At 47.0% G+C, this 60,948-nt stretch overlaps 2 protein-coding genes across 2 annotated transcripts; both read left to right on the forward strand.

Moving 5' to 3' along the window:
* Positions 1 to 23,428: 23,428 nt before the first annotated feature.
* Positions 23,429 to 24,246, forward strand: LOC147582630 (uncharacterized). Its single transcript, XM_086702800.1, has 2 exons — positions 23,429 to 23,540; positions 23,638 to 24,246. The coding sequence occupies exons 1-2, from the start codon at positions 23,429 to 23,431 to the stop codon at positions 24,240 to 24,242; spliced, it is 717 nt and encodes a 238-aa protein (XP_086558926.1). The 3' UTR covers positions 24,243 to 24,246.
* Positions 24,247 to 24,436: 190 nt separating this feature from the next.
* Positions 24,437 to 60,620, forward strand: JAG1 (jagged canonical Notch ligand 1). Its single transcript, XM_086701679.1, has 26 exons — positions 24,437 to 24,970; positions 25,398 to 25,703; positions 34,312 to 34,363; positions 39,756 to 40,010; positions 41,722 to 41,782; positions 45,632 to 45,762; positions 46,266 to 46,385; positions 46,813 to 46,926; positions 48,139 to 48,252; positions 48,834 to 48,947; positions 49,365 to 49,411; positions 49,752 to 49,925; positions 50,546 to 50,696; positions 51,476 to 51,640; positions 52,043 to 52,156; positions 52,684 to 52,797; positions 52,903 to 53,016; positions 53,153 to 53,269; positions 53,766 to 53,793; positions 54,260 to 54,345; positions 55,738 to 55,851; positions 56,451 to 56,560; positions 56,677 to 56,910; positions 57,089 to 57,220; positions 57,396 to 57,546; positions 58,364 to 60,620. The coding sequence occupies exons 1-26, from the start codon at positions 24,890 to 24,892 to the stop codon at positions 58,819 to 58,821; spliced, it is 3,657 nt and encodes a 1,218-aa protein (XP_086557805.1). The 5' UTR covers positions 24,437 to 24,889; the 3' UTR covers positions 58,822 to 60,620.
* Positions 60,621 to 60,948: the final 328 nt, after the last annotated feature.

Below are 60,948 nucleotides of genomic sequence, written 5' to 3' on the forward strand. Positions count from 1 at the left end.
GGAAAACAGGTGGGGTGGGTGGGGCTACCCTTGATAGGGAGCATAAAATCAAAGGGCAAGAACCACGGAACACAGATCCAGGGACATCTGAGTGCAAACCAGCCTGCTGTATAGGGTAACCCTCCACCGGAGAAGTGTGTTGCCCTGTGCTACACTCCATCCAGACTATAGAAATCCATACAAACTAGTTTAAGTAAAGGGGGGATTATTTTGTATGTTACAAGAGTGCCTCACATAACTCAAGATTACATAACTTAGTGGGGCATCATGAGAAAGCTGGATAATCATTAGGAACAAGCTGTCTCCTCTTTCCCTTTTTATTCTTTTCTTTCTCTACATACTCTTGGATTTCTTCTTCTCTGTGCACATGGACCAAAAACACCTGCCCCAGCCCCAGAGTCCACAAAATGCACTGGCACTAAAAGTAGATCCAGGAGTATTAATTTCTCATTCTCTGGATTACTTAAAATCTCAATCAGGATAGAATTCAGTTATCTCAGTTCTCATGTCAGGTGTCAGAGACCTTGGGACTTGTATAAAGATGTACAGATTAAGGTAAATGGTATGGCAGACTATTTTTTCCAAAAGTGGCCACAGCAATATCTCTGGTGCCCTATACTGTTCAGAGCCTTTCCACTCCTCACCCTGAAAAGTAGGGTCTGTGTTCCCTTCTCTTGAATCTGGGCTGGAACTTCTGAATTTTTATTTTCATTTGTTGGCATGACAAAATAAACAAGAGGCAAATCTGAAACACCCCACCCCTGCTAAAAAAAAAAAAAAATCCTAAATGTAAAGATTCATTCAAATACACTATTGTCTCGTGCCACTTAGTGTAGTTCCTCCTTGAATAACCCCTTATCCAAGACCTGTGTGTTCTTAAAATGCCACCTCTATGTTGGTTCAAAACCTTGGGAGCTTCCCAGGTGAAATCTAAAGCTGGACTCCATACATAGGGGGCAGGAAGAGACCAGAGAAAGAGGCTGACCCTCTGGATTGGTAGATGGCAGGTTTAAAAAGCAAAGAAGTTGGGACACTTGGCTGGCTCAGTCAGTAAAGCATCTAGTTCTTGATCTTGGGATCATAAGTTCAAGCCCCATGTTGGTTGTAGAGATTACTTTAAAAAAAAAAAAACAAAAAAACAAGAGAACATACTTACAGGGCTTGTCCTGATTGTCTGAACAATGAGTAGATCTCCATACCTGTCCGCCCCCTCCACACCCCAGAATCTTAAAAGTTAACATAGAGGCCTTACCTGAGTTTAGTCACTTATATGGCCCCCATGACCTCAACAACACATTGCTTTCTCAAGGCTGCATCCTCAAGAATGGCCACCATCGTGGGCAGAATATATATTCCAGGACAGGGGCAGGATGAAGGGCCTCCAATTCCCCGGATCCAGCTCAAGGGTCAACTGGCAGTCACATCCTCTCAATGACATCCTGCAACACTCTAGCACATCATTCTGGAGTGAAACCTACTACTCCATTACACTGCAGAAAAGATGGCAACTTGCACTTCCCTTCCTACTACATTGGCACGTGGCAGCACCCTGGGCCTCACCCTTTGTTATTATAAAACCATCATGAACTCATTAGCCAATAGGGTTTCTTTGGGGGCTACTTCCTCTTTCCAAGGAGTTTTATAGTCATCTCGGGACAGATATCCCTTTGAGGGCCGCACTTCTATCTTTGACTAATACAGTGGTTCTCAGAAGTGTGATCCCTGAACCACCAGCATCAGCACCATGTAAGAACTTGCTAGAAATGTACACTCTTGAGCCCATCCATACCTCCTGGATCAGGAAAGTCTGTAGATGGGCCAGAAATCTGGGTTCAAACAAGCCATCCAGGGAATTCTGACACAGCTTGGAGTTTGAGAACCACTAGTCTACTCAGGTCTGGTCAAGCATCAGATATCACACTAGTGACTGAAGAGAGAGAATAGAATAGAAAGAATTGTTAGCTAAGTATAAAGTTCCAACCAGGTAAACTAAAAAGGCAAAAAGAGAAACCCAAGTTCTCAAGGGGACTGAAACTGGAGGAAGTAGCTAGTACTCTGAAGGCTGGGGGAACAAAGGAAAGGGAATGAAATTATGGAGATGTAGGAAGACGAGGAGTCATGCCATAAGGGGGGATCCATGGCTCAGACTCTGCTGTTCATCAGACTCAGTCGCTGCAATGCTTTCTGAAGAAGGGCCCTGGCAGCTGGTGCCCAAGTGCCTGAGGGAGGCACGGTAAGTACACTGTAGAGGCAACTAACTGCTGCCACCACAAACAATGCTCAGGTGATACCCATTCGAACAGGAAGCCCCTTCTCCCTCAGCCACAGTTCTCGATTGCAAACAAGAGAAACTGACAGCAACAAAAAATATAAGGTACCCAAGAATCTAATGAAAGATATGTAAGGATTTTATAAATTTTTTATCAAGGGGCATTAATAAATAATAAACAGAGCAATATCCCACATTCAGGGGTAGGATGACAAAATCGTAAAAACATCCATCTGCAAATTAAAATATAATTTGGATGCAATTCCAATGAAAATGTCTACACAGTTTTTCATGAACCTTGACAATCAGATTGTTGGGCAAGGGCCAAAGAACAGCCAAGTCAATTCTGAAAGAGAAGGATGAGGGTGAATGGAGAAATTCATTTACCAAAATCTAGTATGCATCTTCATGTATAGGGATAGTGAGGAAGGCAGTGTGGTATTGGCACAAAGATAAACAGAGGTCAATAGAACAAAATAGAGACCCTGAAATGGTCCCATTCATACAAAATTTGACATGAAACAGAAGAGGCACTATAGATTATTGAGGAAACAATGGAGCATGTATTAATGATACTGGTGAAATAGCTCATTACAGACAAAATTAGATCCCTGCTCTACACTGCACACAAAAATCCATCCCAGGTGGTCAAAAGGCCTAATGGTGACGATTTAGGAGAAACTGCTTCTGATTTTAGGGTAAGGAAGATTTTCCTAACAACATACCAAAAACTCCCCACAAACCACAAAAATAGAGATTAATGAATTCAACTACATTAAAATTTAACATTTCTGCCTATGAAAAGACACCATTTAAAAAATGAAAAAGTCAAGCCACAGACTGGAAAAGGATAGTTTCAGTGCTTGTATGATAACTCCTATCCAGAATGTATATCTCACTCCTACAAATCTTCAAGTAAAAGACAACTCAGAAGGGGTGGAAAAAAAAGGAGGGCAAAGGCTGTGATTCCCTGAAGAGCAAATCCACACATCCCATAATCATCTATAAAGGTAATCGATTTCACAAATAATCAGGAAAGGGCAAATTGAAAGAAAATACCATTCCTCATCCATCAAAAATCAGTAAGAATACTGTTTTAGGTATGATAATAGCATCCAGAATAGGAAACAACAGGAAACAGAATTATTACACAGAGGTGGGAGTGTAAATGGATGCAATCACTGGGAAGAGCAACTTGGCAACCAGCCGATATATTTTAAGATAAATATATGCAGTACTTGAAATTCCACTCTGAGGAACATACCCCAGGTAATGCCCCCAGGTGGTGCCAATGCTGCTTTGAGGGGCAAGTTACTAAATATTACCGAAGAGTGACAGTCAACTCCCCCTTTCCAAACGGAGGTAGCATGGGAGCTGGAAGCTCAACTAAATGTGCACTTAACACCTCAAGGTCTTTAAAGAGGACTCTAACGCGACCAAGTATTCATTCCAATGGTTCTTAAAAAGGAGAAGACACTTAACACTGACAGTAATCTTGGTTTTTAAATAGTAATAGCATCCAATAGTATTCCATGTCTTCAGCGGCCACTTAGCACCTCACTATCAGAACACAGATATGATTTAAATGAGCTTCATTCCCGAGGATAAAATGTCCTAAGAGTGGTTTTGTGCCTTGCTCACTGTGATCCAACTGAGAGCTTAACCCAAATAAACTTTAACACCAGGGGAAAGGACAGCCTCTGAATGAAAACGTCATCATTGTCAACAATTTAAAATCTAAGTCACCTGAGAACACTTTTAAATAGAACCAGGTTTGCAAGAGGGAAAAAGGCTCAGCTTTTGACATGGAATGCATGGAGACCACGGTAATTTGGGTCCCATCTTTACAGCCAGAGCAGATTAATTATTCTGTCCACTTTATGCCAAGAAAGAGAAAGGCAAAGGTGACTGCAAAAGGTAAACTAGGCAAGATTTCCAACAAGAGGCCTATCTTTTGTCCGTTGCTTTTAGTGGCTTCCAATCTGACCTATTAAAGGTATACCCTCGGCTCCAAAAAAGGGGAAAGAAACTATAGCTTTGTATTCCCAACTCATGTATCTTTGCCTGCAATCTTGCATTCAATTTCAGTGTAACATGAAGAGGCCTATTCTTTTACAAAAAGTTCCCTCTTCCCACCAGGCTTGTTTGTTATTTTATGTGTTTCTGCATCATTTGTAGACTCCGCTTTGATCTGCATTCCTCCTGGATGTGGGGTTTCCTTTTCAGCTACCAAAAGGAAAGCTGGTTTGTTTGAAAAATCTGTTTATTTGGATTTTTTTGCTAGCCTAAAGCCCCTATCTTTATCAGGATGCGCAGGGCTCCGTGTCTGCCAGTCTGGGACATCACTCGTTTTCCCTAAGGAAAAAGGCAACTTGGAAATAATACAACTTGCCGTTTGCATTTGGAATATTCTGGGAAAGAGGTTTTAGAGGTTTCAGTTTAAAGCTGAAGAGAAGTGATTCTTTATCAGATATATTTAATCAGCAGTGGATCTTTCATGTTTAGACTGAGGAAAAAAAGAGTTTCCTCTCATTATTTCTCAATTAGGAATTTTCTCAGCAAGCATGAACTTGTTTGTGTGCACAACCAACCACATCTGTATTTCCTGGTGAGAACCTATACCCTCCATAGAACAAGGACATCTAGGATAGTGTGGCATTCATCGCTCTCCCTGTCTATACCAGCATGTGGATGTAGGAAAAGAGAGTCAAAATCACACCCAGGTGACAATGTCGCTGTCGCCATTTCAAGAAAATTTTCCTTTGTAAGGAAAAGTCAGTGTTTGACTCAGGGGTGGATACCAGGTTGCAACTACCATCCAGCTCTGATTAATGAGCACTGGCTTCATGAAGAACATTGGGCACATTAGGGATCCTTGGGAAAAGGGATCCATGGTCATGCGATTAGGGATGCCGGCCATGGAACAGAAGGATATAGCACACACAGGACATCATCAGCTGATGCATCTAAAGGCACCCTGTGTCAGATCATTGTCTCTGATGTGTTTGTCTAGTGGGTGGGGGAAGGGAATACTTGTTGAGGGCAGGGTCGTGGGTTTCTTAAACCAATCCCATAGTTTACTGCTTATTACCTATAAGTGATATTGGCTCCCGACCAAAATTTCTTCTTAGGAACAGCTCTTCGGAAGGCTGAAGCAGTCTATAGACAAAACAGAGAGAGGAAATAAAGTCTCTCTGAATGGGGAGGACAGGAGACATTCTCCCACATCCTCCAAATGCCTCTTTGACGGAGAAACAGGATATGTTCCCCAAGGAGCTTATGAGACCGTCACCTCACGGGATGGCAGTGGCCAGGACCCGCTCTTTGGAGGGTTAGCCAGCAGGATTCAATCTGGGAATCCAAACAAACTTAGGAAAACAATAGGCAGGACCAGGAAGGAATGGGAATTATTTGTCTGTTTTTAATAGAATCCTGCCTTCAAATTGCAGCTTTGCTCTAGGAAGAAAAAAAAAAAAAATCACAGTTTTCTTTAAAGTTACACATGAACAGTTTCTGGGCTTCAAAAGATAGAGGTCAAAATAAACTCCAGTTGTTGCCAAAGAACCATGTCTTTTTGCAGGGACACCAGGCCTCACTCAATTTAGGCTGCCTTGGGACAGGTGGCAAGTGTACAAAATAAAACTAGTTAGGTAAACTGACTCCACACTGAGATCTCTCAGCTATTCAAGCAGTTACAAACCCCAAATAGGAATTAAGATGGACTTGTTTACACCAAACCCTAGGCTGATCTGATTTCTCTGTGGGGCCGTCTGAAGAAAGACCTAGGAGTCTTCAGAATCAGCAGGACCTTCCCTCCCCTTTGTTACCAAGCCTCAGAGGGTCCACATGTCTGAAGAACCCGGACACGTTTGTTAACCCAGAGGGCTTTGTTTTCGCAGAACATTTAGGTTAGACTTTGCTCCTTAAAAAAAAAAAAAAAAAAAAGACATCTATTCACTAAGTGCTAGGTCCAGAAATAAAGTATGGTAGGGTCAGAGTGAATTGAGAATTTCATCCTGGCAGATGAAGGAGGAACAAAGGGGTCCCTTGTGGAAAGTTTTGGTTTTGACATTCAAACTACAAAGTAGGTTCAGCAGAGTGGACAAGATTGTCCAAAAGTTGTCAAATAGTTCATTACAAAGAAGAGAGGGTTGGGGGCGCCTGGGTGGCCCAATCAGTTAAGCATCTGACTTGGGCTCAGGTCATGATCTTAGGGTTCGTGTGTTCAAGCCCCACATCAGGCTCTCTCGGCTGTCAGCACAGAGCCTGCTTCAGATCCTCTGTCTCCCTCTCTTTCTGCCCTTCCCCCTTTCACATAGTCTCTCTCAAAATAAATAAACATTAAAAAAAAAAAAGAGAGTGTCTTCCGTCTCAACAATCCCCTAGGTGCAAAAAATATAGAACATACAGACTAAATCTACCAAATTTTGCAGGCACCTCTGCCCCCATCTTACACCTTTGTATCTCACGCACTTCAATGGGACACAATAAGACACAGTGACTCTCTTTGGAAGAGCTTGAATGTCACACACAAAATCTCCTCTAAAAGGGCTAACATTTGAGTCCTGTTAATAAACTTCCACTGAGAAGACCCATTTGAGGCCAGAATTCTCATAACATCTCCTAGAGAATTTACTGAAGTCTAATCCCTGCCCTAGCTGATAAGCAAAGGCGTACGCTCAAGAATCCTGAGGGCGGCTGGGGTAGAGACTGCTCATAGTGTGGACCTCAGACCAGCAGCTGCAGCTTGTTAAAAGCAGATTCTAGGCCCCACCTCGGACTTGCTGAATCAGAATTGTGGCGGGGAGAGGGGGGCAAATCTGCTTAACAATTTTTCAAAGTGATTCTTATGTATGCCGAATTGTGAGATCGTAGGCAGCGGTCCAGCAGTTGGCTAAGAGGCCCACCCCTGAAGGATTTTTGTAAGTGCAGAAAGGACCCAGCAGGAGGACAGGTAGGAGAAAGTGGGTGCTTAGGACCCTGAAGTGAAAAGGGAGGTTGGTCATTACCACCTGTGCCTTAGTATGAGGCCATAAAAGCAATAGGGATACATTAACTTTGATCTTTGGTGGAAAACTAGACACTTCCTGCCATCCTTCTCATTTTTCTTGTGGCAGTGGCAAGGAAGAGAAGGTCTAAGGGTGGGAAAACTAAACAAACCCTCTCAAATAAGAGCGAACTCTTCACCAGCTTCCTCAGTTTGGGCTCTATCTTGCCTTCACCCTCCAGCTGCCCGTTCTATTCTATTGCTTGTAACCAACTAATAACCTCTCAAACACACACACCAGTGTCTTCTCACTCATTCCCATCCTCTTTCCCTGGTGTACCCTCTCAAGCCCAGGACTCACCACCATGGATCATGGCCTGGCCCCCCACCCACTCTTCTGTGCTGTCATGCAGGTCAAGCGCCATCCAAAAGTCAATGTCACTGCTACCCTAGATGCCTCCTTTTCAACTCAAATCAACCCAACAAGTTTTTCATTGGGCAATAGAACCTTTCTCACTCCCTGGTTACATTATACCTGTTCTCTGCTCTTTCTGAAGATGTCCAACAGAAACAGACTTCTTCAAAGGTGAGTAAAGCCTCTCTCATAATGTATCAATCATGATGTCTTTTTCAAAGAGCTCCTCTGGCCTTAGTTTCTGGAATTTTTTACTTTCTACACTGTTCGTTCAGAAAAAAGACTCCACTCATTTCTCCCTTCCCTATAGCCCTCAATTGAGCTGACCTTAAGTCTTCACTCCACAACCCATGCCACAGTGATGATAAGGGTAATGGCAGTTAAAGCCTGTGGTGAGTTTACCAGGAGCCAGGCATTGAGTTAAGCATTTTACACAATACTATTTAATTCTCCTAGCCACCCTGTGAGGAAAGTACTATAATTTCCATCCTACTGATGGGAAAACTGGGGCTTTGAGGGGTTAAGTAACTTGCCCAACATTACAGAGATAATCAGTAGCAGAGCTGGGATTCTAATTTTTTTTTTTATTTAGTTTTGAGAGAGAGCGCACAAGTGCGTGCATGAGTGGGGGAGGGGCAGAGAGCAAGGGAGACAGAATCCCAAGCAGGCTCTGTGCTGACTGGGCTAGATCTCTCAACAGTAAGATCATGACCTGAGCCAAAATCAAGAGTTGAATGCTCAACTGATTAAGCCACCCAGGTCCTCCCAGAGCTGGGATTCTAACCCTGTCTATCTTGTATGCTTCATGCTTTATTGGCTGTAAGAGAAAATACATGTGACAGTAGTTTTACCTCGTGAGGCACTATCCATCCACAAGAAACACATTCTTCCAAAGGCTCTCCCACTCTTTCTGGTTTTTCCCCAAGTCAATTCTATTCCCCCCTGGACAATGTGGCATTTTCTCAGTTTCTCTTTCACCACAACTGTAGATCCCAGTCCTGTTATGAGTCCTGAAGCTTCCTCTCACCCAACTTTCCTGTCCCACCGCAGCCATGAGACACACATCTGATGGGCTTTCTGTGGAAGACAATGTCATTCATTTGTCATTAATTTTTTCACCTTCTTAATACATGGTTAGTGAAGTCAGAGCCAAGTTTCAACCTTGGCCAAACATTGGGAAGATTTCAAAGGTCTCAGTGTCTAGGCTGCAAAATAGACCAATCAAACCAGTCTCTCTGGGGGTGGGGCCCAGGCAGCAATCCTTTTCGTGGCTCCCCAGGTTATTCCAATGTGCAGTGAAGATTGTGAGCACTGTATCCCTGTTCTAATATTTTTTTCATGTACTTTATGATTACAAAAGCCTCTGGATAGCCCTTACATCTTTGTTTCTCTGGTATGCCTCCTGGACCATCCTACATTTACTGGAAGCTTAATAAATATTGCCTGTCAAGGCACTGAAATTATCACAGGGCAGGGGGAGGATCTTGTAATAATTTTCCTCGTAAGGAAGTCACCCTAAATTAGCCCCCTGAGATCATGTATTCTCCAAATCCTGCTGGGGTCTGAAACAAGCCAGAAGGAATGTATTGTTTGAAGTCTGGGTTAAATTTCCTATATTATTTTGCTTTCTCCATAACTGTAGGAACTTTGGAACTCTTCGGAGGGGCTTTTTCTCACCCTTGAAAGACCTGAGAAGGTCTGGGAGCATGTTACTTGTGAGAAGTATCAATGAGTTCTGGAATAAAAGAAGTAGGTTTGATGTTCATTCTGAATATATCAGTATCTTATGACTCAGTTTCTTAAAATTAGAGAACTTGGCTCTAAGATCTCACACTTCTTGGTGTCAGGGGACCCAAGATTATGTGGCTGTGGGGCCCCTGGCTAGCTCAGTCAGTAGAGCATAGGACTCTTGATAGTGAGTTCAAGTCTCACAATGGGTGTAGAGATTACTTTTTTAAAAAGATACGTGGCTGTGCTTGGCAGTAGAGTAAAATTGTCTCAGAGTTTTCTTTAGCCATGTCTAGGATAGAGTACAAAAAGTTTGGTAGAGATCTTTGAACTTAATCCATAGGTGAAAGTCTACTCAAACCCCTCTCAAACATCTCTACTTCGCCTGTGTTCTTTTGCTTTTTTTTTCTGAAGTGAATGCATGGTTAAAAGAAAATCCAAATGTTACTTTTCCTTGAAGATCTTATTTTAACCACTCTCAAACAGAGGTTGTGAGTAGAACCCTTCTAGATTAGGGAAGAATCAGCTTCCTGAATAGGATGTCAAATCATGTGACACCTTTCATCTCTTTTCCAGCATAAGAATTAAGCCCAGGTTTACCTCCAGCCAATGCACCTCAGAGAGAGAGGGAGAGAGAGAGGGAAGAGGATTTTCAACAGGATTAAATGATATGAATAGCTTTCAGGTTTCCACTAGGGGCAGAGCAGGAGGGCGGGGGGGGGGGGGGGGGGGGTGGCTGCTATAGCAGCTGCTCCAAGGAGAGAATAAAGGATTTGCTGGAGCTTTGTGTGACTCAGTGTATCTGCTGAGGATTGATCTGAGAGCCTTTCTTAGCCTCCTTTTGAGGGGAGGGGAAGGGCCTCCTTTCAAAGTCACATTATCTGGCAACAAAGCCTGACCCAGGAGGGTGGTGTTTTGGGGGTTGTACACTTCCCGGGGAGAGAGGTGGGCTCATAGCCTCCCTCAAGGAGGCATGCAGGCCTCAACAGATGGGGCTGGAAGCTGGGAGGAGCTGGGGGAGGTAAGCCCAGCTTCCCTGACATTCCCCAAACCTCTGACCTCAGCCTTCTCCCAGGTGGCTTATGCTCCTGGCGGCTACCTCCCCAAGATCCTAAAGTGAAGGCTGTCTGTCCTGTGTGTGTCTGGAGGCTAGGGGCAGTGCATGGCATGCTGCTCAGAAAGATCACTCTGCTACTGCAATGGGCAGTTGCAAAATGGTACAGCCACTCTAGAAAACAATCTGGTTCTTATAAACGTACCCTTACCTAATAACCCAGCAAATTCACACACTTAGGTATTACATAAGAGAAATGAAAACTCAGGTTCACACAGAAACCCGCACACAAATGTTTGTAACACTCTCTCTATTCATAATCACCAAGAACTGAAACAGCCCAAAGATCTCTCGCCTGGGAGTGGATAAACACACTGGTACATCCCTTTAATGGAATACCACTCTGCAATAAAAAAGGATCAAACTGTTGATACACAGAAATAGCATGAATGAATCCCAGCTGCTTTATGTTAAGTGCAAGGAGCCAGATTCAAAAGGCTGAACACTGTATGGCTCCATCTCTGTAGCATTCTAGAAAAGGCAAAGCTCTAGGACATACAGGGAAGGGTTGAGTACAAAGGGGTAGCATGAGGAGGTGTGCAGGGTGATGGAATATTTGCATCTTGATGGTGGTACTGATTACATGACTCTGCATTTGTCAAAACCCACAGAAGTGTGCCCCAAAAGGAGTGAATTTTACCGTATGTACATCAAGAAAATAAATCTGTAACAGTTATGTCATGAGAGGTGTGAAGAGAAGTTTTTAAACTCCCAGCCCTTGTAGTGGCTTTCACTATTGGTGATAACCAGGAGGGTAGAGTGGATAGTTCTAGATTTCCATCATATGCTTCTGCAGTTGGTGAGCAGCTGACCCTATGCCCTCGTTGCTTCCCAGAGGAGATCGTGGTAGGGCACAAGTAGTGGGTTTTCTTACTCTGAACCCAATTCCTTCCCCTCAGCTGAATGCATTGTCACGAAGAATGTATGGCGTTGACATTCCTCCTTGGACTCATTCTTTTAATACAGATTCCCCTTTTGATCCCTCTTCAAATTCTTCATTGACAAAATAAAAGGCAAATTGTATTGTGTGTATGGCATGATAAAAGGAGCATTAAGGACCTCCACTTCCTGCCTAGGGACAGCCCGGACTCTGCACTGATGCCAATGGGGTTGAGAGCCTCACTTCTCCAACTGCCTTGGCATCACCTGGGAGCTTAAGAGAAATGCCTCAGACCTGCCCTAGACAGAACAAGGATCTGGCTTTTAACAAGACGGTCAGGTATTCACATGCACAGTAAAGTCCAAGAAGCCCTCTTTAGATTCAAGTGTCCAACCTAATGACATAGTTTAGATCCCCATTAGCTATTGGAGAAAGACCAGGATCTTTGGTCTCAGCCAACCATGACTCTTAGCTCTATTGCTTTCTGGCTGTGTCCCCCATCTAGGTGAGCGGTTATTAAAGCATATAACTTTATTGGGACACCTGGTTGGCTCAGTCAGTTAAGCATCTACTCTTGATTTCAGCTGGAGTCATGATCTCACGGTTTGTGAGTTCAAGCCCCACATCGGGCCCTGCACTGACACTGTGAAGCCTGCTTGGGATTCTCTCTCTCCCTCTCTCTGCCCCTCCCTGCACATGCTCTCTCTTAAAATAAGTAAATTAAAAAAAATTATATAACTTTTTGCACCTCAATTTTCTCATCTGTAAAATGGAGATATTAATGTCAACTTTATAGTGTTGCTGTGGGTTAAATTATGTAATATATGAAGGCAACACTACTGTACCATAGGTTTATATATCTCAGTTGTCCCAAGCCACCTTGGTAATTGCCTACTTTTAGGATATGCTAGGTCAGTGGCCATCAGTTTGGTCCCTGAATAGCATCATCTGGGAGATTGTTAGAAATACAAATTCTAGGGTGCTACACCAGATTTACTAAATGGAAACTCTGTGGTAGACCCTAGAAATCTGTGATTTAACAAGCCCTCCAGGTGATTATGATACTTGCTAATGAGACCTTATCAAGTAACACCAAAACCCTGCAATTTCACTCTTTTTTCGAAGACTTGGTATAAAATAATTGATATTTAAAGAGATTTGCTGGAAAGCTTTAGCTTCTAGGTGACCGCTTTTCAAACTCAGTATTGAAACACATTGGTGTGTGCAGACATGTCTGGTTTAGTCATGATGAATTTTGTCAGCAATTTGCAACTCATTCATTCAACAAATTCATTCAGCAACTAGTTCTAGCGTTCCTGTTATGTGTTAGGCACTGCTCCAAGCTCTACTAATAGAATAAAACCTTAAGTGATGCAATCATGACCAGTAATTGGTTAATCAAAAATGCTGTTTAAAGATGGAATCATAAAACATGACACACACAAATCATATAAATGGTTATTTATTTGCCCATCTTTTGTTCTAAGACAAAGCTCTTTAAGTGGCCGGTGTTGCATCCCATTTCATCCATAGCACCTCATTTATAATTTTCAGTTTTGGTTTCTTTAAATCAGAGTGAAAGGTAAAAGACATCTGGGAAGCAATCTAAATACAGAATACTTCTAAATTTTTGTGATCTTCTCCCTATTTTTCTAAGGTTGTCTTTCTCACATTCATTCAATAAGAATATATATTTTTAGCTACTCGTGTTTATTCTCATAATACTCAACTTAGTTCGCAAAGAAGCAGCATCTTTTTTTAGCACTCATATTCCACCAGTTTATGTAATAGTAATAGTGAATTAAATGATGTATTACAATAACAAGTATAACAGGCGTATACAGGTTTGGGAACCATCCAAACTGACCATCAGAGAATATAACATCCCACCCCTCTTGGGAATAAGAGTTAGTCCATTAGCTGCAAAAGCTCTCCATGCTGTGGGTCAGTATTTATTAAGGAAGGAGGACATCCAGTAAGTACATTTAACTACATTATGGCTTCAAGGGTCTCTGTTATTACTGTCTTAGGAAAGGCTGCAAATAACTTATTTAAGATAATTTGAGCAGAGTCAAGATGATTCCTATAATAACGTTAGTTTCCTTTCTCAAGTGGAGGCTGTTAAGATTGGTCACCCAAGGCTATGCTTAGCTGGTGGCAATTATCACTCATTTCATGCTTGTAAGCAATTTTTGTGGTTCTGTTTTCTTTAATATTTCCCCCGTGGAGGTCATATCAGTTATCTATTGCCACAATAGTGCTGCATAACAAAATAGCTCCAGACTTAGTGACTTAACAGACCAGTTGTTATTTCTCACGAGTCTGTGAATTGGCTGGAGGTTTCCACTGAAATGAGCTGGGCAGGCTAATCTCATCTGAGCTTCTTGGTGTATCTGCTGTCAACTGATGGATGCTGCCTGGTTAAGGAAGATCTCTGTTGGAACTGCTCAGTTCTCCTCCACATAATCTCTAATTCTCCAGCAGGTTAGCCTAGCATGTCCCATGGCGATGGCAGAGTCTTGAAGTTAAAAAGAGTCTAGAAATGCACAAGATCTCTGGAGGCCTAGGTTCTCCACTGGCACGCTGGCACTCGTGCTTCATTCTCTTAGCCAAAGCAAGTCCAGAAGGCCAGCACAGATTCCGGGGGTGGGAAAATAGGCCACACCTCTTGGTGGGCGGAGCTGCAAAAATCACGTCCCAAAGGGGCCTGTGACTATGGGGTTGAGGGGTAAAGAGTTGGAGTGATTTTTGCAATTAATCAATCATAGAGGCATCTGTAATTATGAGAGTAGGAAAGGATAGATGAAGAAAGCTTGAGAAGTAAATTTAAACTCCCGGAAGCTAAGCTTGTAAGCTTATTAGCATTATGTGTGAGGTAGAGGTCTGGAAGAAATCAAGACATTAAAAAAAAAAAACATATAGTCAAGTATTTTTTGATATCAGATTAGCCATATTATCATTATTGTAAAATTTACATTTTTGAGAAAGCTAAATAGCTTATTTCATTCCTTATGTGCTCATAAAAGGCTTTTCATAAGTACTCTACCTCACAAAAAGAAGGGCTTATATCCTAATAGTTTTACTTCTCAGAAAAAGTTTACTGAATTTCATCAAAATCTACACATCTACATAAGAAGGAAATTTATATAATTGGCGGGGTGGGAGGGACCCACTGTATTACCGACCTGAATAATCACAAACATATGAACTTGAAGAGTAGTTAGCTCCGAAAAGCTGTGCTATAAGGGCCCATATTGGATCGATCTTTGGACAGGATGATTTGTGAATGTTTTTTTGAATATGTACAATTAAGTTGTTAGGAATTAATCTGTAATCATTTCTTATACATGAGAATTTATTCAGTGACTCAATAAATAGTTGCTAAGCAGTTAAAAAAAAAAAAAAGAAAGAAAGAAAAAGAAAAACCCAGGGACACTTGGGTGGCTCAGCTGGTTAAGCGTTCAACTCTTCACTTCAGCTCAGGTCATGATCTCATGGTTCATGGGTTCAAGTGCCCCATCCGGCTCTGTGCTGGCAGTGTGGACCTGTTTGGGATTCTCTCTCTGCCCCTTTCCCACTTGGGCTTGCTCTGCTCTTTCTCGAAATAAGTAAATAAAGTTAAAAAAAAAAAAAAGCCAAAGCCACTGTACTAGTTAGGGGCCTTGTTTGGATTAAGCAAAACTTTCAGAAAGACACATTCCTGCTTTACCCCTGTCCCCAGCCCACCCTGCTTTCCCTGAGCAGTGTTTTGGTGTCATGCCCTCAATTTCTGGTGTACATTCGTCTCAGAAAACAGTTGTACTTCTCAGCATTCCATATATGTAAGGCCCCAGTTTTCCAAATATCTATAATCATATACCCACACATATGTGGACATGTTTCATAACAAAATGCCAGGAAAAGCTTTGCTTTACCTGAGGGACTAGCTTGCTGGCTCTGCATAGGTAAAGTTAATCTTGTAGCTGGCTGCGCTTTCTTGGTCACCTTGGCTGTCACCGAGCTCAGCGTCCAATTCTCAATTCACGTAGTTGTGCTCGCCCTGCTTGTCTCCATTTATTATTTTTCCTCCCTGATCTTGGTCTTCTTCTTTTAATTCTATTTTCCTCAGTCCTGATATTTATCTATGTATGTATTTTACCTGAAAGCCTCCTGAATATTTATAATAAATATATACTTGAATAAATAACTGTGAGAAATCCCCATTATGATACTGAGCCCGTGATGAGACAACTGAAACATAGACTTGACTAACCGAGACTTCTATTTGATGGCACAGTATTGCAGCCCTTCCATGGAAAGAACATTCCATAGCTTCTAACTATAGACTGTTTCTGTATTAGATGTAGATTAGACATTATCATGCATACAAGTTGCCTGGGAATCTTGTAACTTTGCAGATTGTGATTTGGAAGGTCTGGGGCAACCTGAGGGTCTGAATTTCTATCAAGCTCCCCTGTCACGCCAATGCTGCTGGTCCTCGGACCTCATTCAGATTAGCAAGGGGGCAGAGTATAATAATGAGACAGGGTTGTGATGATCAACTGGGACATTTAGACTTGACTCATTTGCTGCACCCATTTGGTAAATATGTGTGTGACTGATTCTTGAGAAGTCAGTTCAGAAAGCAAGTGGGTCCATGCTGTTTTCACCCCAGCACATCAGGCTCTGCTAAGCCTCAATCAGTGGCTTCAACCTCACATTTGTCTAAAACTGGCTCCTAGATTCTCTTTGTGGGTATGGACTTGATTCCCATCCTACCTGTTAATCTTGCCATGGGATCATAGACCTGAGGTTCCTAGGAAATCACCTGGTTCAGCCTCTCATCCAGGATGGGGAATCTCCCTGTCTCCTGCCACTGTCCAATTGTCCCAGAAAGCTGTGTTTGATTACCTTCAATGGCAGGGACTCACTATCTCTAAGGCAGCCTGTTGCATCAAGAAAGCACTCTTATAAAAACAAAGCTTGTCTTTCTGCTGAGTCAAAGTCAACTTTCTTGTAACCTCCACCCGCTGAGCCTCGTCTGCCCCTTGCAGCATTTCAAGTCTGCTCTTACTCAAGTCAGCCTTGCCAGTATTGCAGACAGCTGCTATGGCTCCTTTCTCCTTTCCTCTAATTAGACCCTCCCAAGTCCTTCAACTGCTAGGCTGAAAGGTCTGTATTTTTAGACCTTTCCCCACTTTCTTCTAAGCATGACCCAGTTGTCAACATGACTCTTAAAAATGGTGCCCAATAGATACCCAAAATAATTGAAAGTAGGATCTTGAAGAGATATTTGTAGACCCATGTTGATAGGAGCATTATTCACAATAGTAAAAATATGGAAACAACCCAAGCGTCCACCAGTGAATGAATGGATAAGCAAAATGTAGTATATACATACAATGAAATATTATTTAGTCTTACAAGGAAAGGAGATTCTGACACATGCCATGACATGGATCAAAGTTGAGGACGCTATGCTAAATGGAATGACAGCCCCAGAAAGACAAATACTGTATGATTCCACTTATATGAGGTCTCTAGAGTACCAAATTCATAGAAAGTAGAATGGTGGTTGCCAGGGGTTGGGAGAAGGGAGGGATGGGGAATTGTTTAAAAGGTACAGAGCTTCAGTTTCGGAAGATGAAAAAGTTCTGGAGATTGGTTTCACAACAACATGAATGTACTTAATATTGAACTGTACACTTAAAAATGGTTAAGACGGCAATTTTTATGTTGTGTCTATTTACCCCAGTTAAAAAACAATGATGCCCAGACCTGGTCAGAACATGTCAATTGTGTTAAGGCTAGTGTTAAGGGCTATGATTTTTTCCTTGATTGCTAATCTTCATTTCTAGTATTGCAGCCTCAGAATGTGGCCCTAATATTTTTAGTAGCCACACTGTGCCATTAAGGCATATTACATGTGTGGTCTCTTAAAACTCCGGGGCGCCTGGGTGGCGCAGTCGGTTAAGCGTCCGACTTCAGCCAGGTCACGATCTCGCGGTCCGTGAGTTCGAGCCCCGCGTCAGGCTCTGGGCTGATGGCTCAGAGCCTGGAGCCTGTTTCCGATTCTGTGTCTCCCTCTCTCTCTGACCCTCGCCCGTTCATGCTCTGTCTCTCTCTGTCCCAAAAATAAATAAACGTTGAAAAAAAAAAAAAAATTTAAAAAAAAAAAAAAAAAAAAAAAAAAAAAAAAAAAAAAAAAAAAAAAACTCCTAGCTCTTTTTTACATGAATTACTGTCAAACCATCCTAAGATAATGTAATTGACTTCTCTAGTTGTTACTTGCCTTTGAAAAAAACATTACCACTGCTGTGGATGCAATAGCCATCTTCCGGAAACTAAATTTTGCCCTTTAGGGTTATTTTAAGTTTTCTATGCCTTAAATTTATTTCCAAAAGAGAAAAGAATCTTTGATATGTTCTGAAATCATTTTTTTTTAATTTTTTTTAATGTTTATTTATTTTTGAGACAGAGAGAGACAGAGCATGAACGGGGGAGGGTCAGAGAGAGGGAGACACAGAATCGGAAACAGGCTCCAGGCTCTGAGCTATCAGCACAGAGCCTGACGCGGGGCTCGAACTCACGGAGCGCGAGATCGTGACCTGGCTGAAGTCGGACGCTTAACCGACTGCGCCACCCAGGCGCCCCCTGAAATCATTTTTAAATGATGCTTATGAAAATCTGTGTATGTTATGACTAATATCTAAGGATCTAGAAGTTTATGGATAGTACTTTTGCCAATATTTCTGTGCTCAAGTGAATGTTATTCTTGAGCCATCCTTGGGCACTCTTGGCATAAAAACAATAATAAAAACAACTATTTACATTCCAAATAACTAAAATGAAGCATTGAAAACATCCACTTTTCATGTTCTCCGTAACTCCTAATTTAGAGGAAGGCATCAGTAAAGGAACCATTGGCTTGAGAACAGAAGTGTCAAACACAGACCCAGTCTTGTAATTTATTGAGAACCATTAACCCAAACATGAATACTGTGATTGGAAACCCTGTGGCTTTCGTGCCATTGGCAGGTGTAATCACCTTTCTTTGACTCTCACATTTACTTAGGTTTTGACATTTTCTCAGACAACTGAATATATTTAGCTCTCCTTTTCCCAAGTTTCAATAACTACTTTGATTCTTTTTTTTTTTTTTTACTACTTTGATTCTTTAAAAAAACTTTTTTTTTTTTAGATCTGGAGGCAGGTTTGGGTTTGCACACATTTGCAAAAGGTGAATGCAAACAAGATGAAAAGGTGCTCACAGAATGACTTGTATTGTGGTAGTTTCCACGTGCTACCTGCTTCTGAGAGTGTAATTTCCAGAGCCGCTTAGGAGATGAAAAGGTATGTAAGAGCTCAGTCATACTTTGCAATTATAGAAAATTGTTAGTTGCATTCAGATCAGTCAGCTGTACAAATGGACCAATTTGGGTTTTAAAAAAATGCTATCCCAGAATCTCTATAGGTCAAGTTGTTCAGGTGTCATTCACAGAACAGAAAACTCACTACTTCATCACCACAAAAAAGGAGGGTGAATGAATCATTTATAAGTGTTTGAGAATGCCAATTTAACAGCAACTTACACCCATGATTTTTGATTTTCAAAAAGACTCTCAACTGTAAACTATGAAATGATAAAACTATATAAAATAATGAAAGGTCATACAGAATCTTCGGTTTTAATTCAAGGAGTAAAATGGGGAAATTAGTCCCATAGTTCCTGGATTTTGCATCTTGGGTTTTTTTGTGACTTTCAATGATTGGTTTGTCAAAGGGGCCATGGACATGTAACTCTCTCTCTTTGCCCTGATAGATTTCCACATAATGTCTGTGAGGCAGCATTGGGGCAGGACAGGCAAAATTATAAATACCTGAGCTCAAGGCCAAACCAAAACAATGTTTTCAATGAAAGCTCATACAACATTTCTGTTGATAATGCAAAAAATTCATAGTTCTGGTTTCCAAAGAAAATTAATTCAGATCTCTTGTGTATGTAAAATGAAGCTTTGTGTGTAAAAAAAAAAAAAAAAAAAAAAAAAAAAAAAAAAGGCTGGATCTACTCAATTTAAGCTTAAATGTACAAACTTGTGGCCTGGTTATGGTTGCTATGGGAGTTATAACTTTATCCTGAAATTTTTAATGTCTAATTTGTTGCCCATAGGTTTGTTTTTCTCAGAACTTCTTGTGATGTGGAAGAATGAGAATAATCCATGAGGCTGGTTGTATGTTCAGATGCTGTGCTTCCTTGGGGAGCTAGCAGGGCAGAGTTGACAGGTGGTAATGTGGGAGAAGGAAAGAAGAGCTTGTAGGACACATAAGCATCCTTTGGTTCTGCTGGAAAGGAACAGAAAGCTATCACCTTCTGCTTTTCTATGGAAGAGGGCTCATGAACTTGCCTTAACTTCTCTGCAAGTTTTGAACAAGAAAAAGGAAGATATTAGTTTTTTTTTTTTACATGTCCCTTTATATTTGGATCTTCCTCTCTTATTTAGTGGAAAGAGAAAAGGTATTAGGGAGACAAGGAATGAAGGAAAAGAAGTACCTTCCTTTTGTTCACTACTACAATCTACACTATCATCATCCCTTACAGGAATGCCCTCTACTCTGTAATGCTTAAGTCCAATGTTTTGGTGTTGCCTGTTATACTCATGGCATCCTCCACAATACTTGGCATATCTATAACTATTTTACTCAACATTTTATATGAAAATTTTCAAGCAGGGAAATTGGAAAGAATTTTATGTGAACGAACACCAGCATGTCCCCATCTAGATCCTATCGTTAACTCTTCACTATTTTGCTTTAGCATATATCCAGCCAGCCAGCCACCCTCTATCCATCCGTTAATCTCATTTAAAAATTTTTGTTTAAAGTTTATTTATTTGAGAGAGACAGAGACAGAGTGTGTGCATGCAAGTCGGGAAGGGCAGAGAGGGGGAGAGAGAGAATCCTATGCAGGCTCCATGCTGTTAGCACAGAGCCCAACACGGGGCTGGATCTCATGAACCGTGATATCATGACCTGAGCTGAAATCAAGAGTTGGAGGAGGCTTTGGGGCTCCTGGGTGGCTCAATTGATTAAGTGTCTGACTTTGGCTCAGGTCATGATCTCGTGGTTTGTGTGTTGGAGCCCCGCATCGGGCTCTGGGCTGACAGCTCAGAGCCTGGAACCTGCTTCAAATTCTGTGTTTCCCTCTGTCTCTGCCCCTCCCCCACTCATGCTCTGTCACTGTTTCCCTCTTAAGATTAAATAGACATTAAAGAAAAAAAAGAGTCGGATGCTTGACCAACTGAGCCACCCAGGCACACCAATCTCATTTTTAAAATGCATTTCCAAGTTGGAGGTGCCTGAGTGGCTCAGGTGGTTAAGTGTCCCAACCTCGGCTCAGGTCATGATCTCACCGTTCATGAGTTCGAGTCCTGCAACAGGCTCTCTGCTGTCAGTGTGGAGCCTGCTTCAGATCCTCGGTCTCCCTCTCTCTTTGACCCTCCCCTGCTTGCTCTTTCTAAAAAAATAAAGTTAAAAAAATAAATAAATGCATTTCCAAGCTGCAAATATTTTACTTTTCTCTATATACTTCAGCACTCATATAATTAACTCAAGTCGAATATTACAATTTTGTCTCTTTTGAACATATACTGAGATGCACCAATCTTAAATGCAGTAATGCATTTTGACAAATGCATACACCTGTGTAACCCAAACCCTTTTCATGATACACAACATTATCCCTCCCTTGGAAAAAGCCTCAGCCCATCCCAGTTAATCTCCATCTTTCCATTGACATTTTCTTTTACCATAAATTAGTTTTGCCTGTCCTAGAACTTCATATAAACAGCTTCATACAGTTTGTAGTCTTTTGTGTCCGGCTTCTGTCAAAATGATATTTTTGAGATCATCCATGTTGCTTCATGTAATGTAGTTCTCAAGTAATATTGATTTGCTGATTTTTATCACCATGATGAGGGACTTAAGTTGATCAAATGTATTTACATACAATTATAGCTTGAGTATCTTTTTTTAAAGATGGATTTTTTAAAGTTTACTTAAGAAAGAGAAAGAGCGTGTGCGTGGGGTAGAGAGAGGGACAGAGAGAGAATCCTAAACAGGCTCACACCTTCAGCACAGAGCACGGCGTGGGGCTCAAACCCACAAACCATGAGATCATGACCTGAGTTGAAATCAAGAGTCGGATGCTTAAGCAACTGAGCCACCCAGGCACCCCTTGAATGTCTTTTATTAAGCCTTAGTGGGGGGGAGTTGTTCAGGACTGCTGTTTATTGATGGCTTGGTAAAATAGGGCAAGTTTTGTGGAAAAAAGTAAAATGAGGCACCTTTTTAAAATTGAAGATACCTAAGGATGGTTATGATTTGAGCCCATGAGAGCACCCAGGCCAGACAGCCACTGACCACAAACCTCTCCCCTTTTTACAGGTGTAGGTGGAATGGCTAACCATGGCACTTTCCACAGGAACATTTTTCTGGAATGTTCACTTGCTATACCCAAAGGCAGGATGTGACTTGGCCAAGGGGGAATCTGTGTGCTTGCGTTCTTTCCACAGTAGTTCCCCGTTCTTCAGAAAGGGAGGCTGAGAGCTGGCTGCGAGGAAGTGGAGGGCAGAACTTCCACTTGATGTCTGCTGCTGCAAACGTGACTGGCTTTTTGGGGGAGTACCAATTAGTTGGAAGAGTCCCAACAGAAAATTTTCAAAAGAATCCCCGCTAGCCCACAACTGTCTTCTCTAAACATAGGTTCCCAAGCTCAAGAAGGGTGGGGGACACTGTGCTCTTTGGCATGAGAATTTTGTGTTTATTAGTGATTTCACATTTATGTTAGGGTTAATCAGAGAGTTTCAGCCCTTCAGAAATCTATGTGCTCTTTCTCAGTAGACAAGGGGGCTAAACTCAGCTGTGGCCTGAGGTTGATCCCGGCTTACATGCAGTCCGGATTACTACCTGGAGGCACCTGAAATCTGAGGTAGCTCTTTCAGGTTAACCCAGGTGCTGGATCTAAACTCTTCAACTGAAGGCCTCGGCCTCCTTCCCAAGGCCTGTGTGAGGGACAAGCCATGGGGCACAGGATTAAAACAGGTTCAGACATGGAGAACTCCAAGGAGTGTGCAATTTAAGACCTCATCAGCTTTCATGAATTGTTCTTCCCAACACAAGCATTTTGCTTTTAAACCATTACTTAGCACCCCAACAGGACATTGGAGAGTAGAGGGGAGGACAAAGATAGGGGGTAGAGGAGACTGGTTTGTTTGCAAACTGTGGTGAGAAAAGTCTAGATGCAATTATACTGGACAACTGAATGCCTTGTATTTAGGATGATTGCAGGGACTGGTGCACATGAAGACAAAATGCCCAAGTTACTACTGCCTATGCCAGCTGCAAATTTGTTCTGCTCTTGGATATGTCCCTTCCAAAATGTGGATTATCTCACCAATGATCATCAAGATGGGACATACTACCATTAAGAAGGTACCTTTCTTAGGAGTATTTCCTGGGTGGCTAAAATGCCAAGATTGCTAAACCACCCTTGGTGGCTTTCAACCAATGTAAAGAGGTCAGCTGGCTGCTTTATTCCCCAGCGTGATGAGATCTGGCACCAAAATTATTGTCCATTTGAGCCACCCATTAAAAGCAGTAAATAACCACACTTTACCCAACCTTTTAGGCTCTCATAACTCAGTATATTGGAAACTATTTTCTCTTGACCCATTACAAGCCTTCATACCCCACAGCTCCAGAGAGCTCAAACCACGATCCTGCTCCTTAATAGTCACGCTTTTCCGCAGAACATGTAAGAGCCAAAACCTTGTCTACCTTTCAGTAGGAATCAAGTTGTTCCCTAAAGAGGTTCCGTCAAACGTAGCAGCAGGTCCACTGTGAGACGGGTTGGCAGAGGCTTTGTCCAACCCGCAGGTTTCCTTTGACCTTGGTTATGACCAGGAGTATCGCTGTTAATTGCGAGGCTCGCCTCAAGGTGGAAAATAGCATCCCTTTCCACTGCCATCCCCAAAGAAGCCAAGTTCTGCTGCTGGGCGATGGCGGTGAGACGGACCCTTCCAGGCTCTTCTCTCGCCACCCAGAGAGCTGCTCGGAGGCCGCCTACAGGTGCAATCCCAGCACTGCGGCCTGGGCAGCGGGACCAGCCGGGTGTGAGCCCAAGCCCATCAGCATCTCCCTCAGCTCCTCCCCAAACCTGAGCAGACCCCAGTGTGTCCGTCGCCCTCCCCCACTCGGTTTCCCCTAGCCTCCGCCCTGGCACGGTTTGTAAGGGAAGCTGCCAGCCCTCCGGGACTTCGCAGACTTGGATCGGGGAGGGGGTGGGGCGCGACCGAGGCTTCCCCTCGAATCTGCGGCAAGCCTGGCTCCGGGAAAGTTTTTCAAAGTTCCCAGCAGCGCCTGCCCAGGTCGCCTCCGCCGGGCGAGCAGACGGCGGCAAGCACGCCAGCCTCGCCGCCGCCGCCGCCTCTGCCACTACTGCTGCCAGCAGCGCGCTCTGGGCGGCTCGCTTGCTCGCGGGAAGCGGGCCGGGCTCCCGGCGGGCAGGCCCTCCTCCTGGGGCAAAAGCCGCAGCTGACGCAGGCGGCTTGGAAGGCGGAAGCTGTCCCGCTCCGACCGCTCAGGCAGCGCCGCGGCGCCTACACCTGGGGCCTCCACCGGCGGGCACAGGCGCCCGACCCGAGGAGTCCGAGGGGGCTCGTGGCCATCTACATGGCCCTGCGCGTCCCTGAGCAGCGGGCCCTACCAAGTTCCTCGCCGCACCCTGCCCCCCTTCCCGCCTGGTCCAAAGATCCTGAGGACGAGGGTGTGCACTGGGCCCTGCGACGTCTAGGTCTTATCACGCGTCGCTAAGCCCCCCAGCCCCTTCCAAGTTCCTCCCAGTACTCCCCCTCCCCATCAACCGGAGGGAAGGGGCGTGTCTTTTGCACGACACGCCCCCTCATGAATATTAATAAGCGCGCATGCGCCAGCCCCGCGCGCTGGGTAGAGGTGGCCAGCCCGGGCCGCTGCTCTCAGACGGGCTCTCCGAGTCCCTCTCCGAGAGCCGGGCGGGCACGCGTAATTGTGTTACCTGCGGCCGGCCCGCGAGCTGGGCTCGTTTTTTTTTTTTTTTTCTCCCCTCCCTCTCTCCTTTCTAAGCAGCTGATCTGAAAGGGAATAAAAGGCTGCGCATAATCATAATAATAAAAGAAGGGGAGCGCGAGAGAAGGAAAGAAAGCCGGGAGGTGGAAGAGGAGGGGGAGCGCCTCAAAGAAGAGATCAGAATAATAAAAGGAGGCCGGGCCCTTTGCCTTCTGGAACGCGCCGCTCTTGAAAGAGCTTTTGAAAAGTGGTGTTGTTTTCCAGTCGTGCATGCTCCAATCGGCGGAGTATATTAGAGCCGGGACGCGGCGGCCGCAGGGGCAGCGGCGACGGCAGCACCGGCTGCAGCACCGGTCGGAGCACCAGCGCGAGCAGCAGCGGCGGCGTCCCGAGTGCCCGAGGCGCGCGGCGCAGCGATGCGGTCCCCACGGACGCGCGGCCGGCCCGGGCGCCCCCTGAGCCTCCTGCTCGCCCTGCTCTGCGCCCTGCGAGCCAAGGTAGGAGCCCGCCGGGCCTCCCTCCCGGCCCGCCCTCTCCTTTTCCTCGCAGCGCCCTGGACGCCTGCGGTTGGGCGCCTGGAACGGGCTCGGGAGCCCTCGGGCGTTCGGCTTCCCCGCCGGGTCCCTGCGCCTGAGAGGCTGCACCAGGGCTGGGGGAGCCTCCGGCCTCCTAAATGTATCCTCCCGGCGGGGCAGGGGGCTGCGTTCTCACCGCTCTTCTCCCCGGGGGCAGTCGTCGGATTTCTCCTGCACTCGTGCATTTTTTGTACGGGAATCACGTCTAGTCCTTGCACTCAGTTTTGCAAAATTATTTTCACTTGGCGCTTGAGGGCTCGTCGGGGCGGGCGGGGAGGGAGTCGCTACTTCCACCCTCGAAGAAAACAACTTTCCCCTGCGCTGACCTCCCTCCCTCCCTCGCCGGCAGGTGTGCGGGGCCTCCGGCCAGTTCGAATTGGAGATCCTGTCCATGCAGAACGTGAACGGGGAGCTGCAGAACGGGAACTGCTGCGGCGGCGTCCGGAACCCGGGGGACCGCAAGTGCTCCCACGACGAGTGTGACACGTATTTCAAAGTGTGCCTCAAGGAGTACCAGTCCCGCGTCACGGCCGGGGGGCCCTGCAGCTTCGGCTCGGGCTCCACTCCTGTCATCGGGGGCAACACCTTCAATCTCAAGGCCAGTCGTGGCAACGAACGCAACCGCATCGTGCTGCCTTTCAGTTTCGCGTGGCCGGTGAGTGGGCTACGCGGTGAGGGAGGCCCGCCGAGGTCCGTACCCACGCGCCTCTCTCTTGCGAGAGGGATTTAAGGGACCTTGGCTTGAAACTCCGAGCTAACTGGAAAAGTCTGGTGGGGTGGGGTGTTGGGCAGCCGAGACTATATAGTTACTTATCAGCAGGCCCTATCTTCGTGGCTTTTTTGCTAAGCGCCCAAAAGTGGGGAGCCCACAGAGGTTTGTGGGGCAAAGCTCCCAGGAAGTCTGGTTTAAACTTGCAACTAACACGAAGGCCCTAGAGTGACCCCGCCCCGAGCTAGGAGTTCATTATAGATGATCTTTGCTTAACCAATTAAACCTGATGCGCCATGGAAGGCGACGCGGCGCAGTTCTGGCCTTCGAACGCCGTCCAAATCGGCACCCTCCCCTTTCTCGTGAGCGGCTGGGAGGGCGGGCGTGTCCTTCCTGGAGGGTGTGGGGGAGCCCGTTTCCCGCTGCTCCCCGGGAGATTTGGGGCGTGCGGGGACGCGCTCTGGGCTGAATGTAAGGGGTCGGGGGCGGCTGCCGCAGAGACGGGTGGGGGGTTGGGGGGTGTCTCCAAGCTGTGGCTGGAGCTGTGAACCCGAGAGCCTCCGCCCCCTGCCGGCCCCTTCCTGCCCTCGCCCCCGCGCGGTGTAGCCGTTGTGGCCTCACTTCCAGCGGTTCCCGGGCTCTGGAACCAGCTGTGTTTGCAAACTTCCCGGGGAAGGGCGGGGGTACGCCCTCGTCCGGCGGGCGCCCGGCCCCCGCTAGCCTCCGGGGGCGTGTCAAGGCCTGGAAGTGGGGGGGCCTGTTAGAGGCGGCCGCTGAGAGTGCGAGTGCGTGGACCCCCGCCCCGGTGCAGCTAGGCCAGCCAGCCGACTCTGCAACGAGGCCCTTGCAACATCCCAAATTGGGTAGAAGGAAGATGAGTGTGATTGCAGAAGGGGAGGAAAGGGGAAAATGCTCGTGCCCTCTGCTCAGCTCCTGCTGTCCGGGAGGTGTGGCTCATCGCCAGGACTGGGGCTTGGCCTAGTCTGTGAGGGTGGGTGGCGAGGTGGAGTGGGGGAGGGGAGGGGAGCGGTGCTCAATGCCCAGGGGAATACTCTCCACCACGTGCTGTCTTGGGGTGCACTCTGCTGCCTCCTACCCGCAGGCTGGGGCTGTGATTCGCATCCCTGGGAGGGGATGGAAAGGGAGGGTACTTTGGTGAATGCGTGCCGGTGTGTGGGTGTATCTTGGGGTGGCTCTCAGGCCCACATTTCCTGGAGCTGGCGTTATAAAGTGCCCTCTGCCATGGGTGAGATAAGACAGTTATCAGAAACATGACATTAAAAGGGGCTTATAAAAACCTGTGGTATGTGGAGTTCTCTGAGAACCGAGGGCCGCCTCATCTGTTGCCGGATTTCAATTTTACAAAGAGTGTTTATCTTGTTTGTTAATCCCCTACTAGGGAGAACTTTAAAGAGGCTGGCCATTTTCTAATCTGACTGGGCCCAAGTTAACTGTGAATACTGACCGCCCTTGAACTTGTGTTTGGAGTTTAGGGGGAAGGGGCCTGCAGGTGGTTCCACCCTCCTGAGGATCATTCCGGAGCCCCTTGCGTTTCACAAGACCATAAAAGGAATCTTATTAGTGATGTGGAAAAGCTGCAGGCCTGGCTGAGGCTCACTTTGGAGAGTAGGGTCAGAGGACCGCTTGGATGAGAACAAGGAGCCTTGCTCCCCCACGCCTAGCTTTGGAAAGTGACCTAGGTGTGTGTCTGTCCCCATTTGACACTTGGCAGAGCCCTAGATGGGGAATGAGCAGGAAGCCGTGTGTGGGGCAGGGAGACGATTGATTTGCTGGTGCTCTTCTGTGGTTTCAGGGCCCACGGGTCACCAACCATGAAATAGACTCTCGGCTTTTCTAGAATGGGGAGAACGCTGGGGCTACACTGAGTGTGGTTCTTTTGAAGTTGGGCCAAGTGCATGTATCACTCATAAATGAGTCTCCACCCTGCCCCCCTAAAAGGCCTGCTGTGAAACATAAGCTTTACTTCCCAAGAGAAAGTGGAGTTTAGGTGTATTGTTTTAGTTTATTTTCCCGAGTGTGGTTGGAGAAACACCACAGTCTGTAACTTTCAAGAATGATTCCAGGGTGAGTGTTAAGTGAAGTGAAAGCACTTAGGTATTGACGTAGTTAGTGCAGCTTCGTTCAGTTTGGCAATTAAATATTAATAAGCATGTCTATCTAGAACTGACTTTCTTGAATAGGTAAAAACTGAACTTGGTACAAAATTCAATACGGAAAGACAATATGGTCTTTAAAAAAAAAAAAAAACCGCCTTGGACTTCCAGCCACTTGAGCCCCTGACCCTACAATTAGTTACTGTCCACATGGGTCCTCCCAAATGTGTGGACAGTGGGAGAATCCTGGTTCGTGGTGCACAGTAGGTCAGTTTGGAAGGTGGTGTAATTCATGTCTTTTGTTTGGGATTATGACCCCAATCAAATAACTGTTCGTGCTCTAGAGAGGAAGAAGAGGAAATAATTTGGCCACATTTGAAATCTAGTCCACATTCCAGTGTCCATGTGGGAGGCTCTGTAGAGGTGGGCCTGCCCATCGGATAGTATCTGATTATGTTCCATTTGATGTCTGCTGCCCCAGCTCCAGGCCTGTGGTTCTCATCTGTGGCTTCTAATCCCCGTTCCAGTGCTGCTCACAGGGTCTTGACTTGAAGCAACTGGCCTGATTTATGACCCTCCAATCAGGGGGACCTAGTGATAAGAACATACATTATGGAAGGTAGTTGGGCTCAACGGGAAGTGATTTGGGAATAACCATTTATAAATCAATGAAATGGTTAGGTCGTGCCTCCCCCAAATTAGTGCTGAATCCCAGTGGTACCTGCTTAATAAGAATACATTAATGAAGTTACTACTAACCAGCCCCAAAAGGTTTTTAGGAACTCCAGAACCCCAGTTCGCTGTATTGATCCATTGCAGACCCTGCAGTGAACTGAATCTAGAGAAACTTTGGGGGAAGTGGTTGAGATGTCTGTTCCTTTGGCGTCCTATTTAAATGCCATTGACAGTGATAAAAGGCTTGCTGGGAGCAGCTGAATTTTTCAGGAAAATCCAATGAAGTGTGTTTCTTGCATACCAGAGTGATGCCAACTTTGGTCTCCTTTATACTTAAGGCCTGATTGAGCAACTGCCAGGGGTTTGGGTAAATCAGATGTCACAAGGTTAATCACAGAATGTAATTGACAGTGTCCTTGCCTTTATGCCCTCTGTTGTGTTTCCTGGACCCTGAGCCTCTGTAAGTGTGGTGTGGACACACAGAAGGTGGAGGGATGGGGTTCTCATTTGAACTGGCTCCTTTCTACAGCCAGTGTGTGCAACCCATGTGGCCATATCATGCATGCATGCATGCAAACGGCACATGTGAGTATAAGGGCTTGGAGCAAGGGATTTCCTTATGTGGAGAAAACCTCTTCTGCTCCCAGACACCTATGTCAAAGTGATGAAATGACAGGTCTGTATTGCAAAACCAGGCTTGGGGGAAAGAGCTGCACTCACTTTGTGCTAAGTGTCTTCAGAGTGGCTGCTCCCCACATGAAATCCTTCTGCAAGGTACTTGGTTTTTAATTTTTTTTTCTTTTCTAGGTGTAAACTTCTCTGTGTTTTCTTCCTCCTTGTTGTGTTGTTTCTTAGCAACTTATTCAAACCTCCAATACTTATAGGAGTTTGCAGCCCACCAACTCCACACCCATAATTCTACAGGGACTCCAAACATTTGTAGAGAACAGTGAAGCTTTTGGCATCAAGGCTGTTGGGGAGCTGGATGGATAAGGAGGAGTGGCAGCAGCCACTTTCAGGCATGTCCTCTCCCTGGAATCAGTGCTCTGAATACTGCGTAAAATCTTTATAGCGAAGAGTGGTAAGGGACCCTTTGGATAGAAGGCATGTGGAAGGTTTAGCTTGGTGGACAAAATGTTGTTCATGAAAAAATGAAGCCAAGGCAACAAAGATCATGTTCCTGATCTGAAAACAAGAATGTAAACAGAGGCCTTGACTGGGTTCATAGCAGCCACCAGCCCATTGTAAAGGCCAGAACTTGGTTCCAATGTCAGGCTTTTCAAGATTAGTTACAATGTAAGAATGCATAATATCTGGATGTGCATACAATGAGCATGATAATCCATAAAAGCAAATGTTCCTGAGCATTCCCCCCCCCCCACCCTTGGTAAACTTCTATAAGCATGTTCCTTCCCCTACATATTAACCCCCTAGGTTAGGTTCTGAGCTGAGAGAAGTGACGCTTGGTTCCAGCTTTTAAATATACTTAAAAAAAAAAAAAAACAGAACAGAATAAGTTGAACCAATTTTTCAACTTGAGGAAGATGTGTTAGGATGTGATGATTCTCATGTTTTCTAGAATGGTAGCAGAGGTGGGGATAGGGTTTTGCATTCAGAAATGTTCCACCTTTCTCTTGGCTCGTGATGCCGAGTGGCTGTGTTGTGATTTCCTCGCTGGTTTCTGATCATTGCATGGACTGCCCTGCCCCTGTGGCCCTTGTTTTTACGGGGCCGGCGACATTTGTCACTGGTGTGGTGCATGTGCAGGGAAGAAATTGTGCAGCATGGCTTCCAGTGGTTAAAAGTGGTACAATAAATAGTCCAACATTCAGAGTCCTCTACCAGCTCAGCCCAGTTTTTGTGCACTTTTGGTAAATAAGTAGAAAGGCTTCTTGTTCAGGCTTGCTCTGTGTGAACCGGACGGTTGTGCTTGGCTGGTTTCTCGGTATTCTATCTATTAACCTCGCCACCCTTTTGTAACTGGTGCATTTAATTATCAGTGGGATGCTTTTCAAACAGGTAAGGGTAATGATGGGAAAGGGGGTGGGGGCATCTCATTGAGCCTCTCCAATCTGGATATGAGCTTTGGGGCCCACTCGGTGAGTCTTTGAGGTGGGCTTTCATGAGAAAATCGCCCTTTGTAACCAGATCGGACTCTATTGAAATGTCAAGCCCTGCACACTGAATTGCTGTCTATGGCTGAAGTTGTCTTGGCTTGGATGCTGTGGGGAAGTTGTCCTTTCTTCAGGCCCTTCCCTCACCACCGCCCTGTGACACGTGAATTTTTCGTGTGAGTGTGCGTGTGCCCACACATGCGATCTCTGAAGCCTTTATTTGGTATGTTTGTGACTGGAATATTTTATACTGTGGCCACCCAGACGCAGGCAGGACAATAGTGTGGCCGAATTGACTGAAATGAGGATTACAGAGAATAATGCGGCCTCTCCAAAAATACTGCTAATACAGGGCCTGCGACAGGAAGCGACAGTTGAGTCAGCAGAGTACAGGGCCCCAGACAAACCCGGGGGCCGACTGACTCGCACAATGGCCCCCTGGGCACATCGGGCATTCCCAGGGTGTGCACTCCTCGGCCGCCTGTCGCGGTGGCCTGGGGTTTTGGACGCCGCACGCGTGCCGTTTGGATGGCGGTTTGTTTGTGTCCGTCAGCTTGGCAGGAATGGAAGCAGCCTCTTCTCAGGGCTTGGTTTGGCTGCCGCTGTTGCCAGGAAAAGGAAGCTCCCAGCTGCCAACACAATTACCTTTGTTTCTTACATCCCCCTTCTTAATGTGGCAATTAAGTGCTTACCACTCTGCCTGGTGCCAAGGTAACCACCGAGGAGTCAGATGGGCGCAGAACACAGCCCTCCCGCAGCCACGGTGCCCGGGGTGGGAAGAGGCCCTTGGGATCCTGGGATGCCTTGGGATTTCGAAGTTGGGGCCCTCCTTTAGGTAAAAGGCTGTGGAAGTCCTTCTGAAAGCTGGCTGTCCCTCTTTCCTGCTGCACGAGAATAAGAACCAGCCACTGTTGCCAGCATCCCCTGGGCCTGGAGGTGGGAAGGGGCACAGGCCCAGGCTGAAGTTGTGTTAGCTGCCCATCCCTCCTGCTTTGCCCCCAGGCTGTTGTTCTGGGGAGATTGAAGAGAAGAGATGAAAGCAAGGGGATTCTAGTCTTTCTTTTGTAGTTTGAAACCAAGAAAAATCCCGGTATTTGCTATTTGTGATTCTCGTGGGTGGTATTTTCATAGGAGCTTGAGTCGGAACACTTGCCCATCATCTGGCCTGGCACCCCCTCCCCGAGCCATTGGTGGGGGATGCCCAGTGAGTTGGCCTCCGCTGTTGGGGGAGGGGGTCAGATTTGCAGCGACAAATTGGGCGTGACAAGATCATAGCAGATTGCATCTGATTTTTGGCCTGGTACTGGCTTCATAGGATGGTATAAAGTGTGTGCGTGGTCTGGATCTTGGAGTCTGGAAGTATATTCTGGGATGTACAGAGGTCAAGCGTGGGCCTGGGAAAAATTAAAGTTCCTAGCAAGTAATAATCATTACCAAATTATCTTGATTGTTGATCTATAGTGTGGGGATGGAGTGGGAGGTAAGAGGGCCTCCTAATAGGGGCCTTGGAGGGAATCCTTTCTTCTGAAGGCTGGGTGGGAGGAATCCTCCTGCTCCAGGAGGTGAGGCCCAGAACCATAAGTCCTTCTCTGAAACCAGAAAGAGAGATGGCCCAGGGCTTTTTCTTTCTTTTTTGGCAAGGCCTTGTTGCCAGTGCTGCAGCCCCCAGCCCAAACCCCATGTCCACCACCAAGAAGGCAGTTCACGGAAGATCAGGACACTCCCTGTCCAGAACTCTGTGCCACCCAACCCTCAGGGTTGCGTGGTGTTGGTCAGCAACTCCTGAGGTCTCACCAGTTCTGGTGAGGATGAGCCAGGTACACAGCTTGGTCTTCCAGGTTCTTGTGCAAGTTTGAAGGATGCTGCCTTCTTTGAGCATTCATTAAGCAGGGTTAAGACTGTCATGCCAGCTCAGTCCCGGCACGCCTTCTCCTTTCTGTGGGGTTTGTGGATGTTAGGTGTTTAGTGCTCATGCAAGTCTGTCAGAAATGTGGATATCAATGCATTTAATCAGGATTAATTACAACAATACGTGGAAGTGTAGAACGTGGGTCTCAACATGGCCAGCAAACGAAGGGCTTAATTATACAGAATACACATCTGGCCTCATTTGGATTTGGCTCTCACCTCCAATCAGTAGAGAAATGTAATTTCTTGCTGCTCTCAGGGAAGAGTCCTGTAATTTGTAGGAAGTCCCAGGAAACTTAGAGGCTGTAAATAAGATGTAACTTTGACTAATAAAATATTAACGATGACAACAATGAATTTGGACCCGTGGCCACCAAACAGGAGAGGGCTGGGTATGTGCCCCGGCTTGCCTGGTTTTGCTTGCTTTTCAGAGCATTTTCCCACAGTTATCAGTGAACGAAATGGAATCCGGCTCTGCTTTGAGTATGAAACATATTTCGGCTGAATTCCAAAGCAGGGTCTATCACAAGATATTTTTATATTCAGAGACGGCATGCTGTGTCTCTGAGCAGTAAGCTTGTCTAGAGTTATGAATGAAGCTCTTTTTTTTTTTTTTTCCTCTCATGTTCCATTTTTGCCTTCACCTTGTGGGTGCCTTCTCATGGTGGCTGTGTGTCTGGTGGCACGGGATTGTTTGAGAAATGCACACTATTTCCGATGCATTGGTATCTGACAGTGACAGCTCAGGGACACGGAGGAAGGGCTCATGTGCTCCCCCCAACCCCCATCTATTTCTCCAGCTTCAAGATAGCAGGTTTATTTAAACCCTGCTGTTTTGTGAGACTGACCTCATTCTAAATTACAAATGAAGATTTGAGTAAAAGCGGGAATTTGCTAATGGCTTGGATTTGGGGGGGAGGTAGAATTCTGAGATAAACCTGGAAGATAAAAGGTGCCTTCAGTATAATAGCTGGCATCCTGCCAGTGTCCAGGGAATTTGTTTAGTTAGTGGACTCTGATTATTCCTGGAATGTTAGATCTTATTGACAGATAAGTCCGTCAATAGCTATAACCCATGGGTGTGTGATTATTTCTCCCTTTTGTACTCTGGTCCCCAGAGTCTGCCCCCTAAACACCCCAAGTTAGGTCACCGCCTTTGTCTTAGTCTCTTTGCACCTACCCCCTCCTGCTTCCTAGAGTCACCTGATACTTGTGGGAGCCTAGATGGTCTCACACAGACAGGGCTTTCAAAGGGGTTCTGAAAAGGAAAAGGGGGCCTCCCTAGGGACTGCCCCACCAGGGCCCAAAGTGTAACCTTAGCAATAGCCAGCCCTCCTCACTGGATGAGGGGGCCTCCCCTCCCCCGGTACAAATACCTGGTTAGGTTAGCTTAGAATAAATTCTTTGTGTGTTTTTCTCATGCACTGGAGTTAGGGTCTGGAAAGTTTTGGAAAACCGTATAGCATTCACATATAGGGAGGTGGTATTTCCTCATGATGACTTTGGGCTGCTTGCGTACAACGGTCCTGACTGACCACGGTGGGCCCCCACCAGGTGAAAGCATCAACCTGAGGGTGGGTGCCAGGGAGGGGAGTTGGGTGACCTCCATTCCACAGCAAACAGAGTTGTCACTTTGGCTTTGTGGTTCTGTTTGGCAGAGTGTGTGGGGAGGCCAAGCAAGGTAGACATTTGGGCCCTGACCTCTATTTCTGAATACTAAGCTGTTGTTTATCTGTGTTGCAGAGGTCCTACACTTTGCTTGTGGAGGCGTGGGATTCCAGCAATGACACTCTCCGTAAGTATCTATCACGGCAAGGGGCTTTTCTCTGGGTGCGTCTTTGTGGAAGCACAGTGCTTGGAGTACAGCAGTGTCAGAGCTGAATCTGTCTCCTGAATGCTTCAGAGGACTTGTACCACTCCCTGCCGTCTGCCCCCTGTGTCCCTACCCCAGGACCCATACTCCAGGGCAAACTGCTCCACGGAGTCTTTTCCATAACCTTCCCAGAACGTTCGCTTGGAACATTAAGTAGCCAGGACAGATTCCCTGTTAACTCAGTCCCTGACTAAGGGACCTAGATTATCGTTGGGATAGAGATCTTAATGGTTTTACAATGTTAAAACCTTGTAGACTGCTAAAGGATCAAAGTGGTGACTTTTTAAAAGTCCATTTAAACTTTAAGTGAGTGTTTAATCTCTCATCGGAAAGATAAAGCCTGCGGAGGTGGCGCTGGGCTCTAAATCTAAAGGCCGACCTTGAATTTCACTTGGTGGGCAGGTGAGCTTCTAGGCAGTCAGGGTTTCTTTCCCACACTGTGCACCACAGACCTTTCATTGAAGTGGAATCCCAGAGCCTCACAGGTACCACACCTGCCTGGCCCCTTCTGAAAGATGACTGTTTCAGTGCAGGCTGCTTTTTCAGAGCTTCGAAGGGTGGCTTTTGGTGGGGAAGCCACTGAGGCTGTGTCTGGAACTGGCAGCAGCCTGGCTTATAAAGTGTAGTCTTTGCTCCTTACATGTAACTTAAAAGTGTCTTCTCTCACCCGCAGTAACTGTGCATTCCGTTTTTGCTGGGAGGATCGTCCTGGGAAAATGTGATTCACGTTGAAATCCCTTAGTCTGCGTGGGAGGAAGGGTTGATCCAACATTTTGTCTTTGCCCTCCATTCTCTGAATGTCTCATCCCTTTTGCTTCTCTAACTCACCCTTTCTTTGTGGTTTTTTGTTTTGTTTGTCTTATTTGGGTTTTTTTGTTTTTGCTGCTGCTAATATTTCCCCTCATTTTCTCATCATGGTTTTTTTTTTTTTTTTTTTTAATTGAATCTGAGAATGGTGCATGCCCAGAGTGGGCACATTGGAGGCTTGGTACCTGCTAGGCTGCTTCAGGCTGCATATGGCTTGTTGGGCCACTGGGGGCCACATAGCCCTTGCTGAGCCCTGGTGAGCCAGAGGCTCCAGGCCATTTGGATCCCCCTTCTTGCTTTGACATCCAAAACCCAGATCTGTGGCCTTCCTCTCCGAGGGGCACCCCTGTCCCACTGTGGTGTGGTAGGAGGGGAGGGTGGTAACCAGCCTTGGTTGTGGGTCATATGACCAGTCAGGGTCACAGACACCGTTTTGTTCTCTCCTCCCTCCCCACAACACAAACGTTGAGTGTTGTGTCACTGTGACCTGGTCACAATGGTAACTAAGCATGGGAAAGACTCAGAGCTGGGGAGGGAGGGAAATAGACCAGAGAGCCTCTGGTGCACATGTGGTCCTCTTTTCCCTTCCCTTTTGGATGTTAGAACAGTCTGATAAAGTGAACATCCTTGAGATCCTGGCTCATGGTAAGAGCTGGATCAGGACACTGACCCTCTAGCACCTACAGGGCCCTTCCTGGGCCTTCCATCACCCCACAGGTCAGGTAGCTGTGCCCCTGGGAAGCGGATGCCCATCTAGAGCTGCCCATGGTTGTCTACATTTCAGGGTGGCCCTGGTTTTGGATTCTGGGGCATCTCCTCGCTGGGAGAGAGTAACTAAGTCCATGGAACAGCACAAGAAGGGCTTAGGGCAGGGATAAAGAACTTCAGACCTCTACCCTTGAAGAAAGGAATGGCCACAAAGTCATGGAATGCCCAGTACATGCAGGTGACTGGAACTCCCTTTGTGAACCCGAGAGGAGGAAATGCTTTATCCACTTGTTTATTCAAATAGCGTCTCTTTTTACGATGCTTCCAAGGGATCTTGAATTCACGTTCAGAAACAAATTTGGCATCTTCTCTCTTCAGATGAGGTCCTGCCTAGGGCCCTTCATGGATGACTGGCACTGGCATTTCAACACGTAGAACCATGAGCCAGAAATCTGGAAGACACCCTGTGTACCTCCCTTTCTAAGGGAGCATCCATAGCATCCATATCTAATCCACCTCCAAGTTCTGAAAATCTCTCCCAACAGTTCACTGGAATCCTGCCACCTCTCGCCACATCCCCTGCCACTGTCCTGGTCCAAGTCCCCATCTGCTAACACCTGAACTCCTACACTAGTGACCACATTAGTCCATCCATATCTACTCCTGTCCACCTCCCATGCTTCCTCCATTCTTCTGCCATCCTGGTCTTTTGAGAGTGTTTCGTTTTTTTTTTTTACTTGAAATATGATCAACATAGTATCTTCTATTAGGTCCTGGTGTACATCTGGATTTGATTCGATTATCATCTTCACTAGAGCCCTTTGGTGGCTTCCTGATAGTCTTGGGACACATCTCTGTGTGGCCCGAAAGGCCTTGCACAGCCATCTTGTTTCCCTGCTAGCTCCAGCCTGCATGCCACACTGTCCTCTACCTTATCCATATTCTGGTCCTATCCTACCAGTCACCTTTCTGTCCTCAAATGCACCATCACATTCTGTCCTGCCACAGGGCCTTTGCATGTGCTACTCATGTAGGCTGGAAGGTTTTGCTTATTACTCTTCAATCTCTGTCCCTCCCATGGGACTGTACTGCATGAGGGCAGAGGCTAAGGTTGTGTAGCAACCCAGATGGAGTTGGCTACTCTTCGAGGGCCAAACAAGTTGGAGATATCCTGTCTTCAGATTAGAGGCAGAGCCCTGAGGTTTAGGACCGAGAATTCCTTCTCCCATCAGCTCTGCAGAGAGAGCCTGGCCCAGACAAAGCCCAGGTACTGTCTGTGTGTTAGAGAGTGCTGTCTGAGCCTGGCGCTCCTGGCATCAGTCCTCCGAGGTCATTTCCATTAGGTTTCAAAACTGTACTACATAAGGGTACAGATTTTTCCTTTTTCTCCTGTACAGATGGTTTCAGTGTATGGGACTGTTCCGTAGATACGTGAACACAAACCAGCATACTTAGACCAGGTTTTCCTTCTAGCTTCACCATCCTGGCTACGCTCCTGTCTAGTAGGTTTATGGGTTAGTGTGGCCCCAGGGTTATGCTCAGACTCACCTCATTACCTCCATGGCCTGCAAGGCTGGGGGGCAGCGGGGCAGGCTTTGTGCTCCACTTTCACACAGCTAAGGTCTCAGGAGGGTCTGTTAATGTCCTTCTCCAGTCCTGAAGCTGGACTCCCAAGTGAACTACCCCAGATGCACTTCTGTGCCCCAAGCTGAGAGGAAGTAGGATTCAGGTGACAGCAGCTTAGAAGAAGCAGGCAGCAAACTGGCTGTCTTGTAACCCAAATGCCAGAAAGCATGCCTTAGACGCACCTGACTCCCTGCCTGGGGGCTGCCAGGGAAAATCTGCCACACAGGTGTGAGGTTAGTTCTACAGATCTGTTAGCCACATCGGGGATTCTGAGGATTCTGAAATGATCGTTCTCCCATCTCCTAGAAATGGGAGGAAAGTATACTGAACTACTGGAAACAACCTGTCCGCCTGGGCCTTTAGGATCGCCCCGGACTCCTGTCTCAGTTGTTTGTTGTCGTTACCTGCCTGAGAGATGCTGGAGGCCTTTGAGCCATGTGTTTAAGTAATTCCTTTATGCAGAACTCATAATCACGTGGTAATAGCTTGCTACATTTTCAAATTAAACCAGCAGAGCAAACATACAGTTAATGGAAGGACATTTTTGTCATTCTTTGGCCTGTGTTTATTTGCAAAACTTAATGTTAGTAAAGTGTTATCTGCAAGTGGTTCTGTGTGTGCTGGGGTGTAAGTCTGCAGGTGTGTGGGCTTGTTCAAGGCTTGTCCTGCCCACATGGCAGTTAAACCCAGAGGGTTGACCCTGGGGTGAAGCTGGGAGTCATGTGGATGAAGCCCCCCCCCCCCACCACCCCAGGAGCGCCTCCTTTTTTGGTCACCTGTTGGGTTTGTATAACCTTGTAAATGAGCACAGGCCCTGAGCCTAGAAAAACAGGGATGTGGGTGGGTAAAAATCACAGACATTGCTAGTAGGTCCTAATACTGTCTCTCCAAGGTGGCCTTGAATTTGACAAGGTGGTGAAGGGTTGGTGTTGGCAGGTTTAAGAAAACAAACAAGACCAGGCTGGGGTGCTTAGTGCCTTGCTTCCTTTTCACAGCCCTCCCCTGGACTCCTGGCACCCAGTGTTTGGATTTATTTTTGTACCTGTCTCTTTTCTGAGACTAGATTATAAGTGACCTCAGGGCAGGGACCACTTCTTATTTCTCTTGAGAGCTGCTTGAGCTCTGTGTTTATTTTCAATGGGCACCTTTTAAAGAGCATGACTCGGCTCAGAAAAACCCTCAGTCTACCTGTCGCTAAACTAGGGTGCGTTACTTTCCCGTGTGCCTTCTGGGCAAAGGTGAAAGGTGAAACGCATCAAGTTTGAGGTACAAGTGCAAGCTTAAAAGGTGGCAAATTTATCACTTCTTAAGAACGTAACTCTACCCCTCGGCTCCAATGAAGAGTTTGAAGTAGGCAAAGTCTTTCTAAAGCAAGACACGAAACTCTAAAACCAGAAGAGAAAGATGGCTAACCTTTACCTGAGATAAGGTGCTTTCTAGAATACGTAAAGAGCTTTTGCAAATTGGTGTGACCAATAATGCAATAGAAAACTTGGCAGAGGAGAGAAACAGGTTACAGTTCACAGGAACAGATACAAATGGCTTTGTAACCACGTGAAGGGGTGCTCACCATCACTTAATTAAATGCTAATTAAAATAAGAGCTACTTCTCTCCTTATCAGGCAAAGATCAGAAAGTTTGATAGTATATTATGTTGGCATTGCTGTTGGGAAACCCAGTTTCCTGTGCAGGGAGAAGGACAAGTGACGGCATCACTCATGGCTGTTTGGGGTTGTCTGCGGATGGGAGTGATGGGTTGTGCTGTCTTCTGACTCAGCACTCCGTTTCTAGGGTGTCTCTTACTACTAGAACCAGGCACATGGACAGACAGTTTCAAGGATGTTCTTTGTGGCTTTGCTTAATTGTAAAAGGCCAAAATAACCTAAATGCACATATGTGAGGAACTAGGGAAAATGTATTTCATTTTATTCCCAGACTGTGAACTACTACGCACCCATTAAAAAGGGTAAATAAATGTGTAGGCTTCTGGGGAGGGGGACACACTTTTCATTTTTCTGTCCTTTTGTACTGTTTGAATTTTATACCACATGGGTTTTAGTTATTAAAAGTAGGCAAAATGGTCAGGGAAGAAGGCTCTGATGTGAATGTTAATGCAATCAGTGCTTTTTTTTTTATTGTTGGTGTGTGTTTGTTTTTTTCCCCCTGCCTCTAGAGCCTGACAGCATTATTGAAAAGGCTTCTCACTCGGGCATGATAAACCCCAGCAGGCAGTGGCAGACGCTTAAGCAGAACACAGGGATTGCCCACTTCGAGTATCAGATCCGCGTCACCTGTGATGACTATTACTATGGCTTTGGCTGCAATAAGTTCTGCCGACCCAGAGATGACTTCTTTGGACACTATGCCTGTGACCAGAATGGCAACAAAACTTGCATGGAGGGCTGGATGGGCCCCGAATGTAACAAAGGTGTGTGGGCCTGTGCTGGGTGGGTTAATAGGCTGGGAGTGGCTGTTGCTGTTGGTGTCCAGTTCTCTCCACGCTGGGTCAAGTGGCCGTCTCCGGTAGTGTGGGGTAGGGGGGATATTTGGTCTGTTTTCTAGGCCTGAGGCATAAAGATGCCGAGCACAGAAGATGCTGTTGGTGCCCTCATCCCCACCCCCACTGCTGAATGTTGGCTGCTAACAGCTCACAGCTGTTTCTTCTCTGGAGCATTGTCCTTGGCCAAACAGCCACTCCCTGCCCCTTCCCTACTGCTCACAGTCTGTGAATGACTGGATTGGGGGTACAAAGGCCAGCCCTGCTGGCACTGTGTGCTTCCGTTCACACTCCAGAGCTTCCCCTGGGATCAGGTTGAAGCCAGACTCCAGCTGAGACCCCTGCTCAGCTCCTTCCCTTGCCTCCATCTGCTGCCTTCAGTTCCCTTCTCCTGCACCCAAATCCCTTTCTCAGGCTCTGCTTCTAAGGGAACCTGACCTAAAACAGATGCCACATGGGACAGGGCTAGCTCAGTGCCTGAACCTATGATCCTGTAGGAAATGACAGCCCCTGAGCTCAGGGTGGCCTTACAGCAAGCTTTCACTGTGCATCTGTGGGGGCCGTGGCATTGAAGGGTGGGGGTGAGTGGTGAACCTGAGCTTTCCTACTTGTGTAGAGTTGGGCCCATCCACAGTAGTGCAGGCTTTTAGATGTGCTGTCTGCTGTCCCAGCCCTTCTGCCCAGATTCAGTGAGTTAGTACACAGACGCAGATGTTCACAGAATTATCTGTGGTCTTTACCTTTACAAAGCTTCTAATTCACTGCAAATGAGTAAGTCTAGTTGACCAGACTAGGCCCTCACAAACTTCAATGTCCTCTGCTAATTTCACATAATTTGGTAAATTCTTTCAAGATATCCCCAAAAAGGGAGTTTTTGAATTGTGACTAAGGAGTGGGATGAAGAGGAATCTTCAGGTCTCCTGGACTTTTCTTAAATAACTAGAATTTTTAAAGGATGGCATTTCCGGGATCCAGATCAATGAATTGATAAACGTATAGTAGTTGGTGTTTTAAAAATCAGTAACAATTACTTAAAAACCGTGTGTAGTATTTCTTACCATCTGTTCAAATTTTTTTCTTTTAATCAAGGAAGCAGAATTGCTTTGTGAGGCTACTTCACAGAAGTGCCACCAGAGCTGGCCCCCAGATTAGCCTGCCAAATGAAGCCAGCCTGCTTGGCTTTGTTAGTCCCATGGGATTTTTGAGACATCAGGCATTCTAGGGGATGGTGATGTAGGGGTTAAGAAGGCTGGAGCTCATCTGAATGTGCTGGGATGGGACTGAGTGGTTGAGACGAGGAAGGATCACAGCTCCTGTTCTCTCGGAGAGGGTGGGAACTGACAGGGAGCAGGGTAGCTATTGTTTAGACAGACTGGATGAAGATCCCCCTCCCCCATCAACTTGCCTGCATTTTGTTTCTGAGTAGGATCATGTTTTGAAGATCTGCTAGCACGGCCTTGAAGTTTAAAGCTGGATTTGCTATTTGGGCACCTCCCATCTTCCTCTCCTTACAATGGACTTGACATGAGATCTCTTAAAATCGTGGATTTTGTAGGCTTAATGCACTAGGCCATTCTCATGGTGGTGGTGGTGCACGAAACCATGTGCTTGACACATCCTTCTGTGTTGTGTTTTTTTACAGCTATCTGCCGACAGGGCTGTAGCCCCAAGCATGGGTCTTGCAAACTCCCAGGTGACTGCAGGTAAATGACTAGACTTATTATTATTATCTTTTAATTCTTTAATGCAAGAGAGGGACTGAATTTATTGTGAATATGCCTCTTTTTCTTTGGAGGGCAAGAAAGCTTTAAAAAAAAATTCAAATAGGCACATCCGAAGCTTATTAAATTATACCAGCTGTCTGGTGGAATGTGCACACTTCTCTCTTGGAAAAAAAAAAACTCTTATGGGCATAGTCAGTGACTTCATGTATTAACTGTTCTGTAAATTGATAACACGTTTTTATAATCTTCCCCTTAAAGTGCTAATGGATGAGATGGAGGGATGTGGGTTTCTTTGAGTCTGTCTCCTCCCCCAACCTTGTTTGCCATCTCCTAGCCCTCCCCCACTTTTCCCATCAATAGGGGACAGCGGAGCATTCTTTAGAATGGGATTAGTACAATCTCCTGGCCCCTTTGCAGGCGGGAGCCGGCCGGTGCTGAGAGGTTAATGGCTGCGCTGGAATCTTGTCAGTTGAGCCTGATGAATGTAGACTTTTGCTGCTGGCCTTTGAAGTCTGTTCTTTTATGGTCCCGGACAATGCAGAAGCCAGAGACCCACCCCGACTGGTTCACGATTACAGTTTTTGGAGCCTTCTTGAAATGTACATTATGCCCATTTAGGAAAGGCTTGCTTCAGGAAATAGTGTTGGTGTCTGTGGCATATTGACACAATCTCCCACTTTACTCTCCTTCCTCCCAAATCTTCAGGATTAGCAGATTAAGGGTGACACCAAAAGGATCCCTGGGGCCTCTCATTTTTGCCCCAGACGCCACCCTGGTTTGAGCCAAGGGAAGCATATAAAACAATCTAAACCAGTGCATCTCAAACAGATGTTACCTGGGGCTCTTGTTCTAATGCAGAGACTGATTCCATAGGTCTGGGTGGGCCCAAGTCTCTGCATTTCTAACAAGCTCCCCAGTGCTGCTGCTGTTGCTGGTGGGACCGGACTTTGGGAATCACTGCCCCCAACCTCAGTACTCAAGTCAGAATTCCCTTGAAGTGACAGGGAACCGTCAAAATTCAGATTCCTGGGTACTGCCCCCCACCCACTGGACCCCAGTCCAGGGGTTGGCCCAAGAATCTGCATTTTGAAGAGCCTACCAAGTGAGTGTATTTTGAGGACTGCTGCTCTACAGAGAATTCTCTGTGGTCTTTACCTTCATGGCTCCACCACGGCATCTGTTCCCCTCCCATGCAGGGGGGACACTGAGCTCTGAGGCTTGACACTGAAGTGAGAACCAAGGCAGCTGGAAGTCCAGTAAAACCAGGCTGACCTGAAGTTGTCTCTTCTGACACTTGAGAGAAAAGTTTATTTTCTGGAAGGCTGGGTGGGTTCGCATATGAAGCCCCATGGTGGCAGCTGACGGTAGTATTTAACAGCATTGCTGTCAAAGGTTGAGCAGGAATCCACCTACCTGTGCTCTTCATTATTAAGGGTGTCCTGGAGAAAGTCAGATCAGCAGCGCTATTAGCCACTCTGGGCCTGCTCCGCGTGCAGAGCTCAGATGGGTATCAGCGGAGTCCGACCATGATTTCTGCTGCTGTCATCAGAATAGGCATGCTGCTGCGCAGGGGAGGGCCCTCCCAGCCAGAACAACAGGCTTTGTTTCCAGAATTTAGCCCTTTCTCTTTCGAAGTCTCCCCTCCCACTCCCTGCCCAGACACGCACCGGTGCCCTTATTTACTTAAGGTGCGACTTTCCCACACGTCATTTGCATAGTCTCCTCAGCCCATCTTGTTCTGCCTACCTTGAAGGAAAATCAAAACAGAACCTTCTAGCCCAGGAGGTTCAGGTTGTGTCCTGCTCCAGAAATAGCTGAATGGCGAGTTACCCTGTAAGTTGTCTTTTGGATTATGTATTACAGAGGTGGTTTTTTTTGTTTGTTTTTTTGTTTTTTTTATCCTCACATGAGAAACCTTTACTGGTTTTGTTGTTCCCAAGTAGACTGAGATTCCTTCTCCTGGTTGCACATGCTTGCTTTATTGCAAGCCTGCCAATAATATCAAACTTAATGATGAATCATCATATGAAGACAGTCACTTCAAATTCTCATGAGAACCTTAATCATAGATTATTTAACTGGGATAACTTTGTGGATGCCTCTTTAGGGTCAGTATTTTTATTTGTTTTCTTTTGAAGTCATCTGTGGCCTCTTGTGGTTTCTTTTTTATGCTTGGGGATCCAGCGCTCATTAATTAAGAGGTGAGGTTGGGTCCTCAGCTGCCTCTTCTTGCTTTTATTAGGCAAATGGAAGAGGTGTACTGATCCTTAATTTGGAAGGGAGTAAGAAGACAGTAAGAAATACTGCTATTTCCAAATCAGTTCCCTCTTAATATTTCAAGCTAGGAATATTCATCTTTTACTGAATGAACCCTGCCCCCCCCCAACTCCCACGAACTTGAGTGTCCCACTTTCTTAACGAAATTTCTGCCAGATTTTTTTCTTTACTCCTCTGAATGGTCACTTGTCATTTAGACTAATGTTCTGTTTTACATAAAGCCAAATCCTCTGTCTGATTCATTTTAAACCACGCATTCTGGTGGTTCTTTGAACTGGGGTGTGGATGGCTTGTTTGTAGAAGTTAGGAAGTGGTTAGTCAGTGTTCTCAGGGGTTAAGTTGACTCTTGGCCGTGGGTGATTAGCTATTAGCTGGATCCCTATAATTTTCCCATGACCAGGATTTGCTAGCCTGCCTCCAGCTCTCTGGAAACGGAAAGCTTTCCTTTCTTGGGGGTGCTTGTTTTCCACAGTTACAGCTGAGTGGTTGGGGGTGGGGGAGGGTGGTGGTAGTTCTTCCCTCAGCTTTTCCCAGGTCCTGTTATAGAAATACTCTGCCCATCCCTGTACCAAGTTCACCCCACCTTCACCAGGCTTTCCAGGGGCCCCTCCTGTTTGTCACAGCTTGAGTTTTGAGAAGGCAGTTAAAGTTTCCGAGGGCTTGAAACTTGAGGGGCTGGTGGCTGAGACCCTGCCCCTCCTCCACCCCAGGTGAAGGTTTATGTTTGTGTTTTTGTTTGGGGATCAAAGGCACCATTTGGCCTCCGAAGAGTCTGATTAATGAGGCGCTTATAAAGGAAACTCGACTCTGTTCCCCAATACTAGATAAACTGGGTTGACCTTTTTTTCTTTTTGCAAAGTGAGAAATAACTCTAAAATGAATTAGCCTAAGCAGCTCCGGTAGTGGGTCGTAAATTATCCATGGGATTGGTTCCAAGTGCTGTTGCCTCCCTCACCCTCCTGCAAAAGTGGGTTCCGAGATCTCAGCCGCCTCTTTGCCAGAGGAGGGTGCCCCCTTCCCCACCCCCCCTTGTGTGATTTCCTAAAGCCTCATCAGGAGGCAGCTTCCTGCCGCACTGGGGTGTCTTGTTGCATTTTTGCGCGCTGGGGTCGTGACTTGCTGTTTAGACAAAGAGCCTGGCCGCTGTGTAAAAGCTGCCAGCAGTGCCGCGTTTAGGAAGACTTTCACATGGCTATTGTCACCCGAGAGTCCTTCCTTCGCCTCCGTAGCCAGCGGGGTCTTGATTTATTCCATGCCCCCACCCTTGCACAGCCTTGTGAGTCTGAGAAGAGAGTGGCTTTGTGAGGGCAGCCCCCGCCGGCCTCTCCCCAGACAGCCCTGCTTTTGTAGGGAGTCGCCTGGGAGGGGACCTTGGCCCAACTACTGAAAATGTTTATTTAGACGGAGCCCCCGGGTAAACCTTGAGAGTCAACTGTCCTATCCCCCAAAATGAAACAAGATAGGAAAGGCCTGGACTTCTTAGCCTTGCCTTTAAATGACGTTGCGCTCCCCAAATGTTCCAAGGACTAAAGCAGAGTGTGCTGTCTCCAGGTGCCAGTATGGCTGGCAGGGCCTGTACTGTGACAAGTGCATCCCGCACCCGGGGTGCGTCCATGGCACCTGTAACGAGCCCTGGCAGTGCCTCTGTGAGACCAACTGGGGCGGCCAGCTCTGCGACAAAGGTAGGGCCCTTGGGGACTGGATCTCGGGGCAGGACGGGGGCCTTGGGCACAGGAAGACTTAAGGGGTGGGGCAGCCAGAATCGAGTTTTTTACTTTTGTTTATTTTTATTGGCAGGGACTTTTAATTCTGAATTTGAATTTGCTTTTAGTGCTGGGGTTGGCGGTATATTTTTCTGGTTTTATTTTTTTATTTTTATTTTTTAATGTTTATTTTTGAGAGAAAGCACGAGTGGGGGAGGGGCAGAGAGAAAGGGAGACACAGAATCCGAAGCAGGCTATAGGCTCTGAGCTGTCAGCACAGAGCCTGACGTGAACCCACAAACTGAGATCACGACCTGAGCCAAAGTCAGATGCTTAACTGACTGAGCCACCCAGGTGCCCCTTCAGGTTTTATTTTTTGAAACAGAAACGGGGTGGGGGTAGGGGTGCAGCTAGAAACATGGCAGGTTAGCAGCCTGTATGGTCTTCTCTGAGCTGCTCCCATCCTGGGGTCTTTCTGGCAGATCTCAACTACTGTGGGACTCACCAGCCCTGTCTCAACGGGGGAACTTGCAGCAACACAGGTCCTGACAAGTATCAGTGTTCCTGCCCTGAGGGGTATTCAGGACCCAACTGTGAAATCGGTAAGTGGCCCAGGCAGGATGAGACCCCTCCCTACCCTCAGCTTGAGAAAAAAAATAACACGCTTAAGGACACGTAAAAAGATGAAAATACCCTCCAAAGTGAAGACTGGTTGTCTCAGCAGTTCTGTGGGTCTTTGAAAGTTCCTTTGAGCAGCACCAGTGTTTGTGGTGATGCTGGCTAGCGTGGGGGGTGGGGTGTTGGCCATGCGGCTACCCGGCTCACAGATGCCTTGGAATGTGACTGGAGACACTTAGAAAGAGGACTTCCTGTCTCCTGTAGACACAGTGGGCTTATAGCACATGCTTGCTTTCATTTTTTCGAAGCGAGCTTGAGCTGGTGGCCCAGGCGTGGGACTTGGCAGCAGGGAGAGGACGTAGGTAGCGACAAGCGGGAGCCCCTTGCTGACTGCCCTCCTGGTTTTCGCAGCGGAGCATGCCTGCCTGTCTGACCCCTGCCACAACAGGGGCAGCTGCCGGGAGACCTCGCTGGGGTTTGAGTGTGAGTGTTCCCCGGGCTGGACAGGCCCCACGTGTTCCACGAGTAAGTCTGGGTTGTGGCCTGTGTCTTTTCCGGAGGATCAGATACGGGGTTGGGGGCAGGCGCCTGGGCTTGGTTCAAGGTCAGGTCTCAGTGGGAAGGGGTGGATTCTGCCAGCGGTCTGGTGGGGAGTCTGGCTGGGGCTTCTCCGGCCTTTGCGCTGCACCCTCATCCTCCTGCGCTAAGTTAGCACGTGTGTCTGCTACTGAAGAGCCTTCTCCATGGGAGACCTCCATCCTTTGCATGTGCTCCCTGGAGCTCTGCCTCCTTCAAATCAAGTTCTGGTTCTGGTTCCTGCAACCATGGAGAGGCTGCCCGTGGGGGAGGCTGTCACTCCTGGATTTCATCATGGGTGCAGGTGGCCCCCAAAGAGAGACCTGGGCCACAGGGTTGTTGTGGCTGCAAGGCCTGGCTGCACGTCAGGACCACCTGGGTGCCGGACAATGCAGATGGGTCCTTCCCACAGTTTCCCTTTGGAATTGGGGAGTCCACATTTTGTAATAAGCACCTGGGTTTCTGAGGTGCAGCCAGGCCTGAGAACCACTGTGCTCAGCACGCACAGTCGAGAATGTGGGTTCTGGGGTCGGATCACCTGGGCTGGCACTGTGGCACCTGCCTGCCTCTCCTAGGGCCGGTCTTTACCTCCCGGTGCCCTGTTTAAAGGAGACAGTAGCAATTCCCATCTCTTAGGGTTGTGAGGAGCCGATGACCGAATTCCCAGAGAAAGCCTGGTACTTCAGAAGTGGGTAGTAGGTGAATGAAGAGGCCACTGTATATAGTCCAGTGTAGAGGGTGTGGGGTGGGATGTAGACCCCAGGTATGGAATTTTGGGAAAACCCTGTGAGCAAGTAAGAATAATGTTTTCTACCAGTAAAGAAGAGTTCTTTTTCCTTACTACTTCTTAGCTATCCCTGAGCCATGCTGGAACTTTCCTTTAAAAATAAGGAGTAGGCAGAGCTAGATGAGCCATGTTACCCATGGGTTGATGCTCTGGGGATCCAGCTGGCTCTCCCTGCTGCTTAGGTTGGGGATTAAATGAACTGGGGCACTGGAGGATTTAAAGCTAAAATCAGGCCTTATCGTCATAGCGGTCACTTCTAGCAGGTGTCTGGCTCTTAAGTGAAGGCCCCTCGTGTAAGGGTTGGCATTAAATGATCTAATTGTCAAACGGACTGAGATTAAAATGCCAGCTCTTTTTTCCCTTTTGTCCAACAGACATTGATGACTGTTCTCCAAATAACTGTTCCCATGGGGGCACCTGCCAGGACTTGGTTAATGGATTCAAGTGTGTGTGCCCGCCCCAGTGGACTGGCAAAACGTGCCAGTTAGGTAAGGAAATTCCTGCACCGAGGTTAGCTTTGATGATCAGAGCTGTTATAGAAGATGAGCCTGTGGTGGTGTGAGCTTGCACACCATCCTACTAAAAAGTAATTTATTGTCGAGAGTCCGGCGGGCCTGGGAGAGAGAACTCGAATGCAGATGGCCTAGCTCTTTTAGGCCCTGTGGGAAAGTCGTGGGATCCCTTGAACCATGTCAATCGTCTGTCCGAGGAGTGTTCAGCTGGGTTCCAAACGGGGATGGTCTCATGAGGAATGAGCTGTCTGCATTCTTGCTGCCACATTTAAATCCCAGCAACTAGGCTGCGTGGAGTGTTATACAGCAATGCCTGGTGGCTTTCTGCTCTTCCGGCTGGGGGCCAGTTGTTAACCAGCAGCCTGAAAGTTATCAATTAGCATACCTTATTGGATAATGGCTAGGGAGAGGGATCAGCTGCTCAAAATAGCGGGAACCTAGTATCTGGGATTTAGGTTATTAGCATGTCTCCTATTGGAGGCAAACTATTGCTAGGGTGTTTTGGGGGAGGTGGGATAAATCTCCATTTCTCACTACCCCTCCGCGTTTTCTTTCAGATGCAAATGAGTGCGAGGCCAAACCTTGTGTAAATGCCAAATCCTGTAAGAATCTGATTGCCAGCTACTACTGTGATTGCCTCCCAGGCTGGACGGGTCAGAATTGTGACATAAGTGAGTACCTTTTGTTTCGATTTTGATTTTTGTGAAACTTGGGTATTGAAGGCTTTGTCAGCCTGTACGTTGGCTCCAGTGCTAAGACTTGAGTGATAAAAGGAAAACCTGAGTGGGAATGTTTTTGGAGAGGGAGTGATCAGTGCAGAAATGAAAACATACACTTTATCAGGCTCATTAGCCAGTAAAACAGCCATATTCTGATAAGGTGGCTAAAACAATGATGTGAAGTTTCACTCGCTCATTCTGGAGGAATTAGGGAGGGTTCCCACCCAGTGTAATAACCTTCTGTCAGGGGGAAGCACACAGGAAATCTGATTTGAGGCTTTTATCTGTCCTGAGCGGAGAGCACTTTTCAATTAAGCCTAGTTTCAATGTAAATTGCCTCTTTAATATGAGGACTTGTTTATTTTTTAGATATTAATGACTGCCTTGGCCAGTGTCAGAATGACGCCTCCTGTCGGGTATGTAAATCTTTGCTTAAATGAAAACCTTAATGATTGACCCAAGTCTGTGAGATTTATGTGACCCTGGGAGAGCTCTGTCCCTCAGGGATTTAAAAATGCAGGTGAAAAGTGATTCTCTGGAAGTTTCACTTGGGCTTGTGTTACCCCCAGCCTCCTGGGAGCCATCTTGAAGGCATGCATGTAGAAATTCCCCTTCAGCATTTCGGGAGGCTTGGCATTTGGTGATTTCAGTGAATCCGTGGAACGGCAGCAGTCATGCTAGACCACTGAAGCCCCGTGTTTGTGGAATACATAGAAAAAAGCATGTATTTCTCCCCCCTCCTTCTTCCTCTTCCAGGATTTGGTTAATGGTTATCGCTGTATCTGTCCACCTGGCTATGCAGGCGATCACTGTGAGAGAGACATCGATGAATGCGCCAGCAACCCCTGTTTGAATGGGGGTCACTGTCAGAATGAAATCAACAGATTCCAGTGTCTGTGTCCCACTGGTTTCTCTGGAAACCTCTGTCAGGTGAGCTGTGCTAGAACCTCCACAGGCCAAGTTTCTACAGCAGAACTCCCTCTGCCTCCTCTCTCTGCCCTCTCCTCTCCACCCCCCCTTCCCCTCTTCCTCCATCTGTCTTCCCCTTCTTTCCCCTCCCCCTTCTCCTCCTCCTCCTCTTTCCCCCTCCCCACCTCCTCTCCCCTCTTCCTCCCTTGGTTCCCCCCTTCTTCCTCCTCCCCTCCCCCATCCTCTCTCCCCCCCCCAACCCCCCCCCTCCTCCTCCTTGTGTTTGTCCTTTCCCTTCCCTTTCCTCTTCTTTCCTGTTCCCCTCCTGACTCTGTAGTTGCCATCCAGGGACTAGGGACTTTTGCTAGGCAAATGCAGGTGGAAGGACACGGAGGAGTGGTTTCCTTCGTAGTGTCAGCAGCCTGTCGATTTGACTTGGTGCCCCCGACTCCATGCTCTCCCACTCTGCCCTGTTTTTCCCATGCATATCTGGACAGTCTCTAGGACATAACTGTATATTACGTAGAGCATTCTGCTCATGGAAGCAGGTAAAGGGGTCAGATTCCAGGATCCGCTGCCCTTGAGCACTTATAGTCACACCTTTGTTTCTTTTCCCCCTCCTCTGCTCCTGGTCCTTGCAGCTGGACATCGATTATTGTGAACCCAATCCCTGCCAGCACGGTGCCCAGTGCTACAACCGCGCCAGCGACTATTTCTGCAAGTGTCCTGAGGACTACGAAGGCAAGAATTGCTCCCACCTTAAAGACCACTGCCGCACGACTCCCTGTGAAGGTACCTCCCCCACCTGTGGCCCTGGCTCGTCTCCAGGGCTCAGTCCTCTTTCCCCATTTGCCAGTTCCCCTCAATAGTCTCAGAAGCTGTGTAGCTGAGATTGAAAACCCCTAACCTGATGGCTGGGGGAAGCCAGAACATGTGGGAACAATCCATTCAGGCCCGCCAGTGGGACAGCCATGTCCTGTTCTGGGGTGGGCGGATTTGCAACCCTGAGACCTTCCTCAGAGCAGTGCTGCCAGAAGACCTTTCTGCAGCAGTGGACTGTCAGGGAGGGTAGCTTTTAGTGTGACTCCCAGGCCTAGAAACTGATTATTTTCCTGAATTTCAATTCATTTAAATTTAAATAGCCGCCAATGTCCTGTGGCTGTTGTAGGAGGTAGCACAGTCTTCAGGTTCTCTGTTCTTTGCTGGCTTTAGTGTGATTAAATAGGAAGGATAGCTGGCTCTTTCTCCTTTAGTAATCTTCTGTCAAACAGATGTCAAAGGTAGGATGAGAGGGGCCCACAGACAACACGTAGGCTTCTTAGCCACCTACGGAGAAAATGCCTTAAAAAACAAACAAAAAACACTTGACTGCCTGGAGTCTCCGCTTTGCCTGTCAGTGTGACCTGGCATGTTGCCAGAGTCTTGGCCCTCGAGGTGCCTCTTGACTTATAACCCTCATTAGCCAAGGGGTGCCTGTCTCTAGGAAAGCAGGCTTGGCGTGGGTCCTTGCCTTGGGAATGCCGTGTCTTATGGGTCCGCGGCCGTGATCTGATCCCAAGTGTGTCTTCTAGTGATTGACAGCTGCACTGTGGCCATGGCTTCCAATGACACGCCTGAGGGGGTGCGGTATATTTCCTCGAACGTCTGTGGTCCCCACGGGAAGTGCAAGAGTCAGTCGGGAGGCAAATTCACCTGCGACTGTAACAAAGGCTTCACTGGAACGTACTGCCATGAAAGTAAGACCCCTCTTCGGGGAATGGGGCACGGTACCCCCACCCTGCCTCTCTGCTCAGCTCAGGAAGCATTTGAGATTGAATCGTTTCAGTTGAGACCAATGAAAGTTTACTATTAGATGTAGGATCTAAGACAGAGTTGTGTTTATAAGATCACTGACGCCTCTGACCCTTCAGATCGTTTATGTTAGAATATTCTGGAATCTGACTAGTTTGGGTGGTCCCGCTGAGTTTCTTCTCTACTCCCTCCAAGTAGCTTAGCTTATGAGGCATTAAATAAAACAGACAAGGCATCCTCTGGTGCCACCTGGCACCTCGTTTTCTCAGGGGGCAGCCTTTGGACCAGTGCCTAGCTATGGCACTAGTTGGCCTTTATTTACCAGCTTCTTCACCTTCCCTTCACAGACATTAATGACTGCGAGAGCAACCCCTGTAAAAATGGCGGTACTTGCATCGATGGTGTCAACTCCTACAAGTGCATCTGTAGTGACGGCTGGGAGGGGGCCTACTGTGAAACCAGTGAGTCTGTGGTCTTCATGGGCCAGACAGCTCTGGGATGCTGGGGTGAGAGGAGTCTTCACGGGAGGCTTTTCTTTTTAATGGGAGCCTGACCAACCATAAGACCCCCATAGTTCTTGTCATGGCATAGCACTGCCTGTGTCCTGTTGAATGCTGAAGACAGCCAACCGGAAGGAACAGCAGCTGAGGAGCTAGAGAATCGGGCTGTGATTAGGATAAATACCCTGCTTGCAGAGACAGTAATCTTCCTTTTGTTTTGACTGTAACTTGTACCTGTCCTGATTTTAATTTCCACGGGAGTGACCGAAGCCTGCCCCTGTCTTGCCACTTCGTGGTGTTAGAAATAACCCACTTTTAGAAAGCAGTGAAGGTGTTTATGTCCTGGGATGACTCAGCTGGTCTTGGACCTTGGAGTGGAGAGCATTGGGTGGAGGTAGCCATCACCATAGCAAGGGTGCGGCTCTTACATGCTGGGTGGGCATGGTCCTGGAAGCATCTTCAGCTGGGTGTCTCCTCTTTGATTCTAGACATTAATGACTGCAGCCAGAATCCCTGCCACAATGGGGGCTCGTGTCGTGACCTTGTCAATGACTTTTACTGTGACTGTAAAAACGGGTGGAAAGGAAAGACATGCCACTCACGTAAGTGGTAGCTGACTAGGGCCCCATCTCTGCAACCCCTCCCACCCTCCGTCTTCTGTGAGGAGGGGCTGGCCAGGGGCTCAAGCTGAGATCCTCCTCCTCCAGGTGACAGCCAGTGTGATGAGGCCACGTGCAACAACGGTGGCACCTGCTATGACGAAGGGGATGCTTTCAAGTGCATGTGTCCTGGAGGCTGGGAAGGGACGACCTGCAACATAGGTAGTTTTCTGCCTCACATGGGGTTCGCCACGGCCATCTGGGCACTTGTGACTTTCCCTGGCGGGTCTGGTTCTGGCCTCTCCAGACTGTTTTCGGATCCTCAGGGAGGGTGGTCCTGTCTGTTCTTGTCTCGTAGCCCGAAACAGTAGTTGCCTGCCCAACCCTTGCCATAACGGGGGCACCTGTGTGGTCAACGGCGACTCCTTCACGTGTGTCTGCAAAGAAGGCTGGGAGGGGCCCATCTGTACTCAGAGTGAGTGTCCCCTGCCCCACCCGCCTTGAACTCTCCGAGGGCTGCAGGAGCACATCCTGACACCCTCGGGGACTCGAGATGGAAACCAGAAGCAGAGCTGTTTGATGTCTGCTTCTGCATCACCTGGGTCTGTTCTAATGCACTTGATGGGCTGCAGCCCTGACCTGGGCATGAGAAAGTCGCCGTTGAGATAAGTGGAGACAGATGGTGTCTCGCTTCCCAGCGTGGGTCTGACCAGCAGCCTGTCTCCTTCCATTCTCACAGCCCCCTTCCCGCCCTGACCGGGGCCTCTTCCTGTGCAGTGTCCCACGGCACATGGAACAAAGTGTGTTGCAGGCCTGGTTCCAATTGAGCAGAGGTCTTAAGCGCATTTTGTTGGTGTTAACTATAGGTCTATCATATGGGTATTATGGAGATCAGTGGTGTTTCTCCTTAAGCTTAAAACTGCTTTGCCTGGTGAAGGCCTTACTATTAAGTTGTCTTTTTTACTTTGCAGATACCAATGACTGCAGTCCTCACCCCTGGTAAGCATGGCCACCTTTTAAGCCAGCGCTTGTTGGCTGTAGTGTGCATGGGCATCACCTAGGGATCTTGTCTAAAATGCAGGTTCTGATACAGGAGGTCTGGGGTGGGGCTGCAGACCCTGCCTGTCAAACAAGCTCCCAGGTGCTGCTCATCCTGCTGGTCTGGACCACACTTTAGTTAGCCAGGTTGTGCCTTCTTTTGGAGCAGTGATTCTCAACCTTGGCTGTGCATGAGAATCACCTGGGCAGTTTTTATAAGTCTCAATGCCTGGACTGCAAGGGAGACTGAAATTAGACTCTCCGGGGGTGGGACCCCGGCATCAGTATTTTTAAAGTTCCCCAAGTAGTGGCGAGGGCGGCCAAGGGTGGGAGCCACTGAATGTAATTGGCACAGCTACCTGAGGTTAACTGGTGGAGTCTTGGATCGGTAGGCTGGTTACTGAGTGGCCTTTGCTTTCCTTCTCAGTTACAACAGTGGCACGTGCGTGGATGGAGACAACTGGTACCGGTGTGAGTGTGCCCCAGGCTTTGCTGGACCTGACTGCAGAATAAGTAAGGAGCAGCCCTAGTTGGTTTCCCTAGTGGCTTTCTTTCCCCCAACACCAGCCCTTGGCCTGTACTTTCAGTCTTGAAAACAATTAAGGTCACTGCTCCCTTTAAGTAGCCCTGATAGGCAAGTGGCCTCCCACCTCCAGCTGGGATTAAGATAGCTCTGGCTGGAAATTTGCAGGTATCTGCTGGTCCTTCCCCGGGTGGCACAACCCCCTTCTAGGGGAGGCGGTACAAGCCACAGAATCTGACCATTAATCTATTCTGAGGCCTTAAAGGAAGAGGGTGCTTTTTCCCAGGACTACCCTAAAATTATGAGCCAGTGGACATTACCCACAGAGGACGGAGCTAAGGGCAGTAGAAGGGATGAGGGTTGTGGTTTCTAAAGGTCATGCCTTGGTGACATGATTAAAATGGGAGATGGGCAATGAAGTTTGTCAGGGTGCTTTTGATGTTGCTTTATTTTGAGCCTTTTCCTACTTTTTTATAAGCCTTTTTTTTCCTCCCTCCCTCCCCCCCCAAAAAAAGTGATTTTTTTTTTTTTGTTTTCATACCCAAACTATTTGAAATTTCACTAGTGCTGGAGATCACCAAGTCTGGGACTGACTGGTCTTCACTAAATAAGGGTACATTTGGTCTACTGCATGTTTCTAAGTTGTGCTGGCAAACTATGGTCTGGGCCCACTGCTTGTTTTTGTAAATAGTTTTATTGGCACACAGCCACACTCACCTATTTATATACTGTCTCAAGCTGCTTTCATGCTATAACAGAATTGAGTAGTCAAGACAGAACTCACATGGCCTGCAAAGCTTAAAATATTTGACCCTTTTCAAGAACTTTGCCAGCCCTTGCTCTTTTACTATCTGATAAAAAAGAACTAAAAATTGTGGCCTCCTGGGGTGCCTGGGTGGCTCAGTCGGTTAAGCATCCGACTTTGGCTCAGGTCATGATGTCGCAGTCTGTACGTTTGAGCCTTGTGTCAGGGTCTGTGCTGACAGCTCAGGGCCCGGAGCCTGCTTCAGATTCTGTGCCTCCCTCTTTCTCTGCCTCTCCTGCACTCGTGCTCTGTTTCTCTAAAAAAAAAAAAAAAAAAAACACAAAAAAAACCAAAAACCCACAACAATAAACCTTAAGGAAAAAAAAACAAAAAACAAAAAACTGATCTGAAAAGATTTTCAGCTAAGTCAGGCTAATGGTGATCTTTGTGGGGCAGTGACTGGTGGAGTTTTTTGGGGTACTGATGATCAGTTTATTTGGGTGCTGGTTACATGATAATTCATCAAGCTTATACTTGGGTTTATATGCTTTTCTATCTGTATGTTAGGTCAGTAAAAAACTTAGAAAACCATTATTGCTTCCCATTGGAGCCTAAACTTGAACTGCGTTTCTCCTAGACATCAACGAATGCCAGTCCTCACCCTGTGCCTTTGGGGCAACCTGTGTGGATGAGATCAATGGCTACCAGTGTGTCTGTCCCCCAGGGCACAGTGGTGCCAAGTGCCAAGAAGGTATGTGGGTCAGGCCGTAGCTGGCTGCGTCTTATGGGGTGAGCAGGCACTGTGCTCAGGAAGAGAACAGGGGGATATGCAGAGGGGGCCTCAGGGAAGGGGAAACTTAAGGGGTCCCCTACAAACAGGGTAGCCGTTTTTAGTCAACTCCTGGGCAATTACGTAGTTATGTTGTGTGACAGACCATCCCCCAATGTGTGGCTTAGAGCAGGCATTTGTTTGTATTGATCGTGGGCATGCGGGGCAGGCAGGGTGATAATGTGTTGCAGGGTGGGTTCAGGTCTATTCTGTGTTTCCTCACCCTCCTTGGACCAGCAGCCATATCTGGCAAATGGCAGGCCTGAAAGAATCCAAGCTCAACCATGAGAGACTTAGCTCCCATCACATCCAGTAATGCTGCAGTGGCCCAAGGAGGTCACAATGCCACGTGCAAAGGCAGCAGGAGAGGGAAGAACACCGGCCCTTTGTTGGGGGGTAACTGTTGTCCCATGGCAGAGGGCACAGATGTAATTCCTTCCCTAACAGGGAGGGAGTGAAGAGTGGAGAGAACAGTCTATAGAAAAGGAAACCCCTTGGACTCCTGCATTCCTGCATTTCAGTTTCAGGGAGACCTTGTATCACCATGGGGAGTGTGATCCCAGACGGGGCCAAGTGGGACGATGACTGCAATACATGCCAGTGCCTGAATGGAAGGATCGCCTGCTCGAAGGTACAGTGTGGGGGATGCCACAGATCACCTGCATCCTGGAGTTGCCATTGGGTGTTTGTCCTGAGCCACCTGCTCCCTCCCTCTCTCTCTCTCTCTCTCCCTCCCCACCCCTCCAGGTCTGGTGTGGCCCTCGACCCTGCTTGCTCCACAAAGGGCACAGTGAGTGCCCCAGTGGGCAAAGCTGCATCCCTATCCTGGATGACCAGTGTTTTGTCCGCCCCTGCACGGGTGTGGGTGAGTGTCGGTCTTCCAGTCTCCAGCCCGTGAAGACCAAGTGCACTTCTGACCCCTACTACCAGGATAACTGTGCAAACATCACATTCACCTTCAACAAAGAGATGATGTCGCCGGTACGGAACCACTACTTTTTTATTTTGGAATGGAAGGGTGTGTCTGCTGCTTCCAAGGCAGAGTGTCACCAGCTAGGACCTTGTTCTCCTTAGCTTAAATTCCTAACTTCCAAAGAAACCTCAGCCTTTTCTTTTTCTTCCAGTATCTTACATGTGTCCTTTTAAAATGTGATTCTAGGGCCTTACCACGGAGCATATTTGCAGTGAATTGAGGAATTTGAATATTTTAAAGAATGTTTCCGCCGAATACTCAATCTACATAGCTTGTGAGCCTTCCCCTTCTGCAAACAATGAAATACATGTGGCCATTGTAAGTATAAGACTCAGTCAGACTTAATTATGTGACTGCAAGGTAGTTAACAAACTTAAGTTAGCCAGTATCTGAGCACAGCAAAGCTGGACTCACATGTTTAAGTAACTTTGAATAAAGCCTACTGTGGAGTGCGGCCCTGACCCTCCATCTCACAGTTCTCCTTTTTCTGCAGTCTGCTGAAGACATACGGGATGATGGAAACCCTATCAAGGAAATCACTGACAAAATCATAGATCTCGTTAGCAAACGTGATGGGAATAGCTCCCTTATTGCTGCGGTTGCGGAAGTGCGAGTGCAGAGGCGGCCTGTGAAGAACAGAACAGGTAGGTGGGAACGGTCCCTTTGAGGACGAGCAAACTGATCTCATCTCACCATCCAACAAAAGCAGCAGGTGGGGTGTTAGTTGATGGTTCCCTGTCTCGAGGAGCCCCCCCCCCCCCCCGGCTGCCATTTAACCGGTGAAAAAACTGAGGCCAGCTGCCATGACCAAGTACCGGACTTCTTTCCCTGCCATCAAGCTGTGTTCTCAAAGGGGGGACCTCTGCAGAACATGTTGTTTCTAAGGCAGAGTGCACTGAGGCACCTCAAACTCCTGGCCACGCAAACCCTGCTGTGGCATTCTAGTGGCGTAGGACAGCCCAGCCTAAGTCCCGTGAACACTGGTTTGATAGGCAGCTCGTTGGCCCTGCAGGACATCCAGGCCCCCCTTTTGGCCATAGCTGTTGTAGCTAGGTGAGAAACAGGGTGCATGAGCATCTGGGACATGTGAGCTCTGCACGCTCAGATCAGGTTTCTGGTAATTCTGAAAATCGGACCCTATAACCAGCTGCCTGAGGAGCCAGTCTTCCCTCGACTGAACCAGATGCTGCTCTCTCCACACGGAGTCAGGAGCCTCTAGGAGTTGCTGCTGTGCCTGGTCTCTGGGGACAAATGTGTCAGGGTCTCCAAGGGCCCAGATCCTGTACTTGCTTATCAACCTGTGAAGTGACAATATGTAATTGTGAAAAGGGGCTTGTCCCCATAGCACCCCTTGTAGGGACTAAGGACAGGGGAACCACTGTCAGTAGTCTTTTGTTCATGCGGTAGCTTTCTTTTTTCTTTCTTTTTTGAGAGTTCATTGGTTTTGTGCCCGCCTTACAGATTTCCTGGTTCCTCTGCTGAGCTCCGTCTTAACTGTGGCCTGGATCTGTTGCCTGGTGACAGCCTTCTACTGGTGCGTGCGGAAGCGGCGGAAGCCCAGCAGCCACGCTCGTGCGGCCTCTGAGGACAACACCACCAACAACGTGCGGGAGCAGCTGAACCAGATCAAAAACCCCATCGAGAAGCACGGGGCCAACACGGTCCCCATCAAGGATTACGAGAACAAAAACTCCAAAATGTCGAAAATAAGGACCCACAACTCGGAGGTAGAGGAGGACGACATGGACAAGCACCAGCAGAAAGCCCGGTTTGCCAAACAGCCGGCATACACGCTGGTAGACAGAGAAGAGAAGCCCCCCAATGGCACGCCGGCCAAACACCCAAACTGGACAAACAAACAGGACAACAGGGACCTGGAAAGTGCCCAGAGCTTAAACCGGATGGAGTACATCGTATAGCAGACAGTGGGCACCGTGGCCGCTAGGTAGAGTCTGAGGGCGCTGGGGGCTTGTAGTTCTTAAACGGTCATGTCCTATTCCAGTCTGAGGCTGTCGTTGACTTAGAATCCTGTGTTAATTTAAGTTCTGACAAGCTGGCTTACACTGGCAATGGTAGTTGCTGTGGTTGGCTGGGGAACCCCATGCTGCGTCTCACGGCTATGCAAACACAAGCCCCGAGTGCCCTGGTGCACAGGCCCCGCAGCTGCCCCCTCTCGGACCAGGTTCCCAGGAGAAGGCCCAGCCCCTGGGCTGAGCTTCCACCTCTGCCAGATGTCCCGATGGTGATGCAGTCTTAGGATCGTAGTTTTTATTTATATTTATTGACTCTTGAGTTGTTTTTGTATATTGGTTTTATGATGACGTACAAGTAGTTCTGTATTTGAAAGTGCCTTTGCAGCTCAGAACCACAGCAACTATCACAAATGAGTTTATTATTTATTTTTTTTATTGTATTTTGTTGTTGTTGGGGGAGGGGGGACTTTGATGTCAGCAGTTGCTGGTAAAATGAAGAATTTAAAGAGGAAAAATGTGTCAAAAGTAGAATTTTGTATAGTTATGTAAATAATTCTTTTTTATTAATCACTGTGTATATTTGATTTATTAACTTAATAATCAAGAGCCTTAAAACATCATTCCTTTTTATTTATATGTATGTGTTTAGAATTGAAGGTTTTTGATAGCATTGTAAGCATATGGCTTTATTTTTTTGAACTTATTTTCTTATTACGTGTTGCCTATAAGCCAAAATTAAGGTGTTTGAAAATAGTTAAAAGACAATAGGATGGCCTTCGGTGCCTGGAATACTGGCGGATTTTTTTTTTTCTTTTTTTGTACGACGTCAGATGTTTTAAAACACCTTCTATAGCATCACTTTAAAACACGTTTTAAGGACTGACTGAGGCAGTTTGAAAATTAGTCTAGAACAGGTTCCTTTTTTTTTTTTTCTGCTTTAGACTTGAAAAGAGACAGGCAGGTGATGGGCTACACAGCAGTTTAAGGGAACAAGCTGAGCTCTGACTTAACGTAGCCAAAATATGAGTGGTTGAATATCATTAAAAATATCAATTGTGTGAAGGTGGAAGTACACCAGTCTTATTTTGTAAATTCTGATTTCTTTTCACCATTCTTTTAATACTGAACCACTTGTAGATTTGATTTTTTTTTTTTTGTTATCTACTGCATTTAGGGAGTATTCCAATAAGCTAGTTGAATACTTGAACCTTAAAATGTCCAGTAAGATCACTGTTTAGATTTGCCATAGAGTACACTGCCTGCCTTAAGTGAGGAAATCAAATGCTATTTACAAAGTTGAAGACCCAAAAGGCTTATAAAACAGAGGAATTTCATTGGTTCACCACTGAGACCATGAAGATACTTTGTATTGTCCTATTAGTGTTATGAACATAAAAATGCATCTTTGATGTGTTGTTCCTGGCAATAAATTTTGAAAAGTAATATTTATTAAATTTTTTGTATGAAACCTGGAACAGTGTGGCCTCTTCTGAGCTGATGGAGTGGTGCTTGGGCTCTGCCTCGTGCCTTCACCACCCCACCAAATCTGTTCTGGTAAGCGGGGTGTGATCAATAGGCTGTGCTTGATGGGGATGTGGAAGGAAAAACCTAAAGCCTTGTCAGCCACAGAATTCAGCCAAAGAAGCCAGGGCTGTGAGAGCCCCATCTCGAGGGGGCCTTGATTCCCTTGTTATTCAACAGCAAGTGTGAATACTGCTTGAATAAACACCACTGGATTAATGGCCTGTAGTGTGAAGGTGAATTGTTCGTGAGCACTCATGGGAAAGGCCCACCACACTGAAAGCGTTTTTAAAAAGCTTGGAATAGTTTTAGGGGAGGAAGAGGGAGATTCAGTGCTTTCGAGTACCCGCCCCCCCCCCCCCCCCCCCCCCCGCGGCGCTACTTGGATTAATATTAACGTCCTGCTGTCATTTGAGACCACACCCTGGTGGCTTCCGTGCAAGCTCATGCCTCCAGGGTGGTTTCCTAGCTGCATGAGAGGTGATAGTTACAAGCTTCTGGGGTTAGAGCCATCTACTCATCACCTTTCTCAGGCAGGCAGTGTTTGGGTGG

Source organism: Puma concolor, chromosome A3 (assembly GCF_028749965.1).
Source record: "Puma concolor isolate L17-30 chromosome A3, mPumCon1.1.hap2, whole genome shotgun sequence".
Classification (NCBI taxonomy): Eukaryota; Metazoa; Chordata; class Mammalia; order Carnivora; family Felidae; genus Puma; species Puma concolor.

Bases quoted from the DNA above. Each gene is read 5' to 3' on its own strand.
- LOC147582630 (XM_086702800.1), top strand. From the start codon at position 23,429: ATGGCGGTGAGACGGACCCTTCCAGGCTCTTCTCTCGCCACCCAGAGA. The intron at 23,541-23,637 runs GTGTGAGCCCAA...GGTTTCCCCTAG, and splicing joins TGGGCAGCGGGACCAGCCGG to CCTCCGCCCTGGCACGGTTT.
- JAG1 (XM_086701679.1), top strand. From the start codon at position 24,890: ATGCGGTCCCCACGGACGCGCGGCCGGCCCGGGCGCCCCCTGAGCCTC. The intron at 40,011-41,721 runs GTGTGTGGGCCT...GTTTTTTTACAG, and splicing joins GGGCCCCGAATGTAACAAAG to CTATCTGCCGACAGGGCTGT. The intron at 46,386-46,812 runs GTAAGTGGCCCA...TGGTTTTCGCAG, and splicing joins AGGACCCAACTGTGAAATCG to CGGAGCATGCCTGCCTGTCT.